This window comes from Strigops habroptila, chromosome 12 (genome assembly GCF_004027225.2).
Source record: "Strigops habroptila isolate Jane chromosome 12, bStrHab1.2.pri, whole genome shotgun sequence".
Lineage (NCBI taxonomy): Eukaryota > Metazoa > Chordata > Aves > Psittaciformes > Psittacidae > Strigops > Strigops habroptila.
In genome coordinates, this window is record NC_044288.2 from 1,174,660 (window position 1) to 1,235,836 (window position 61,177).

The 61,177-nt window shown below is 45.9% G+C and overlaps 5 protein-coding genes across 12 annotated transcripts; 3 read left to right on the plus strand and 2 right to left on the minus strand.

Annotated features, from left to right (window-relative positions):
* The first annotated feature begins 10,085 nt into the window (after positions 1-10,085).
* Positions 10,086-12,265, plus strand: SYF2 (SYF2 pre-mRNA splicing factor). The gene is made up of 7 exons (XM_030505158.1): positions 10,086-10,183; positions 10,254-10,367; positions 10,623-10,748; positions 10,991-11,108; positions 11,214-11,304; positions 11,659-11,757; positions 11,839-12,265. Exons 1-7 carry the CDS (start codon positions 10,124-10,126, stop codon positions 12,002-12,004), a joined length of 774 nt encoding a protein of 257 aa, XP_030361018.1. The 5' UTR covers positions 10,086-10,123; the 3' UTR covers positions 12,005-12,265.
* A 412-nt stretch (positions 12,266-12,677) lies between these two features.
* On the minus strand, positions 12,678-17,588 carry RSRP1 (arginine and serine rich protein 1). 2 transcript variants are annotated; one of them, XM_030505156.1, is made up of 6 exons: positions 17,334-17,588; positions 17,158-17,213; positions 15,404-16,027; positions 14,928-15,082; positions 13,657-13,740; positions 12,678-13,192 (listed from the first exon to the last, which is right to left on the minus strand). In XM_030505156.1, exons 1-6 carry the CDS (start codon positions 17,420-17,422, stop codon positions 13,007-13,009), a joined length of 1,194 nt encoding a protein of 397 aa, XP_030361016.1. In that variant the 5' UTR covers positions 17,423-17,588; the 3' UTR covers positions 12,678-13,006. The 2 variants fall into 2 exon arrangements, with proteins under 2 accessions (XP_030361016.1, XP_030361017.1); XM_030505157.1 differs by lacking the exons at positions 17,158-17,213; positions 17,334-17,588 and adding an exon at positions 16,911-17,052.
* TMEM50A (transmembrane protein 50A) lies at positions 17,555-20,985 on the plus strand. Its single transcript, XM_030505159.1, has 7 exons — positions 17,555-17,640; positions 17,875-17,986; positions 18,249-18,361; positions 18,774-18,841; positions 19,042-19,134; positions 19,739-19,799; positions 20,091-20,985. Exons 2-7 carry the CDS (start codon positions 17,894-17,896, stop codon positions 20,134-20,136), a joined length of 474 nt encoding a protein of 157 aa, XP_030361019.1. The 5' UTR covers positions 17,555-17,640; positions 17,875-17,893; the 3' UTR covers positions 20,137-20,985.
* A 139-nt stretch (positions 20,986-21,124) lies between these two features.
* On the minus strand, positions 21,125-32,282 carry RHCE (Rh blood group CcEe antigens). Of its 6 annotated transcripts, none has more exons than XM_030505154.1 (12): positions 31,728-32,282; positions 31,277-31,459; positions 30,288-31,169; positions 28,549-28,729; positions 28,282-28,432; positions 27,787-27,928; positions 25,457-25,617; positions 25,065-25,202; positions 24,692-24,822; positions 23,724-23,803; positions 22,572-22,645; positions 21,125-21,985 (listed from the first exon to the last, which is right to left on the minus strand). In XM_030505154.1, the coding sequence occupies exons 4-12, from the start codon at positions 28,707-28,709 to the stop codon at positions 21,959-21,961; spliced, it is 1,065 nt and encodes a 354-aa protein (XP_030361014.1). In that variant the 5' UTR covers positions 28,710-28,729; positions 30,288-31,169; positions 31,277-31,459; positions 31,728-32,282; the 3' UTR covers positions 21,125-21,958. The 6 variants fall into 6 exon arrangements, with proteins under 6 accessions (XP_030361014.1, XP_030361011.1, XP_030361010.1 ...); XM_030505151.1 differs by having other exon boundaries at positions 29,961-31,169; positions 32,013-32,246; XM_030505150.1 differs by having other exon boundaries at positions 29,961-31,459; positions 31,728-32,241.
* Positions 32,283-33,112: 830 nt separating this feature from the next.
* Positions 33,113-60,618, plus strand: MACO1 (macoilin 1). 2 transcript variants are annotated; one of them, XM_030504152.1, is made up of 11 exons: positions 33,113-33,414; positions 41,827-41,968; positions 42,666-42,792; positions 44,596-44,719; positions 46,916-47,094; positions 47,546-48,044; positions 56,214-56,372; positions 56,545-56,727; positions 56,939-57,059; positions 58,213-58,387; positions 59,433-60,618. In XM_030504152.1, exons 1-11 carry the CDS (start codon positions 33,335-33,337, stop codon positions 59,633-59,635), a joined length of 1,992 nt encoding a protein of 663 aa, XP_030360012.1. In that variant the 5' UTR covers positions 33,113-33,334; the 3' UTR covers positions 59,636-60,618. The 2 variants fall into 2 exon arrangements, with proteins under 2 accessions (XP_030360012.1, XP_030360013.1); XM_030504153.1 differs by lacking the exon at positions 33,113-33,414 and adding an exon at positions 41,045-41,618 and having other exon boundaries at positions 41,826-41,968; positions 59,433-60,606.
* The last annotated feature ends 559 nt before the right edge of the window (positions 60,619-61,177 follow it).

Consider the following 61,177-nt stretch of genomic DNA (forward strand, 5'->3'; position numbering starts at 1 on the left):
CACAGCAAGGATCCTGAGTAGCCACGAGCTCCCTCCTTCCCACCCACTGCAGCTGATAAATCCCTAATTGCCTCCACCCCATCCTTCTGGAGCTGCCCTGCAGCTCAAGTGCCAGGCGTCTGACCCTGCCTCTTGTCACATCCACATTGAGCCAGCTCCAAACTGCAGGTCTGGGCTTCATTTCTGAGTCCACAGGACCTCAGAGGGATTTAAGAAGGGCCCAGACTGCAGCACAGCGCTGGCTTTGCACCCTTCCTACTCTCCATGATATGTGAGAAGGGAAAGTTAGCCCCAAAGCGACCAAGGATTGTGCAAGCCCAGGGGATGCGCTGGCTCCTGGAGCACAGGAGCATCCTTCGGTGCTGGGTGCTTTGCCAGGGCTGCAGGGTCCTGTTCAATTATCCTCTGTGGTGACTCAATCACTTCCAGCAGAGTTCTCTGCCCAGATCTCTGATCTGGCAGCATCGATTCCCTAATCACGTTTGTCCACATCCTAATCTCTACATTTACTTTAATGCACATTTATATACATGAAGAATAGAAGAGGCCAGGGTGTTTCTCAGAAATACTCAGAGAACCCCCAGCAAGCGCCGCACATGGGCATCAGGGACCCGCACAGCCTCGTGCTGGGGACCTGGAGGGATTCCTGTTCCTACAAACACACAGCCTGGATCATCTGTTTAATTCCTTTCTTTTCCTGAAGACCCAAACCCAACCTTCATGAGCTCATTTCACAGCCACGGGCAGACAAACCCCTGCTCACCCGTGTCCCGAGGTCAGCAAGGCGCCTGCGGGGATGGCACCGGAGCAACGCTGGCAAAGCCACAGCCGAGCTGACGCCTCCTGCCCAGACAAGTGGAATAACTGCCCCAGACAGCCGGGGAGCGCTCGGGGTCCCTACACCCCACATGGGCTCCCCTGCGAGAGGCAGCCATGGGGGCTTTGTGCAACCACCATGGCAGGGATGGAGCTGCCCAGTTTGGGGGAGCAGCCAGGGAAGGGGTGTGAAACACAACCAGCCCCACTCGGGTTGTGAAGGGAGGAGGCGGATGGGGAGGCTGAACGTGCAGAGGGGGCTTCTAGATCACTGCTGCATCCCGCGCGCTGCCTACAAACCCATCTGGGTTCCGGAGGCTTCCCAGGATGAAGACGTTTCCCCCTCTCCCGCCTCCCGGGCTAATTTTATTCGGCCTGGCCGGGGCCACAGCACTGGTTCTCGTTACGCCCCCCCGCCGCGAACCAGCTCCGGCACGCAGCGCTTCTGCGGTTACAGGGCAGCAGAAATATCCTCCTTCTGTTTGGTTTGTCCTTCGGCCGCTTCCAAAGTTGGGAAAAAATGACAGAGTAGCAAGAAAGGGGGAAAAAAACAACAACAAAAAACACCAAAAACCCAACGAAACCAAACCCAACCAACACAGAGCAGACAAATCATAAATAACCTCTGCGTGCCGGGGGCTGATCGTGCTCCAGAGCGGAAGCGGGGGGAGGATGGGAGGAGGGAAGAAATTCAAAATCTCAAAAACTGGCATTTTGTTTATTAACAAACCAAACCCCCAAACCCATGCTCGCAGTGACGCCAGCCCCAGCCAGCCCCTTGTGCTCCAGCCCTGCAGTGATGGCCCCTTGGCTGCGGCTCCCCATCGCCAGCCCCATTGCAGGGTCCCCACTTGGGGGGAGACAATTCACATTTCCTTCTGCTGCCATTCCCACTGGCAGATGCGCCCTGGCACTGTCTTGAACGGGGCACGGGAGCACATCCGCACCTTGTGCCACTGCGCTGAGCCCTGGACCAGGCAGCACAAGGGAGGGAGATGAGGATGAGCTGAGGGAGATGCGAAACATCATCAAGAGGGAGAGCAGTGAGAGCAGAGAAAAGGGAAGGTGCTGGCATGAGAGAAGGGGGTCTGACCCCTAAAAGGGGGTGAATAGTGCTGGTCAGAATGGCCACACACTGCCCAAATTCCTGTGCATGGCACATCCGAAAAGCCACGGCCCCAGGGGAACCTGAAACTGAGCTGCAGGGGAGGGGAGCCGGGGCAACGCTCGAGGTTTTCATCGCAGCCATTCCTCGATGGGAAAACCATGTGGAACAGAGGGTACAGGGCACAAAACACCGTGTTGTGCCCCAAAACCTGAGTCAAAGCCATCGTCCCCCCGGCTGCCGGGTGCACGGGCGCAAGGTGGGCGCCGGGAGGAAATGGTCCCAGCGGAGGGTGAGGAAGCTGCGGGGCTGGGGCTGCATCCAGCGCAGTCCTGGTTAACACATGTCACAAAACTGAAAGCCAAATGGAGAAGGAAACAGAAGGTGACAGTGAAGATACCGTGACTAACAGGATCTTCCAGGGCTGCTGAGAGGAACTGCCTTTGCCTTGAGGTGGTCGGGGATGTGCTTGAGAGCTGCAGATACCATGGAAATGCCACCCAGGTGGTTACAAGAATGACGGAGCAGGAACACATTTGCAGAAGTGACACCCGCTGGGGCTCACACCAGTCCTCGGCCAGGCCGGGTGGTTTCTCTGCTTGTTCTCCCATCAGACAGCTACGCGCTGGCTACTGCACAGCCACAGAACCCTTCTAAATCCTGCCTTGGACTAGCACCCCCCGAGGGCTTCCTACTCCTGACCAAAGTTTTAAGGCAGGCACAGAGGTGCATGGCATCGCTACGCCTCTGAGGTCTCCCATTAACAAAAATCACCTTTCTGTCCCGCTTTCAGGTGCCTTTTTAGCACACTCGAACTCCCAAATGGTTTTGCATCAGCACATTTTTTGCTCTGGTGCATTTTTTGCCTTGCACAAAGGAGGAGGTGACAACTCGAGGTGCTCCCAAAACAGAGGGAGGCATTTCAGCTGCCCAGCAAAGAGCAGCATCACCCACTGAGCCCTCCCAGCATCCATGGGCATCCCCAGGCAAAGGATGCTCCAGGCAGCTCTTGCCGGCTCATCTCCCATGGGATGACTACAGAGGACAGAGATGGGCCACGGCTTGAGGGGCACTTACAGCGAACACAAGCTTGCATTTCCCCATGGGCCTGAACATCCCCGTGCACGAGCATCAGCTCCTGGGTTTGATCCTCCACAAGAGCTGAGCAAACCCAGCTTGCTCGCAGCCCCACTCAGCTCCTTTCACCAAAGTTTCACCATATTAAGCAGCTGAACTGCATCATCCAAGGAGTGTCAAATTGGTTTTAAATGGTTCTAATTATAACCAGGAAGTTTTAAAGCGTGTGGGTGGAAAGGAATGCAGCAGATTAATTTAATAGCAGTTACCACGGCACAATAGTCCTTCAATTAAGAGTTCTTTCTGGCTGGGTTTTTTTCCTTTTTTTCTTTTCCCTGTTAATAGTAAATGTCACAAGTGAGAATAGACATATTACTTCATCAGATGCTTTGGCATATCTTGTCGCCGAACGCCTTTTGTGCAGAAATAGTAGCTGAAAGGGTAATTTTATAGGGCTTAGCACTCACTTAACACTTTAGAGGCCAAAATCAGGCCTCAGAAGAAACCCAAGAAGCTGCACCTGCTTACATCCAGCAGGATCCAACTCAGCAACCACAGAAAAACCCCAAACCTCGTGTAGTAGCAGAGCTTTGCTATGGTGCGTCAGACACGAGCCCGGCTGGGAGCATCCCGCTGCCAGTACATGGGGCTGGGGAGCGTGGGGGGCTCTGCTCTGCACCTCCAAAACCCTCCTGCTCGGCTCTGTTTGGGTTCCCAGTGCGAGAGCCCGAGTCCTGCACCCGCCAAGGGGGGAGCAGGACCCTCGTGGTCAGGGAATGGGCCGGCTTCCTCCCAGCTCCGGCTTTGGACAGTGTGGGGGTTCCTGGGATCCAGGTGTGGAACGAGAAGTGGAGTGTTTCCAAGGAGAGAGGCCGTGAGCCATGTGGGGTGTCCCACAGGAGCAGCAGCACCCAGCTCCTTCCCAATGTACCGACCCCATCACCGACCATGAGAAGCAGCAACGTGCACCTCATATCTCTCTGGAAAGCAGACACTGGGGCTCACCTCCCTTCTTGGGGCTCCTCTCATTAAAGCCACCAAACCCCAGCCCTAATTGCTTCACACCTGAAACACAGGCTGGGTTTCCAGTACCCCGTGCAGAGCATCGAGGTGAGCTCCTGCGTCCTTCATCCTCCCCTGTCTTTGTAATCCCTTTTTCCCCCCAGGTCTCGGCTGCAGCCAGGCAGGTTTCTCTTTGCAGCTGGAAATTTCCCCTGGCTCTGGCTCCCAGTGCTGTGGAGGGAACCCACCGGCCCTGGCCCTGCCTGAAATAGCCTTTACTATTGTTGTTTTCTTCTTTGGAAGGTTTATTCTGGTGGGTAATGAGAGGGGAGACTGCTGGGTTAGGGGAAAACCACGGAGCAACCCAACCCAGGCAGTTAATGATGAGTAAGGATGCAGCGACCGCCGCCAGGAGACAAAAATACTGGGAAGAACAACCAGAAGCATCTTTAAGAAGAAAACCTATGGCTGGTGGAGGGGCAGGAGGCTGAGGGGGGTCAGGAGACACCCCAACACGTCGGGCTCCCTGGGGCACTGGGCAGAGGATGGAGTGAGGGAGACACTGTGATGGGGCCCACGAGGACTGAGACACAGCATCCTCCCATCAATGCTCGCTCAGCCCCAGCACTGAGGCACTTGCTCACGATGCCCGGCAAGACCACGGGAGCTTCCCTGCACAGCGCCAAGTGCTGGAAAGCATCAAAGACTGACTAATATTCCCCAAAATCCGGCTTTGTCTTTGTGATTTGTGTTCGCGTTTGGCTGACGTGATATTGAACAGATGCCTGGAGGGACTTTGGTACTTAAAAACAACGCACAGGAGGTAAACAGGGAGATTTATTATTTTACTTTTGTGGTTTTGAGATAGTTTATGACACTGGGCTAATAACTCACAAACCAAAATCTCCATTGATCGGGGGAAATGTTACGTTATCCTCCCTCCACACCCAGAGAGGTGGCTCCCGTGCAGCCATCTCTGCCCTGCTGCCCGCTGGGGACAAGTCACCAGTGGGATGGCCATGCCCAAGCCCTGTGTCCCACAGCTGGACGGAGGTGAATCCCTGGTGTCCAGGGCAGCCTCAGGACCCCCATGGTGCCATGGACTCGATGCAGTCTCCTGCATCAGTGGGATGCAGTCTCCCGCTGCCCAGCTCGCAGCATCCCTCCCTCCAGCCTCCTTCTCCCTCCTAATTGCAACAGCAGGACCACAGGTCCCATCCTTCCCCATTAATGACAGCTAATGAATTGCCACTTGTCACATTCCCCCAGGGAAGCGTCCACCCCCAGCGATCGATCCCTGCTGCTGCTGCTGGGTTTTGGGAGCCTCGAAAGCATCCCCATCCCACTGGGCTGATGGAGGTCCAGCCGGGCACGCCCCGAAATGCCTGTGCATGGGATGCAGCACTGGATGCCTGTGGGTCATTGCAGTGGCACATGGGCTGTTTCCCAGCCGGAGCCTGGTGAGGGGGAAGCACAGTGGCGAGTGCCCCGGGCCGCTCTCCCATCTCACACTGGTATTTCTGGGATATACACTGTAAATCTGCTTCATTTGCAATTCACAGCTAATGACTGAGGTGCTCTCATCCAGGAAACTCTGCAAGGTTCCGGCTTTTAAGGGCAAAGCTGTAACGGGGAAGGAACTGGTGAGCTGTGAAGATGCCCCAAAAGCTGCTCCAAAAGCAACATCAACCCCCTCAAGAAGTCTGTCATTTATCGGCCCTTGGGGCTGTGAATCCCAAACCATCCCACCCCACATCCCCGAGCCCTTCATCCCAGTTCAAGCCATGATCCCAGAACAATGGGTTGAAACATGGACAGGGAAGGCTTGGGCAAAGCTCCCCACAGGCCCTCCTTTGGCTGCTCCAGGGACACCAGCGGGACTCTCCGCATGGTCCCAGGGGAAGGTGAGGTGGGTTTTCCATCGTGCCCACTGCTCGCTGCTGGCAGTAAAGGCGAACCATTGCCATCATTTGAACTATATGATCAGGAGCCTAATTCAATACAATCAGGCTCATTGTTTGAGGGTTGAGCATTTAGCTGAAACCCTAAGCCAGCCCTGCAGTAATTTGGCTGGGGAGGAATTGATTTTGACCATCAGCACTTTCTCATTTTCAATAGAGTAGGGACGTAACCAGGTTAATTTCTGTTAAGCACATTACCCAGGTACTTTTTGCTCTCCAGCCCAATGATTATGTGTCTGATCTGAAAGATTATAATTGCAACCCAACAGGACACAAGCAGTAGTATGTGATTGAAAGCAACCAGACTGAAAGAAAACCAGTTTCTCTTCTGCCTAAAACCCAAACAGTCTTCACGTTTCCCTTCTCTCCAAATTCTTTCATGGTAAATGACTACATGCAATAAAGCAATGTATTAGATCTGCTCCAATGAGGAAATGTGCTCTGATTAATCTTATCTTCCAACACACTAGTATGTCGCCCTTCTGGATTAATGCAGTTATTGCAAGTTTGATTTGGTCCTGTTCAAGTTTTAGGTCTATTTTCTTCTTTACTCAAACCAGTGCTTCTGCTTGTGAAGGGCTTCCCAGCATGGTCGATCCCACACTCCACCTGTCCCAGCCTGGACATGCCGGCATCCCAGGCACTGCCTCTTTTCACCCTGGTGACAGAGCAGATTTGGCCACGGGTCTGAAATTCCCAGACATCGGCACGCCACCGGCATGGCCGTGCAGCGGGAGCATGGGGAACCAACCCTGTATGTGCCACCCAGGCTCTCCCCTCTATTTCCCCCAAAACCAGAGGTGGGGAAGGGTCCCTGCGCCGCTGCCCCACTGAGGATGGATGTCCATCCCGCTGCCGCCACCCGCCGCAGGGACCGGGGCCAGGGCGAGCGCCTTGTCTCCAGCCCTGCCTGTGCATTATTTCTCCTGATCATCAGAACCTTCTTCCGCTTCTGAAGCACCTTTCATCACGAAACAGGATGGAGCGCGGCAGCTGCTGAACAGCACGGAGCTGCGCCGCGCAGGCAGCGCCGGGCAGGAAGTGGAAGCAGCTCCCGCAGCTGCTGGGACCGCGCAGGAGAGCTGAGCTCACGCCACCGCATGCCGGGGCCTTATCACATCCCCGGCACGCTCCCGGCTGCCTCTGACACGCAACGAACCCATGTGGCAGGTCGCACGTGACGGCTCCGATGTGACACGCAGCACTGGCGAGCCATCAAGGGCAGAGATGTCCCTGGTCACAGCAGCGCATCGCACCCACGGGCCCCCGCCTGCAGGACCCAGCGCATGGACCCCCTGAGCTGCGGCTCTGACCTGCACCAGTGGGGTTGTGGCATTGCACACCCAAACCATGGCACTGCACACCCAAACCATGACATTGCACACCCAAACCACGGCACTGCACACCCAAACCATGACATTGCACACCCAAACCATGGCACTGCACACCCAACCACGGCACTGCACACCCAAACCACAGCACTGCACACCCAAACCATGGCACTGCACACCCAAACCACGACATTGCACACCCAAACCACGACATTGCACACCCAAACCACAGCATTGCACACCCAAACCGTGGCACTGCACACATAAACCATTGCACTGCACACCCAAACCATGACATTGCACACCCAAACTATGGTATTGCACACATGAACCATGGCATTGCACACCCAAACCATGGCACTGCACACCCAAACCACAGCACTGCACACCCAAACCACGGCATTGCACACATAAACCATGTCACTGCACACCCAAACCATGGCACTGCACACATAAACCATGGCATTGCACACCCAAACTATGATACTGCACATCCAAACCACTGCATTGCACACATAAACATGGCACTGCACACATAAACCATGGCATTGCACACCCAAACTATGGTATTGCACATCCAAACCACTGCATTGCACACATAAACCATGGCACTGCACACATAAAACGCAGTATTGCACACCCAAACCATGGCACACTCCTTTGGTGCTACCAGCACAAAGCGAGTCAGGCACAGCAGGACCTGGCGTCAGCTCCAGCTTGGGGTTGTTCTCCCCTCGCGGGTGTGGGATGTCCCAGGGCTGGGGCTCGCTGCCCGCGGGGCCTGGCTCACGTCCTGGGGAGCACGCTGGAGCCACAGTTATTTGTGTGAGAAGCGACACAAATCTTCCCACTGCCCCGGCTGAGCAGCCCGAGGAGCTTCCCATGGCAAGGACACTGGTGGCTGTCACCACAGCCCCGCACACCTCGCCCGGAGCAGCGCATTTGCTGCAGTGGATGGGAGATAACTAATGATGGCCCATTCCCCCCTCCCCGACCAGGATCTTCCCCTTTGAAAAGGACAAATATAACTGGGATGAGTCAGTTCCTCCAAGCTCCCATCCCCTGTACAATATGTAACTGGAATTTTTCATTTCGGCACTGCAGGGGAGGCATAACTGGAGAAGACAATGGAGTCAGCTACAACCCAAAAAAGCAGTGCCAATTCTGTGAGCATGAGAAATACAAACATTTTTTAATCTAAAAATAAATTAACTGTAAGTGACAGCAAGAGCAGATCTGCATGTACTCACTGTCAGCCGCGCAGGACCAGTCCCTGCTCCTTGGCGCAAGGCGGGTTTGGGAGAATTCCCTGCTCTTTCAGGCCAGGTTGGGATTTACAATTCTACCACAGAGCTGGGGAGATACTCAGCACCTGCAGCAGGAATGGGGCTTCCTGAGTTGGCATCAGACCCAGAAACAAATCCACACATGCCAGGGAAACCTCTTGGGTTTATTTTCCAGCTGCATTACATTGGGAAGGGAAAAGAGGCTCCAGTGAGCCCAGGGCTGGACACAAACCCATGGGCACATCCAGCCTCCTGTGGTTCAACAGGAGGGCAGCGACTGCGCAAGCGGGGGACAGCCCCAGAGCTGCGGCCACCCTGTGTCATGGAGCCTCTGCCCCCCGACCGCTCGCCCTCTGCTCACTCCTAACCCGTGTTTGGAGGGGACAAGGGGTGACCGAGTGCTGGGGACCCAGCACGTAACTCAGCTATTGAACTGCCCAGTGACTGCACAACATCAACCCCTTCGCTGCTGCTTCTCGCAGATAAACCACCTCTTCCAGCACCGGTGGTCCCTGTCCCCGGAGTGGCAGCAGTTTGCTCCGTGTGCATGGAAATCCGACAGCTCCCACCCAAGAAGCAAGGATATGGAGGAGGCAGGTGAGGGGAGATACTCAAACCCCAAACCACGCCAGGACAATCCTCTCCTTTTTCTTCAGGCACTGTCACCAGGGCTACATACAAGCCCCGTGCCCCAGTCTGCTGTGTTGTACGACACTGGCTTCACTACGCTGGGTTTCTTCTTTCCCCTCTGGCTTGACTCCTTGCTGGGTAACGCTGCATTTGATATTTTTAATCACTCAGCATGCATCAGAGTTTGGCAGCAGAAGAAAGTGAAGTTAAAAGAGAACAGAGACAGTTGGGGTTTGCCAGGGGCCTGCCATTGCCACAGCCCCTCATCACTTGTGCTGCGTTTCCCTCTGCTGGGAAGTGACGAGCTGCAGATGACAACGCCGACACCAAAACGTGTCGTGGGGCGGCAGTTACTGACCCTGATGGGTTTGGATTGTTTCTACGAAGGAAAAGAGAAGTTCTGAACCCTTCTACCTTTACAGACACAAAGGTGTTACACGTACATGCACATGGATGTACCTGTATGTGCAAACCAGTATCGCTGATAAACCCCGAGAATAAATCTGTATTTGGTACATATTTATCTACAGATAGCGCCGGGTCTCTCCGGTGCTCCGGGGACAGCCGAGGCTCCTCTGGACCACTGCCGCTTCCTCGCTTTGCCTCCAGCGACTGCATCCCTGACCGGTTCCTGGGGAGAAGAGGAGGGAAAGGCTCGTTAACAGCGTTTACTGAACCGCGGCTCGCTCCAGGCCCGCTGGGGGCTGCCTGCCCCGACACCAGCGGCTGCAGTCCCGGGTAATGGAAGCTCGCTACCGGGCGGCTCCGGACGCAGCGACCGGGCTCCAGACCTGCCCCCGGGCAGGCGGCGGGAAAGGCGGCGGCTCCTCCGGACCGCTGGGGGGAGCCCGAGGCGGCGGCGGCTCCCCGACAGGACGTGCGCGAAGGCGGAAGCGGAAGCGGTTCTCGTAGGCGATGGCGGCGGCGGCGGTGTCGGAGCTGGGCGGCCTCGGGACTCCCGATCCCGATGGCGGGGTGAGGCGGCGGCGGGTGAGGGGGGCTCCGGGCTCCTTCCCTGCCACGGGCTGAGCGCGGGTTGTTTCAGGGCTCCTCGGGCTCGGAGGACGAGGCACAGCCTGGCGCGGCGGCGGCAGCAGTGGCGGCGGCGCAGAAGCGAGAGGAGCGGCTGCGCAAATTCCGCGAGCTCCACATGAAGCGGGTACGCGGCGGCAGGCACCGGGCTCCGCCGGGGGGGAGCAGTGCGGGAGGGGCGGCCGCAGCGGCGGGGCTGTGCCGCCGGTTCGCGGCTCCGGTGTCACCGGTGCCCCGTCCGGCACGCACGGCGATGGGCTCCGGCCCGTCACCAAACGCGGCGGTTGGGTTGGCCTGGCCTGGCCCTGTCCCGGGCCGGGCTCCTGCAACCCGGGCGTTCCGATCAGGTATCACCATGTGTAATGAACTGCTCTGTGCCTAGAACGAGGCCCGCAAGCTGAACCACCAAGAAGTGGTGGAAGAAGATAAAAGACTTAAATTGCCACCGAACTGGGAGGCCAAAAAAGCTCGGCTGGAGTGGGAGCTGAAGGTGGAGGAAAAGAAGAGGGTAAGTACACGAGCACAGCTGCTGCAGCCCTGCTGAGCCATGGGCCATGCACTGGCAGAGCCCCATTCACTGCGGTGCGACAGCCTTGGGAGCTCACACAGGCAATGAAATCCACCTCCTCATTAGACTCCGGAGTATCTAAATTACTGTCCTGCCCTGGGTGCTGGCTGGATTCATCTAGGTAGTTGTACCTAAGCTTGACGATTGGCTGTTGTTACAACTGAAGCGTTGTTCTCTGGTAGGAATGTGCAGCGAGAGGAGAGGACTATGAGCGAGTTAAACTGCTGGAGATCAGCGCTGAGGATGCAGAGAGATGGGAAAGGAAAAAGAAGAGGAAAAATCCAGATCTGGGATTTTCAGGTAATGGCTTAACTACGTGTTTGTACCAAGCACCTTTGTTAGTGTTTTAGCTGCAAACTGAACCATCAAATAAAAACCTTCACCTCCGCCCGTTTCCTTGCCCAGATTACGCAGCTGCTCAGCTGCGCCAGTACCAGAGGCTGACCCGGCAGATCAAACCTGACCTGGAGGAGTACGAGAAGCTGAAGGAGCAGTAGTAAGTTTTGTCATCTGATGCTGTCTGTGGTGTTTTGAAATTATTAGCAACCACCAAAGACTTAAAAGTAATCCTTTCAGCACGTGCATATTCTCATACACTGCAATATAAGTTAGTCTTTTAACATGATCTTAAAACTCATGATCCCGTAACTGGCAGCCCCTGTGTGAGGGGTAGGAACTGAGGTTCATTTCTTCAAGTGTGCTATTACCAAGTTTGCAGAAGTGACAAGTTGTGTCACGTGCACTGAGGGTGCAGCCCACTGAGGGTGGGTTTAGCACCAACACCATGAGCTGTTACAGTAAACTCCTGGAGCAGCGTGTAAACTGCTGTCCATCTCTTCCTGTTTTCCAGTGGGGAAGCACTTTATCCCACCTCTGACAGTCTTCTCCATGGAACTCATGTGCCAACCAAGGAAGGGGTTGATAGAATGGTCGCAGATCTTGAAAAGCAGTAAGTAAATACGGAGGTGCCATTGAGAGGCCTCGTGCAGTCACACCCCCAGGTTCACCACGGGTGCCACTTGCCTTTCAGGATTGAGAAGCGCGAGAAGTACAGCAGGCGCCGGCCCTACAATGATGACGCCGACATCGACTACATCAACGAGAGAAATGCCAAGTTCAACAAGAAGGCAGAGAGGTTCTATGGGAAGTACACAGCTGAGATCAAACAGAACCTGGAGAGAGGAACGGCTGTCTGAGCCCTCAGCAAAGCACCCACCCCTGCTCAAGTTTGGCTTAAGAGAGATTTTGTGGGCAATTTTAAGTTGTATCAAAAAAATACAGTGTAGACCTTAGTAAGTAATTTGAAAGATCAATGATATATTTAATGTGACAAGTCATTTGCAGACCTTCAGCTGTACATAGCTTTTACTTGCAGAAGGAACAAGCTTGTGCAATCACATGTTACATGCAATAAACTCTGGTAAGATAAACTTGTATTAAATAAACTCTGAGCCGTAGCCCAAGCTCCTGCTGACACGTTCAGCAGGGAGGTGAAAGCACACTTGGGGAACACAGGGGACCTTTCTGTGAAAGCAGCTGCCCTGGGGGAGCTGTTGTGTTATGAGTGTGGAGCTCCACTGTACAGCACAGGTGCCTGTCACTGAGAGGGTGAGGGACGGGGACATCCTTTGTGCACTTGCCAGCCTTGCCTGGCAATTTAATAGTTTCTCACTGGAGCAATTAAATTCACTTTATTTTACCAGCAATTTATTTTCACAAAAGCCAAGCCTGTGTGAAGGTCCAGAAATCACCTGCTCCTGCAGGCTGTGGTCACAGCAGGGTGAGCAACAGTTCAGCCTGGACATAACACGCCACAGTGTGCAGCCGGCTCAACACCCAACACGGGTCTAACACTCGACACGCTGAGAAGCCAGTGCAAAATTGAAGTTTATTCACTTGACGAGCTACACAATGTAAATCGACTGCAAAAGAACAGCTACTGAACAGTTTTTTATAAAAAGTTACCCACCTGTAAGTTCTAGTCCATTAAAGCAATACAAAACACGTACAACTATACACAAGAGTCCCATCTGTGGCTGGCGGATCACTGTGCTCTAATCTGAAAGAGAAACCTAAGATTCCACAATTAAGATCTCAAAATGAATACTCAGTATTAACAAGTCTTCACCCTGATCAGACCGTTTCAGCCCTCGCTACCGAAGTGTGCACAATGCTGCAGTCAGACACAGAAAAACAAGTCAGCGTGCCCGGAACAGGGCGCTTTTGGGGGAGAAGTTGAGGAATGTTTTCTTCTCCTCCTTCCTGACAGGAACCCACTGTCCATAGGGACTTCCCTTCCTGTCATCTTCTCTTGCCGGGGAGATTGCTGGTTCTTTAACCACTTGGCTCACCGGCTTCTGTAGGACTGGTTTTGCCATTGTGTTCTGGAAAAAAAACAAGTTTCCTTTAAAAATGCTGCCCCAAGAAGGAACACACCAAGGCCTGTCAGCTTCCACTGGTGGGACAATGCTTTCAGCTCATGGGAGACCTGCTGCCGTCCGAGTATCACCTATGGACACTTGACACAGGACTTGGGGAAGCTGCTTTTTCCTTTGCTTTACTGAAACATGTAGCTTGAATTAAGTTCTGGTGTAAACTACTTCTGGCATACACTATCAAGCCTATAGCACAGTAGATATGTTTGACGTTTTTACGTAAACATCTATTTTGAACACACTGCTATAGTGTTTACAGTGCTCTGCTGCTGAAGGACTGATCCAGCTCCAGGAAACTCATTACTAAATCAGTAAGTTCATTAGCATTACTAAGGTTATTTGGCAACCAATGCTGGGACAAGCCTAAGAGAGTGAGGAAGTACTAGGCTTCCACCTTGGGAAGCCACACTTACATTAGGACTGAAGGAAATGCTCTTCTGTATGGTTGTTCTCTCTATTCCACTCTTGGTCATGTTTTCTGCGGGTCTTGTGGGTCGCTAGAGAAGAGCACACACAGCTTAGGTGGGAGGATACATTACTCAATGCAAGTTAAGGCAGTTACTAGAGAGCAGGAACTTTCTGGTGGAATTGCTTCAGGTATTTACATCAAGAGTAGCTGTAAGCTACTAAATATCCAAACAGATCAATGTCAAACTCTGTTTGAAAGCATTCAGTGCTTTTCCCCCAAAGTCCATGTCCCAATTCTCTCATGTGATATCCATGCCCCCATTACAGATTTTAAAAGGATTCCACCAATTGGAAGCATGGACTGCCCCACAGTGCAGTGGCAGAGCAAGTGGCATTAAGTACTGCATATCCATCCTGCAGAGCTTTGGAAACAACAATAAACTTATCTGCCAGTGATGCAGGCGTCTTCTTCTGTACTCTCAACATCTGGAATATATTGCATATATTATGAACGGGATGCCTGCACCATTTCTCTAAACCCCTCAGTAAATTCACTGCATTTGAAATAGCAGCATCCACTCAATGGGAACAGTTACTACAGTTCTGCATTTACCACTAACCAGGTTACACTGTAATGACGGAGCCAAACTAACATCCAGTTTAAGCTGCTCGAGTTTCTCCCTCCCTTAAATTCACAGCAGCTACAGCCCACAAGTCCCTTAATTACCAACAGATTTTCTTCATCATGTCTGGAACCATAGTCATGATTTCTATAAGACAGAAATAAAGTATGTAAAATGCATTGTGTGCTTTGGTATGTAATTTCTGGGAAACAGTTTGTTGCACATGAAAAGCTTTTAACAGTTCAAAAGGGTAGAAAGATTTAACTTTAAAAAAGAAACCCCACACTATTCACTCAGTTTGGTAAGGAGACTCTTGTTCTAGGTCAGAAAAACATAAACTAGTCTAATTAATATCCTATTAGAAGAACAACTCAAAGGAACAAACTACATTCACCTCTCCTTCCCAACCTGCCACTGCTGGAAGCCTGCAGGTACTCAGTGGATCAACCACCTCACAAGAGTCCACAATACTTTCAGCTCAGAGCAATGTGGTTTCTAGAGCAGTTTTTACCACTCTGGGAAATCTGAAGTTTTTGGTCAACAGTTTGAATTCATAATCACAAACTCCAGAGTTAAAACCGATGAGACATCCATGCAGAGCCAAGTTAAGAAGGGTTTACCTTTTCCTTGAGAATACTCCAGTTCATACTTACCTCAGCTGACTCCCCAGGATCTTCCTGCTTTTGTTTTGCACTTCTTCTCTCTTTGGGAGGAGAAAAGATCTTCAAGCTTGCTGGCAAGATGATGTTATCTGTTCCCAGAGCTTTTGCAGCATTTGCTTTTGCAATTTCCAGGAGTTCCCTCTTGTCTACAAAAAAAAGAGGAGTGTCTTCTCTTATGTTTAAATTAACATATAACTATTCACACAAGCCTAAAACCTGCAGGTTTACTATCACTGCACCTCTGTAAGCATTAACTGTGATGAATTTTCATCAGAACTCGAGATTTAGCTTCAGTTGAAGTGCTAAGAATATGCTCTGAACTACTTTTTCAAAAATACGTATTTATAACCACCCCTTGTCATTCTCAATTCTGCTCTGTAAAGCAACTAAACAGATGGAAATTTGCCTGGTTAAAATAAGCTGTATGTTTTGAGGTTCTCACACACAAAGGCTCAAAAAAGAAGTACCTTTTGCACTCAAGTGGAGAGGTGACCTACTCCAAGATCTTGTTCGTGACCTGCTCCTCCAGCTCCTGTAAACCTCAGGATATATTGTTCTCCCAAATCCATAATATCTTCGGCATCTAGAACGTGATCTGCTTCTTGAGTACGACCTTCTGTAATAGGATCTTCCACGGGACCAGGACCTGCTGCGGGATCGGTACCTCAGTGGGGTGCGGCAGTACCTGCGGTAGTATCTGACGTGGTACCTGCCTCGGTACCGCGTGTAGCCACGGGATCTCGACCGGCTTCTGGAGTATGAGCGAGAGGATCTTCTGTACCTTCGGGAACTGGCTCTTCTAGCCCGTGACCTCGATCTGGACCGGCTCCAACTCCTGGAGGAAGCTGAAGAGGAAGTACTTGAACTGGACTGTGAACTGCAAGAGGATCTGCTGGATGACCTTGTGGATGACCTATCACAACTCCTCTTGGATCTCAGAGATGACTCTCTCTTCTTCGGTGAGCTGAGGGTTAAGTCATCCATGAAGCCTGTCATATCCTCAGTTTTCCTCACCACCATTTCCTGCACACAGGTGCTTTCAGAAGCTGGTTCTGGTTTTACTGTTGTTGTGGAATACCCAGTCTCTGTTCCTGTTGACAGTGGGGAGGGGGAGCTCATAATTTATATGCATCAAGGCATTTATACAACAACAACAAAAACAACAAACATTATGGCACACAGGCAGAAAGTTCAAGGCTAATTAAACACACTAACAGTTGTCATCCAGTTTATCAGCATGTTTTGCCCATGACAATTTGAAGTCTCATCATTTCCTTTCCTGTAGTCATTCACGTGAAATAATAATTAAAAAAAACCAAAACACTTCAGTTTAAACCATAGTAGTTCTGTGTGGAATTTTGAGGTTTGTTCATGTGGGTTTTAACACCCTTCATTTGCTAGGTTAGCACAAGCCTTTTGTGAAAAGAATACGAGTTAATACCTTTTTTCCCCTCTCCCAACAGAATTTTCAAGGCATTGTATGTTCAATCTATTCTAAATACAGCCTGTTGCATCTACAATGAAAAAATAACCATTTGCCTTCCAGGTCAGTACAAACGGAATAGTTTTATTGTGCAGTTCTACCACCTGCAAGGTACAAAGCAGCCACATCAACACCGTGACTGTACATTACAAAACTATCGGCACAAAGCTCCGCACACCCCAGCAGCAAGCTGCTATTAAAAACATTCTACTTAACTAGTGAGAAATACAGCTGATGGCGCACTGGATGCGACTTGTGAAAGACGGAACACCTGTTGAAGTTATGTATTAATAATTAAAATGGCTGTCCCTCTAGCGGCAGCCATTTCATAGCTACAGAGGTTGCTGTGCTCCAGGCTGAGCTGTCTTACACCAGGACTACATCCCTGAGTCACGTCACCATTCACAGCTTAAGGCGGCTTGCTGTATCTCAACGTTTCCACTCGGTGCTCGCTGCAAACCAAAGCTACCGAACAAACCTTGAAGCCTTACTGAAATCTGCACTCTAGGCTGTGCACAAACCGGGAGGAAGCATTCCCCCTCGCCACTACCGAAGCTAAAACTTCATTACTTCACCTCTAAGCCAGGGCCAAGGTCACAAGCGCTACACAGAGCGCAGCTGAAAGGAAAGGACCGATGAATCCTGCTCTCGGACACCGCACACACACCAGCGCTCACCACAGCGCACACACCGGGCACCCCTCACGGCCGAGCTACCCGGCTGCTCGCGGGCACTTACCGCTGGGAGCCGCCGGGCACTGCTGGTCCTGGTTCCCGTGAGGCTCCAGAGCGCTTCTGCGAGGAAGAGAAACCAAATAACGCGTGTGGACCCCGACAGCGGCGCCCTGCGACCCGCCGAGCGGCAAACACCCCCCTCACCGCCCGTCCCGAACGAGCACGGTGCCGCCGCCTCACCCCCTCCATCCAGCTGGGCTCCCACCGCACGGGTCCTGCTCGAGCGGCGACGCCTGAGGAGACAGCCCCGCTCCGCGAGTCACCCCCATGGCGGCACGGAGGAGACGCGACACAACCGCCCGCTCGCAGCCCCTGAGGCGGTTCCAGAACGTTCTAGCGCCGCGCTTACGTAACGACAACGGACCGGCCCCACCGCGCCTGAGCGGCGCCGCACCGCCCCGGGACGCTGCCCGCGCGCCCCGCGCAGGCGCAGTGCTGGCTGGCGGCGGAGGGGGCGAGCGCCGCCCACGGCCGAGCCCGCGCCTAGGTGAGAGCGGCCGGGGCCGGGACCTACCTCCTCCCCACCCGTGGCCGGGCCCCCCCGCCCCGAGGCCGCGCACCGGAACCGCGACCGCCTCCGCAGCGGTTCCCCGGGGGGGTGCCGGTGCTCAGGCGCTGCCAGCGGCCCCCGCGGAAGGGGCCCTGGTTGCGGGCTCTCCGCGGTTCGGACCCGTCCCGCGCAGCCCCGGAGCTGAAGCAAACGTGCCTTTTCCTTCCGCAGCCTTTCAGAGCGCTGGAAGATGTCGGGGTTTCTGGAGAGCCTGAGGTGCTCGGAGTGCGTTGACTGGGGGGAGAAGCGGAACACGATCGCCTCGGTCGCTGCCGGGGTGCTGGTGCGTGCGGCTTCGCTCGGGTGCTCTCGGGCCCGTTGGTGCAGTCAGCTGGGGGCGGGCTAGGAACTGTTGTCCCTTTGGAGGGAGAAGGAGGAACAGGGATATGTCCTCCTCCTGTGTAGCATTAACAGTGTAGCATTAACTCAGGGTTGGGGACTGTAAGAATGGTTTTCTCCAGTAATGTCACTTTTTCTAGAGCTGTCTTGTTAAAACGCTGGTGTCCACATTTTAAGTCATTGTGCTCTTTCTTCTTTTGAAATAGTTTTTCACAGGTTGGTGGATAATCATAGATGCAGCTGTAAAGTACCCTGAAGTGGAAGACTTCAACCATTCGTACCATGCCTGTGGGGTTATAGCCACTCTTGCATTCCTAATGTAAGTGCAATTTCTTGATCAGAGCTACACATTCCAACTGACTTTGTTCAGTTAATAAAGGAGCACATAGTCTTTAAATGGAGAGAGAACTAAGAATAAGAGATCAAGTTACTCTCTGTCTCTCATATCTGTCTTGCATTTGTTGATATTTAGAGTAAGGAACCATTTAAAAAATTAAATGTTGTACAGGTCCAAGTCTTACTAGTCTTTGGAGAAATGTTTTTTACTATTTCTAGCTAAATAAAACTATCAAGTTTTAGCGTTATCCCCTTAAAAACAAATACACAAGAAATACATGATTCTATCCTTTTTCTATAGGTTTCTGAGAGGTTTCCTATTCCTCCTATTGCTTTGTAAAGATACTTTTTGCTTTACCCATGTTTACCCACTTTGATCTGTTTTGTTCATGCAGGATCAACGCGGTGTCTAACGGCCAAGTGCGGGGTGACAGTTACAGTGAAGGCTGCCTGGGACAAACAGGTACGGAGCTGTAGGCTGTTGTGTAGTGGCAGATCTGGGAAGCCACTGACTCTTGGAAGAGGCTCAAGGGCTGTGCCATGAGGGCTGTTCCCTGCGTAGTGTTGCGTGGCTCTGGTGTGGCTCCCGAACAAAAGCACCCTGAAAGTCAGGAGTGGCTGGACTCGGACACAGGCACAAAACGCCCCTCTCTGGTTTTCAAGGTGCTCGGATCTGGCTGTTCATTGGTTTTATGATGGCTTTTGGATCTCTGATTGCTTCCATGTGGATCCTTTTTGGAGGCTACGTTGTTAAAGGTAAGATACAGTGTGGAATGTGACCTGATCCGTTTTTGAAAGTTTGAAGGTATTTTAAATGACTGTAGAATTTTAGAACAGTGCATTGGCCTTTGTTTTTCAAAAGGAAGTTGGGTCACTTGAGTACATGTAACAACCCTACTTGTGCCTGAAGCCGAAGTGAATTCCAGACTGGCGAGGGCGCGTTGGTGCTTTTGTTTAACAGCTTTGGCCTTACTCAATTCCCCGGGGGATTTTCAAAGAAAGCCAAGTGCCCGAGCTGCACAGCAGTGCTAATGTGCGCTCCCCTTTTGTATATCGTCAGTATACATGAATATATACCTGTACATACTGACACAAACATGCATTCCAAACAGGATGTGCAACCCCATGTGATAATTGCAGTCTTCATGAGCACTGCATGAGGCACATGTTTGGTCAGAGAACAGAAGAGATCTCTTAGGAAAACGAAATGACTTGGGGGGGGGGGGGAAAGCGGGGAATGACACAAGAGCCATTGAATTAACTTTCCAGTGGGGTGAGGCTGGCTGATGCTTGTCTTCTGAGAACAGAGACTGGAGAAGATTTTCTGGAGACACTTATGGAGATTTCTTTCTTTTGATAGAAAAAGCAGTAGTGTACCCAGGAATAGCTGTGTTCTTCCAGAATGCATTCATCTTTTTTGGGTAAGACAATCTTCCTTTTGTTTGTTTCATCTAATTTGTTTTTAATGATAAAAACTGAAACTTACTGTAATCTGGGTTTTTTTCCTCAAGTCCTGTTTTGTAACTAGACATGTGAATAAACTGCAGGTAGAGGCAGTAGATCTCTGGGATCTGTCTGCAGAGGTTTCATTGCAGGACCAGGAACTGGAGTTAGAAATACCAGAGCTTGCTCCCTGAAATCTTGTATTTAACCTAATAGGTGTTTGATTTGCTCCATGATGTACTCATGTCCCTTTATTCTGTTTTAAACAGAGGACTGGTCTTCAAATTTGGTCGCACGGAAGACTTGTGGCAATGAACACGCCTGTGGAAGTGCATTGGCCACGCTGGGTTTTTAACTGCACACTCCCAACGTTTTGTAAAACCATTTTGTAAAGGGCGACTTTCAATTGTGTCTGAAGATGAACCAGGGAAAACTCAAATCATAGCACTAAAAATTCCGGTTCTGTGCTGTTTCATTTTTTACTCTTGTATGCTGATTGCAACGTGTAATGGTTTTGACACATGTAGAATTGCTGCACGTCACAATGGAAGTCACTTTTGTGATACCATGTTTGCTACAAGTAAATAGTGTAGTGGAAAATGGATGTATTTAACCAGCTGTTTCTACGACGTTAGTTACAATCCAAGACTTACTAAAAATGCTTTAAAACAACTTTTTAACATCTATTTATTAAATATTTCCTATATCTGGACAATATAACCATTTCTTCCATTTCAGAACTTACTGGTGTGTGGCTTTTCTTGCATAATATAGAACTATGCTGCTTTGTAGTTCCTCTCCACACACACACAATTTAATTTGTCCTATGGCAGTAATGAGGAAGTCTCTGGTGAGTAACAACTCACTGTTGCTATGGATTACGCTGTAGAGGCACAAGTACAAGTTGTGTAGTGGCTCTAGGTGGAAGCAGCTCATCCACAGACCTTAATGTCAGCTGTTTTGTAACCACTGTGAAAAAAGGAAGAGTTCTCTCTTTGGCAGAGAATATTCCTCAGGACAGTCACTGCCAGAGAGGATGTTGATCCTGTGTCTGCCCCTTCCTATGCATTCACCTGGGTTGCTGCTCAAGAAATCAATGATAAAAGAGATGTGGGGAAAAGAGGGCGAATAAAATACTATTCCTTAGCAGCGCTCCTGCTAGAAGACAGCTGTTGGTTTGGCTGCTGGAAAGTGAAGAACACTAGTTGAGCCTGGCCCACTATGGCACAGGTAGTAGCATGTTAACTGTGACAAACAAACCATCGAATTGTCATTTTCTTTTATTAGATAAGCATTTTTGAAGAAGTTTTTCTGTGTCAGCTATTTTGAAACAAAGAAGAAACACCGAGGATCACAATTCATTTAAAAACAAGGGTTCACTTGCCCCATCAGGCTTGAGCTCAGCACTGGGTAAAACAGCCCAACATACACCACCTCGGGATTGGTACCACCCAGGCGCAAGCACTGTCCCATGGCCTCCCCTGCTGCCTGCACTCAGGGCAGCCAGAGCCCTTCGGGCACTGTCACCACACAGACAGGCTGCGCTGAGTCTTGCTGCCAATGTGAGTAAATGCCACTGCTGACAAGGGCACCAGCCACAAGCAGAGCAATTTCACTCCTTGTCATCTGAGCTTCCAAATAGATAGCTTGAGCCAAGTAATCATAGATTTTCCTTTAAGCTGTCAGATAACTCAAAGAGTTCAGTCTGGCAGGATGCAGAGTTCTGGCCCCGATCCAGCTCGCTCATCAAATCCCTGCTTTAACAAGGCCTTCAGCAGAATTAATTTAGCTTAAAAACAAGTACTTGAATGCTTTGCTAGAGAAGAATGAGTCTGTATGCTTTGAAAAATTGTACTTTAAAATACTTGCTTTGGCTTTGGGAGCTAAAAATAGTTTAAGGTTTCCAAGCATTTTGATTGATAAGCCATTATAGCAATGAAAGCAGCCACCTTTTCTGTACATACCCTACCAAAAAATACTGAAGTTCAACAAAGCAGAAAAGTGAAATGCATCTGTAAATTCACACTCTGTATCTTTCAAGAATAACTAGTATAATTAGTTTATCACTCATTTTTTGGGTGCACATTGGGATGGCTTTTTTGAGCTTTGGTCAAATTGCTCATCTGGGTTCCTCCATTCAAAATCCAACAGCCAAATGGGGAAACTGTGAAAACAAACATTCTTGTATCAGAACATTCTATGCATCAAATCATCATACAGAACAGGCAGTGGAAAACCTTATTAGCAGGTTATTTCCATCCATGTCTTTTTTCTGTAATTCAGATTACAACATCACCTTCAGCACCTTAAGGTGCCCAAGGCCTGTGTTGGAGCATCAGGCTGAGCACCACCCTGCACCCAGGAAGGCCGAGGGGCTCGGTTTCATAAAAGCACCTTTTGTTCCATTTTCTGGCTTCTAGAAATCCCTCTCAGAGGCTGCTCAGGCCTCAGGGACTGTGTCTGCAGCACAGGGGCCAGTGCTGTGAGTCCCACAGGATGCCTGAGCTCCGTGTTGCAACAAATGGGCTCGTTTTCAGCCCTGTGCCTGCCAGTGGCTCTGGCAATCCCGCCTCAAGACCAGGCTCTGAATCAGCTATGGGAACAGTCCATCCATTTCAAATAGGCATCCAAAATGTACTGTGAAATGGAATTATCCTTTCTTTTAAATTTTAATTTCATTAGGATACCCAGAGCTCTTCACCAAGGTGCTCTATGTTCTCCCACACAGTTAATGTGACATTGAAACTTACCTCCCAATAAAACTGGTCTTCAAAGTACTTGGATACAGGGATGGTCTTAAACACTGTGAGGTTTAAGATTAAACCTATTTGCAAAAAACACATGTATCTAGTATAAATATATACATCATGGAAAGGGGACGACTGTGTGTAACTGGAGGTTTCTTAGTAACCCACATGCAAATGTAACGTAGATCAAATACAAACAACTAAATGCTTCAGCCGAGCCCCTTGACTCAAGCTGACCTTAAATACAAAGAAGCTTGCCAGGAGCAAGGCTTGTGTTATTAAAAATTAATTACTCGAGGTAAAACCCCATTAAACAGCTTGCCAGACTCTAAAAATACATCCAGAATTATTCTTGCATGAAGAATGCCTGTGTATTTAAAGCAGCGGGGCTCACAGCACTGCTAGCTTGGGATTTCAGGTGGAAACATCTGGACTTCTAAACTATTGGTCAAACACTGTATTTTAAATTATTTTAGCTGAATGTTTTTTAAAAATCTGCTTGATGAGCTCGACATCTTCATTACACTTATGGTACCACGAAGGTTTGAGATCAATTAAAGCACACACAAAAAATCATTGTGGAGTGTATTTCAAAGCCGTTTCCATCTGCCATTTCTCTTTTATTCAAGATGATAGAATCAACAGCTACAGAAAAACAGCAGCTGCCAGGATGTCACACGGGGAACACATGAGCCCTGGTGACCCCAAACCACTTGTGACCACAGCCCAGTGCTTGGCTGGTGCCCGTCAGCTACAGATGCTGATGAACCTGGCAGATTTCTACCAACTGGCCTAAAAAGTGGCAAGCTCTAGATAGCATTTCTGTGTCACAGATACCCAAACGTAAAAATAGTTCCATCCTCACACATCTCCTGTCTGAAATTTGAAGGCAGCTGTTAAGCATCTGTTAAAATAAGCTTTGCCAATGAAGGAATGGTGCTAGTAGGTTATTTGTGCTGAATACATCTCAAATACAGGGCTTTGAAGAGTCCCTGGCTCTTCTCCAAATAATTTACACACAGAAACACCCTCCAGAGCCTCAGTTCAGCCTCTCTCTGCAGTGTTGCACTGACATGACAGCAGGTACCATAAGCTGACATACCCCTTACCCCAAGGACATAAGGAAGCTACCAAAACACCTTTTTCAATACTGACCTGCAATAAAACCTGTTATCAAAGCGATGCTGATGGTCAGGCAGAAGGCACCAACTTGAATCATGACCAAATAACCCAGACTGAAAAGCAAAACAAGTGTTTCACCTTTTGAAGTTGCTGGATTTAGCATTAAGACTGTGAATTAATCTGTATCTCCACACCATTTTACATCAAAACCTCCCATAAAAATCCTGTTATTCCAGAATCTCTCTGCAGCTGCAGTTAGGTGTTTTAAGAAACCCTATGAGAAGCCTAACAGATTTCAGGGGACATATTTTGCCCTTAGAAACCATTGTTGTGGTAGTAAAACGTCATAAAATCTGTTTTTTCAAGAACATGTAAGGCCCTTATGCTGCACTGTGGTTCCTTTCTGCATGAACTGAGAAAATCAGGGAACTTCTTGTAGGACACAACATGGGGCTGATTTGCACAAATGAAATTCCAGTGCCAGATCAAAAGAGCCTACAGAGCATATTCTGAACTGAGCCCTTCAGCTTTTGCAGCAGATCCCCCGGGGTGTATTTTCCAGCTCAGTGTCCAGACTGGCTTTAGTCCAAACTGGCATTCTTGCCCCTGACTCAGGGTTCAAGCCTTATCCAAAGAGAAGTGCTGATTTCTGCCCCCCATGTTAGCATACAAAGCTCCCCAAAACATGTTGTAAAAGCCAAATTGAGTCTTGGAAGGACACACATCCCCAGCCTTCACCTCCTGTGTCTGCTGTATTGAACATGAAATAAAAAGGGAGACACAAAACAGGACCAAAAGCTAATAAGAAAGTTTTGATCCTAAGTCTGCTCAACACTCACAGTCTTTTTTACTGACTTTTTTGGACTTCAGAGATTATCTTAAGTTATCTGATATAAAACAATCTATCTGTGATGGCTTTCTGTATGTATGAGAACTCTTCTCAGGGCACACTACAATAACGATTAGCTACATTTATTACTTAATAGCAAGAATTTATGTACCTTGGTAAATTAGTCCAGTTTTCTATTATTAAGAGAACAACCTGGGCAAGAGCTCCAAGCACAGCAGGCATGCCAAAAGTGAAATGAACTCCAGAGGTATCATGAAGCTTGAGAGGAGGATTCAAGCATCTCTGGGAAGAAGAAAAGGTTTAACTGATACACAGAAACACAAGTTGATAATAGTGTATTTGTCTATTGCAGACCTAGAAAATGAACTTTGGTCTTGCAAGTTGCAGTCTTGCACTCTGCTCAAAGGACTTCAGGTCTCCTAGCTTTGAGCTTTTTGAAAGAGAGGTTTCCCTTGAGATATCCTACATTGGCAAAGAAGTTTATACAGCTTATACAAAAAACAATTTCAGGGTTTGAGTACTACCTGCGAACAGTAAGATCCTAAGACGGTTATCACGCTGGCAAGCAGACCCAAAATCATTGCAATCCAAGGGTACTTGATACTGTGTGCTGCATAACCAACAGCGACCCCACCAGCTAGAACTGCACTGTGGATATGAGTCTGTAAAAGCAAAGAACAAACACAGGGAGTGAGAGTTCAGTCATCACGTACAGCAGCCTCTGTATACTGTGAATTACGATCTGAGGACATAATTTCTAAGTTGCAACTTCAGTCTTCTGCTTGGGAGGCAAATGATGACTCTCGGGCTGAAAACCTGGGCTTGTTTTTACCTAATAGCTATTACACTTTCAGTGTATTACTGAGAATCACAGAAAAATCCCTTTTCCATGCAGTGATTTTCTCTCATGTCTTACCATTCTGAATTTCCCATCCTTTGTGGTCAGAACAGACAAGGCGAAGGCAGTGACAGCACTCACTGCAAGGCCAAAGTAGGTGTTGCAGATGGCTCTCCAACTGTTGCTCTCAAATAGTACAGAATTGAAGCTTGGCCAGAACACCCAGAGAAAGAGAGTGCCTTGGAGACAAAGACAAGCAACTATCATTACCTGCTCTAAAACACAGTGAATGCAGCACTGGCTATCTCTGGAGGGCTCCTGCCCACATTCTGCCTTCTCTGTAACTCCCACAATTTAAACTAAGGATAACACCTTATAATGCAGAAAGCCCTAAGAGCCTCCTGCTGTACCAGCACCTTCCCAGAAACACGCCACTGTAATGTCAGACAGGCCAAAGCACAGCTCTGCTGGCATCTGGCTGGTCCTACACCAGCCTGAAGGTAGGACGCTCTTTTCAAGAACACCTTTAACATCAGCTTTTCCCTATCTATCATCCCCTTAAATGCAGGTTCAGATACAAGTAGGAACAATTCCACTGTTGATTTCCAAATGATCAACATCCTGCCTATTCAGGCACCAGGGACTGATGCCAACATCAACAGGCACCAGGGACTTGCTCCTTCAAAGTTTCTGCCTCTTTTCATGGAACTGTGGGATAACTGTTCAAAACCAGCTGCAATAGAGAATGACAGCCATGAAGGAAAACGGCTCACATGGTACGAATCACTATAAAGAAACCCAAAGTGCACTTTGGAATGTCTTTTACCTTGGCTGCCAGTACAACTGGCAGGCTTTGAAGAGAAAGAGAGGATGAATTGGATTGTAAGAACAGAATCCTCTCTACCTCTACTAGGAGGGCTAGAGACCAATAGCTTGATCTGAGATGATCACGCTCCACCAACCCCAGCACACACAGCTTCACTTTCTTGTTCTTTGTGGAAGGGTTATCTACCAAATAGCTACTACCTGGTATGTGGGTCCAAAAGAACAGTTCACTTTCCTCCCATAAGATCACTGCACGGTGTCACACTTTCATGACCACACAGGCTTCGCTAACAACAGGAATGAAAACAGGTTCTTCTGCTTCTCTGGCTTGGGCCCTAACTGTCAGCATTTAGGAATCTGGGCCTCTATAGACCAAGTCCATTGCCTGGCATCTTTTCGTATGTGCAGATAGATGCACACCCGTAGATCAAATTCCAACCAGCAGAGGGAAGTAGGTGGCCTCACACTATGTCAAGTTGGACCACAAAGGGCAATCTGAGCCCGTGCTCCCTGAGCTGCGAACAGCTCCAACTGCACAAAGTATCTGCTCAGCTATGGAAATAAAACAGTCACAGTATGAGTCCAAATATGGGTGAAGACCTCAGCACCCTTCGCCTCAGCACCCTCAAAAGCAGGATGCAAAAAGGAACTACGAGGAATTTGCCTGCTCTGTTGTCCCTGTCTGCCCATGTTACCTCAGGAATTATTCAAGACATGGCAATATAATTACTCCAAAGCAAGCACTTGATTGTAGAAAGCTGTACTGAAATTATCACAAAGGTTTACCAGTGTCTTGATAAGTTATATTAAAATACTGATCTCCTCGAATTCTCCAGCAAAACAAGAACTCCAGGGACTCAAACCAGCAGCATTTAAATTTCTCTTTCCCTTAACTGGGCAAAGACTAACCGAGAATTAGACTCTGGGGGCCTTTGCAGAAAGATCTTCATTCAACTGGTGGCAGTTACCAGATTACTTCTTTAAGAAAACAAATGGAACTCCCATACATTCAGCGTGTCATCACTCAGATCCTTTCTCGTGTGCCTGTCTGTATCATATTCCCCACCCTTCATCAGGCTTTTATCTTTTCATTTACATTACTAGGCAGGGACTGCTTTTTTATATCTCTGTACAGCACCTTGCAAAACAAAACTGAGCCTTGGCCCCAGCTGGCAACGTAAGCACTACTGAAATACAAGTAATGATCTCAATTTTGGTGCACAGGTCCCTTACCAATATGCCTAAACAAGCCCAAAGGGGCAAACTTAGCTGGGAGAGGGAACAGATAACCTGGCATAGCCTTTATGCTGACCCTGACAAAAGCAAATGAAGCCAAAGCCCTTGCAGGAGTGGCTGCATGCCTGGTAGGAAACATGGTGAGACTCAACCAAGGCACTGTCAGAAACCATGAACCACAGCAGCAGCAGCAGTTTTCTTGGCTGCATTCAACTGTGCTTGGCTGCATTCAACTGTGCATTTTGGATACAAAAGCCTCAGCGTGCTGTGGCCAGCCCCCCCAAACATTGCTTATGTTCCCACTGCAATCTCTTTTTCCAACTGAGACATTAAAGCAAATGCCTTACCCAACATTGACAATAAATCCGATTTCGGGGTACTTGCATTCTTCTCCGACCTTGGTGATGGCTCAGAGAAACGTGAGGAGACAGCCAGACCAAAGTAGGCTCCAAACAGGTGAACGTGCATCATGCTGATATTGTGTTCAACCTGTATCAAGAAAATAATCATAGAATGATTCGGGTTGGAAAGGATCTTAAGATCAGGTAGTTCCAAACCCCCTGCCATGGGCAGGGACGCCTCACCCTAGACCATGAATTTGTAGTTTATTTCAGGCCACAGAAGACTTTGATGCAATTCCTGATAGTTGCTCATGTAACCTCACCATAAGCAATTGATTTTCACAGTGCCTCAGTTTATGCACAAGCTATTTATGCAAGATTAACTTACCTGAATTCAGTGCAGCTCATAAACACACAATTCCACTAACAAACCCCCAAAAGGCAACACGCTAAAGTCCCAGTGAATTTTTCCCTCATGTGCCTGAAATCATATTACAGTACCTTCAGGAATGTAATGTTGATCCATCTGCTCATATGGAAAACTATTAGCTCCAGAACTGTCATCAGAATTAATTGCACTGGGTTAGTCTTCCCAAGAACAGCTCCAGTGGAGATGACCACAGCAGTCATGCTCATAGCAGCCTTTATTAGTCTGCAATAAGAGAAAGAACAAAAGAACTCTGTATCAGGACCACACCAGGGCCAATACAGAAAGAATGACAGTCAAATGTGCTTAAAATGATTCCAATTCTAACAGGAACTAATTACCTTTCCAGATGATGTTCATTTTGCCTTTGAAGTAAAATTAACGAATCTATCAGCACGGAGCACTGGACACCAAGCACAATGATCAGGAGGTTGAATCCAGTGCTGCTAAACCCGTATCTTTTCAGAAACATCAGGAAAAAGCCAAATCCAAAAATCACCATGTGGTTGACAACTTGAAAAGCTGCATGATGGAAAAGACCAAGCCAGCAGTGAAGTTATTAATTCAGACTGGATTGCTGGTTAAAAAAGTCAGTTAAAAACAAATCACAATTAACTAAGAAGCCTTCAGATAACAATTCAGGTGCCATTATTATTCAATAAAGAATTCCAGAACTTTCCTTCCAATCAGAAAGTAAGCAATCAGAAAAACAATCCTCTTGACCCTGAGTTTAGTTTTCACAAAGTGATCAGAATGGATGATAGGGAGGAGGTTGAGGGATCCAAAAGCACAACAGAACCGAAGTACGTTTAGCAATGAAATTTGGGCTTTCATTTTTCCTGAGGTGAATTTAAAGAGCTTTAGTTGGACGTTTCAGGGAGAGTCACTGGGAATTAGTGCTGATTCATTTCTTGAGGGCACGAGGGAAGAAATGAGTTACAAAGAGAAACCCAGATGATATTCTCATCTGGGTAGAGGAACAGAAATAGCTGCAGAAAGAGTTTAATATGGAAACCAGCACCATTGCGTAGAAGGCAGAGGCTGTCCAAGAGACAAGCCCTTGGATCGGTAGGTCTGAAAGCATCCCCCAGGACATGCAAACAGTCATATTCTCATATCCTTGTACTGGACTGTCCCTTCTGCAAAATACCAAGCTGCTAGGAAGTAGATCTGTATTTTTGGAGCTAGAAAACAGGGAGGGTAACACAAGAATGTCACGAGGATTAATCAGCTCTTATTTGCACAACACTGTAAATACACTGCACACTATGGCCATAGCATAACCTGCTAATATGTTCCTTTGATCAATGCACAAAATACATCTCCAAAATACATTTCAATCCTTAATACCACTGTATTAACTTCATTTATTTACATCGAGCACTCAAACGGAGACCAGTGCCATCCTGAATTCTTACTTTGTAGCCCAACAACGCTTTCACACACCAAGACCACTCAACACAGAGCAGTGTCTGCTCTGAGGAGTTGGTTGCACTCATAGGGGTCAAGATCACCACAAACAGGCAGCAGAAAACAGACCAACAACGCCTTTTAGTATCACTTAGGCCTTCATTCACTGTCATTGCTTTGATATAATAAATACACAGCATACATGGCAAGGTAGGGCACTCAAAGGGCAGTAAACCATTTTACTTCTAACAAATACACAAACCCACTGGATCCCATCTCTACTGCACTGCAAAAGAAAAGCAGGCATTAACCCTTCCTTTCACGACAAGGCTGCTCGTCTTACCTGGGTAAGAGTTAATTAATAGAACATCATCTGTATGACGTATTGAGAGCAAAAAGTAAAAGAGGACGATGAAAACAGCTTCCAGAAAAAGGATTAGCCACGACACGCTGTTTCGGAAGTTGCGGTAACTGGAAGACATCGTGCACCAGACTACATGAAGCACAAACACAGTAATAATTTTGTCTATAAAAATGTTCCAGTAACCTCAAACCAATAGAAATGGAAGTTTAGGGGGGCAGGAATAAAAACGCAAGAGAGATAAAAAAGCCAAGAGGCATCAGCAACAAACACTTCCTTATCTGCGGCACGTCAGGAGCCCAAACTTACCACAACCAACAGGGACTGAACTCAAGAAGTACTCGTGAACGTAGACATATCAAGCTGTCAATGCTGCAGTGCTCCAGGACACCATCGTGCAGTACTTCAGCTGCTGTTGAGCCTCACAAAGCAACCAAACAGCAAGTAAAGAACATGGATCCTAAGAGTAGGATGTTGGAGTTTATGCAAAATTGTTTATTACATTCCTTGTACCCAGCTACCAGGAGCCCTCTGGAAGCCCTTGGTAAGCCCCAGGCTGGGAAGTCACCGTTGGGAACCAAACCACAGACCTGCACCTTCCCAGTGCTTTAATTCAGACCCAGCCTTCATCCAGAAGTGTATCAACTTCTGCTACCGCATTGTGGCTATAAGGTACCCGCTGCTTTATGGGTTCTGAACCTTTTGGTAAGGCACAGCTTTTGTTTAGTTGTTATTTTAAACCAGAAGCCACTAGAGCAAGCATTTTGGGCCCCTGAGCAGGGCTGTATGGTGGAAGTTAACTATGTTCAGTTCTGCACAGACATCATAATTCGTTAGGTAAGATCATTTGGTTGTTGAGGACAATTTATGAACCCATAATAGGAACATTACTATCTCTCAGTATTCACTGTGCTTTTGGTAAACTGAAACCTCTTTGTTCAGGTGGTCCAGGAGATTAAAGGACTGTAGTTATTCCTCAGACTTTCTGCTTCGAGGCCATTTCAAACAGAATGCTTGCGTGCTGGGGTCTGAGATAGTAACAGCGCATGCAGATGGGTAGAAAGCCACCTACTGGTGACAGAAATATGTATCAGACAAAAACATATGCAGAAAAATTCCAGTCAGTTTGTATTTTAGGGCATTCCTCCTGCAAACCCAGGCTAGACAGCACAATAACAGTCCTGAAGTCACCTGTGAAAGGTTTGAATTTGTGTCAGTAAATTGTACGTTCCTCACATGCAATATCAAATTGCTTTACCAGCTTTTACTTAGGTCTAATGAAAGCTAATCGTCCTTACCCCATCTCAGGCACTCCTAAACAACGTTCCAAGGAGTTTGCCAGACATGCCAAGTGCTGCCCTGCTGTCACAGAAGTCCTGATGCAGAAGGATCTTTCTGATCATCATTCTTTTGATGGGATCACGTGGGCAATTCGGAGAGAACCAGAGCACCTGGTGAGCTTTCTCCAGACACGACAGTAGCTGAAACAGCAGTTTAGGAATTGATTTAGCTGATGCAGTGTCTTTGCGTGGTTTATAAATGCAATGTACCTGATCAGCCTTCATCCGTCTCCTGCAAGACTCATTCCCTTGGGACTGACACCAGGACAGGAATGACCCAAACTCCTTCCACTATTTTGCCACAGTCAAATGACCACAATAAGCTCTTTGGGCACTTGTTACCAAATCCCCTGACAGTGTTAACACTCACGACACCAAAGGCTACACATCTACCAGTGATGTCCCTTACATGCTATGCTGTAAATGCTGATGCTCGAACTTCCGCCCAGAGAGCAAGAACCAAGCTCAGTGATCTCAAGACAGGGAGAAGCACAAATTAACTCTCACATTAGAGCTCCGCTACCAACAGAACGTCCCCATCGACTGAGCTCAGGGGCCGCAGCCTTACGCGCAGCCCCGTGCCCGTTTTAATGCCTCATCAGGGCCCACACCCCGCGGACTGCGCCCAGCACCGCAGCACCCTGGTTTGGGGAGGCCCGTTGTCCCCCAGAGAGGCCTGGCAGGCGCACGGCACCTAGCCCAGCTCCGGGGGGCAGGGCACGGAGACGCCCGGAGTGCCCCGGGACCCCTCCTCCAGGCAGCCGAAGGGCGGGCGGGTCGGCCTCGGGGGCAGCCATTGGCTGCCTCACAGCTTCCACAGTCCAAAGCGAGACACAGGCCTCGGGGCGGGGGCGCTGCCGAGCGGCCCAGGGAGGGGAGCCCCAAAGCCGGGCCCCGGGCCCTGAGGCGGCGGCAGAGGCGCGGCGAGGAGGCGGCGCCCCGCCGTGACTCGGCAGCCCCGGGCGGCGGGACCCTCCCACCCCGCCCCTGGCCTCCGATTGGCTGAACGCCTGTCCCGCCCACCAGGCCTCCCTTAGGGACTAGCTTCCCATTGGCCGAAGGCTGACTTCCCTCATGGCCTCTGATTGGCTCATCTCCAGCCACCGTCAGTCTTTGGACCGATCGGGGAAAGAGAAGCCAAGTCGCCCCGCCCCTCCCCGCTTCTTGCCTCGCGATTGGGCCGGTAGCTTGTCACTCTGCTGTACGCGTCCTTTATTGGCTGGCGCAGCCCGTCAGTCACTCCGAGGGGTGTTTGTACCCCGCGTTGAGCCGGCAGCGCGGGGCTGCGGCGGGCCGCCCCCGGTTACCTTTGCACCTGAGGGTGCGCTTTCCCAGCAGCCCATTTGCCAATGGGGTTGTCAATCAAGTGTGAGGGGCGGTACCTCGGCGCTACGGTGACAGGGGGAATCGAACCCTCCTTCTTCCGTTTCCGACTGGATAGCTGAGCTGTCTTTTCATTCTTGTTCGCCTCTCCCATTGGGCGGTTTTGCTGTCGATCACAACGCGGGGCGGGAACCAGCACAGAAGGACAGTGGGCGGGAGGAGGACAAAACCCCCCCCGGGATTGGCTCACAAGCCATCAATTCACGGGTCCTTCTCTTCCACGGGCTGTCGCTGCCGTCAATCAGGGCCGTGGGCGGGCCGCCCGATAGCGCAGGGCGGGACCAACCTTCCGATGCCACCATTGGCCTCCCCGTCCGTCCGTCTGCCTTTTCCCAATGCCCATTGGTCGAGCGCGCCGTCAATCCGGCGGGGTGAAGCGTTTGATTGGTCCGCGGCGGGGCGGGCGGGGCGCTGCGCGGCGGCTGCGCGGGGGACGCGGCGGGGAGGGTCGGACCAGGAATTATTGTTATTTCTTTGTTTCGCGGGGAAAAAAAAGGAGGAAAAAGAGGGAAAACCGGACAAGCGCCCGCGCGAGGGACCCCCGCGGGGGCGGATGGTGCTGCCGTGACCGGGCAGCGCGGGGCCGGGGCGCGCGGCGGGGCCGGCCGGGCCGGGCCGCAGGCGGCCGGGAGGATGAAGCGGCGGAGCGCGGACTGCAGCAAGCTGCGGCGGCCGCTCAAGCGGAACCGCATCACCGAGGGCATCTACGGCAGGTACCGAGCGGGGCGGCGGTGGGAGGAAGGGAGCGGACCCGGGCGGGGGGAAGGAAGGACGCGCCGCCCCGGTCCCTTCGCGCCCCCGTCCCCTCAGCGGCGCCCCGCCCCCCGGCCCTGTCAGCGGGGCCACGCGCGCCATGGCGCCCCGTTCCCCCCCCGCCTCCCCTTCCCCGGCGTTGCCCCGCCCCGCGGCCTGCCCGCGCCGGCCCCCGCCGCCCCCCAGCCCGCGCCGCGCTCCGCCGGGGCCGGGGAGGGGGGGAAGCTGCTGGCCAAGGTCCTGCCGGCGCGGCCGGAGGGAGCGGCCAGGAGCTGGTGGGAGCCGTCACACACACCCCCCCTTCCCGCGCACCGTGTGCCCGGGGAGCGCTCCCTGAGGCGCTGCCGCTCAGGTCGGGAAACTCGGTCCTCACGTGTTGGCCGCGGTCCCTGTGCTGTGGGCTCCGTGGTGAGGGCGAGGGATGCGAGCGGGGAGTGCTCGGGGGGATGCCTGCGGCACGGGTGGGTGATGGGTGGTGGGAACGCAGCCGGTGTCTGAGTCGCCTCTGACCTACAGAACGAGAAGGGAAACTGTAGTAAAACGAGACCCGTGTTCTTGGCGGTGGGATGTACCTCGTGGGTGTCTTGGAATAAGGGCATGCTTTCCAGGTGTTTACATGCAGAACGCACCGAAACACAGATTCCAAAGCATTTACTGGTTGTGAGTGTATTCAAAGAGTATTTTAGAGCTCTGCCTCTTGAGTATGCCAAGTTTTATATGAAATGGAGTAATTGTGTATTTCTGAATGAAGAGGAGGTTGGTTTAGTCGAGGCTTTCCAAAGTTACAGTGTAATGTCCCATTTCTGTTTCTAGTTTATATATGCAGTGGCTGGAAACTTGAGCAAACTCATATAATGCAGATTTGCATATGGAAATGGTTGATGGTGGGCTCTGGCTGTAACAAACCTGTCACAATATGCTGCTTATCCTACTCGTAGTGAATCTCCACGTGAGAGTAGAGTAGAGAGTATCTTGTTGCTTTAGACTCTCTGGTTTTGAGAAGAGGGTGCTTGGAATGTTAAAGAAAAAGCATCCATTGCTTAGAAGTTAATATTTAAGATGACTAAACTTAAGAAAAATAATTCAAATACAAGCAGTTCCTTTTATAATTACTTAGTTTTCCAAAGTCATTCAAAATCCTGTGCTCCCTGTTCCCTTTGAGGTGACTGGCTGGAAAGGTGGGAGAAGAGAAGGGAAAACCAGGAAAACATCAGGAGGATGCCAGGTGATAAGTGTGTTCAGTGTGGAGCTGTTGTAGCTGTGCGAACAGCCGAGAGACACGTCTGGCTGCTTGTGCTAACTTCTGGAATGCTTTAGTTCAGAAATAGGATTTTTAGCCTTTGTTTCACGTGGCATTTGGATCAGCAGAAGTAGTCAGTGACTTCAAAGTATTGTCCTACAGAAAGAAAAGAGAAACTAGTGGAAGGCTTTCCTCTTTGGAAGTATGAGCAGAGAGAAGTGCTTTTACATGGATGTACATGGATTGCGGCTCTTTTTCTTGTTTCTTTTGCTCTCCTCCTTTTTTAGTTTTGGGCTTTATTATTGTTTTTTCCTCTTTGCCCCTCATAATTCAAGGAGGTTACAACAGGTAGCTTCTCATATAACCAGATTTCTAAATTCCTGTAATTGCTATAGTTATTTACTCAACCTATCCTAATTGTCACCATCAGCTTACATAAACCCAGTAAACAGAACAATCAGTAGGTAGCATCATAGTGTTACAACCAAGCAGCTGGGCTTGAACAAACAGCGTGATTGAGATACTTAACTCTGGTGGGATTTCTGTTTGCTTTTTAAGACACATGTTCCCATCGTTGGTGCCTCCCCAGGCTTTCAGCGCAGAGCTGTAACAGACACATGGGAGTGTAGTTGAGAGCTGCAAAGCTGAAGAGTTTTGGAGCAGGTGAAGCAATGAAGGCACTGTCCTGCAGTAAGGCTCTGGTGGCAGGTTTGCTACGTGTGTAGATCTGAAGCAGATCATAAGAAGCAATAGAAAAGAACTTCTAGTCGCAGAACAGAGTTAGAAATGTACAATCCGGGCTTGCATTGAAATATGTGAATATTCCATCTCTCTGAATGATAAGTGTTTTTGCCATCTTCTGCAGTATCTTTCTAACAAGGTGATCTAAGGGTTCACAGCCTTTCCTATTTGGAATTTTACAGCTGTAGGTCTTTAAAGCCCTTTCCCCAACGTTCAGTTCCTGAATCAAATGGGCTGTTTGGCCTCAGCCCTTCAGAAACACTTTCAAAGTTATTCCTGACCAACCTTCCCCCCACCCCTTCTCCACCAAATTTTCAACAGCAGCCTCAATATCATATTCTCCTTTAGACTCCTTTTTTCCATGCTGCTGGTTTTCCTTCCTTCTGCTTTCTGCCTTCCCTTCCAGTTTAGTTTTTCTCCCCATCTATAGCTCCAGGGTATTTGGGGCTGTGTACTTGGGGCTTTGCTCCTGTGTGCTGCCACTGAGGCCCTGGCTGCCGGTGGTGTAGTAGCACCACTTCAAGTGAATGTTGCCACTTATACCCTGAAAAACCCAACAAACCCCAGTCTAACATTATGTGCAAGCATGATAAAGGCTTGTGCTATTTACAAGTATTACAGTATCTGTGGAAAAAACATTACTATAATTAAAACATATCTGTGCTTTCAATAGAGCTCCAAACCCAACAAACTGGGGGTAGGAATTGTGAGATCTCTTGGTATTTCCAGTGTGTGTTCACAACCTTTTTGCCTTTTCAGGTTTTAAGCTATAAGTTGCCATTGTTTTCCAATGCTTGAGTGATGAACATCTACCTTTGATGCTGTGCATGTATTAAAAACTTAGTTGTTGATGAAAGTATCCATTGCAGCTTGTCAGCAGTTAAGCAATTAAAGTTTACTTGTTGGTGCTTGTTTCTAAGTCTTCCCAGTCCTCATCCTTAATTATTTGAAACCCTTCAGCTTTGTTGCTGCTATTGCTTGTTTGGGCTCTACCGAGTCCTATTGGCACTTGGTACCAATGGTGTAGCTGGTTCAGTTTGAAGATGAATTCCATGTGTTACTGGCTTAACTTATGGTGCCACATCCGCTGTCTTCTGCCGTGTATTGTGGATTTCCTGACAACAGTCCTTGAACACTACATGTTCCTTTTAGAATTAGGATTTTTTTTTTTTAGCTCTATATATTTATTGCCTTTTATCCCAGGCCTCACCTGGGCTGGCAGCCAAGTGGGAGGATGTGGATGTGGTTACTGAGGTACCTGCCGCTGGCATGAAGGCAGCGGGTGCCCCTGGGCATCTCGTGCTGGGCGGCGTTCCCTTGGCTAAGGGATCCTATCGTTCTCTGTGCCCCCTAACCTCTGACATGGCTCATTTCCAAGGACTTGATTCTGGACTCTGCTGACAGCCAAACAAACTGTAAGGAAAACCAGTTCATTACTAACTCCAGGAATGTGGCCTTTTTTAGACTTCTTCTTAAAAACCATAAAACCCCCAAATCCATAATCATTCTTCCTACTGAACTATTCTGGCACTTTTTTATAAGCTTCCTATATGGGGAAAAACATTTTCTTCTCAACCTGCCCTGGAGGTCTGTAACAAACCAGCAGTGCTATTTTTTATTACTTAAATTCAGGTCTCAAATCTAATTTAGCTTACATTTAAATGTGTTCTACTGTGTCAACCCCAATGGCACGTGTAATATTGCTTTCCTCTGCCAGTGACTTTCATTCCCTGCACGCTGCAATTCCTCTCGCTTTATTTTACGTGTTCTGGAGTGGTGTTTTCAGCTGAGTTACCACAGTGGGCTCACAGTTTCTCTTGTTTCAGTACTACAATACTGATTGCTGCTTAGCTGCCTGTGGTTCAGCAGTCTCTATTACACTTGCTTCCAGAATTCCTGTAAGAATTTTCTATTTTGTCTTCCTTTACTTACATTTCCATACTTCAGTGATTACTATATTCTTTGCCATATCAAGACACTAAATCAGTAGTCAGGGAGGTTTCCTGGGATTTTTTACATTTCAAATTTCACATAATGCTTTCCAATGTGCATACCACATTCCAGCAACCATGTTTTCTCTCTCTTGCATGCTTGCTGTGCTCATTCTGTACCACTTTTTTCCCCCACTAGTAATAATCTTGTGTATATATATGTGTGTGTGTTTACATATACAGAGCTTTTTTGTTTGAAAGCCTTCAGTGAGGATCCCCAGTGTTCTGTCTGGCATTGGATGGATAACCTAGAGGTGGTGACTGTTTGGTAATTCCATGGCATGCTAAAGTTCACCTTTCTGTGTTTGGTGCCCTGCCAGCCTCAGGATCCCTCCACTCCATTGTCTTGTGTGAGCCAGGCTGCACAATGAAACATGCCATCAGTTCTGCCAAGATTCACTTTCCAGCCTTAGGGACTTGCTGATAACAGAGGGATAGAATAGAGGCTTAATTTGCTACCAGATAGGATTCGGGTTCATAATTGGTTGGGGTTCTTTCCTAGTGATTTTAAAAACTATTTTTACCTTGCAGCAAGCACAAGGTCTGTTTCTGTGGGGCAGGAAAAAGAGAACAAAGAACAGTAACAAAGAACAAGGGGTGGGGGGGAAGGAAATGGCATCTGGCACTTGAAGGGGGGAGAATACGGAGGAAAATGGTATGTTTGCAAATTCAAAGGGGGAGCACAGCCACGTGGGGTTATGAATAAATGTTTCTATTCAGTGTGCATTAGGAATCCATTGAGATTTCACAGGATTTGCAGCATTGTGGTCCCTGCTCCTCCCCGTGCAGCGCCCTGCTCATGTGAACGTGGCCATCCTCCCCCTTGTCTTCCACTACCCCCCAAGAGTAGATGCCATGTTCTATAGGGAAGGCCCTGTCCTCCTTAAACCTGTCAGATCACTGAAGTCAGAGTTTTCTGACATCTCTCAGAAAATTAGATAACCCAGATTTTAGGTACTTATTGTATTGAGAACAAACTCAGAATTATAATTGGCATCATGGAATATATTTGAGCCTTTCTAATACAAGGGTTGCAGAGGTTAGAGAGCACTTTGCCTGGTGAATATTATCCTTAAGTGAGGATACTGACACAGCAGCTATCAAAATTGGAGAACTGTGTGGATGTGCCCAGAAAGATCAATGACTGTCAGAGGTTCACAGGCACCAAATGGCTAGTGATGGATTCCAGAGGAGCATGGGGCGAGTGTGTTGTGGTGGAGCAGGTAATAGAGATACGCTGAAGTGGAGAAGGAAATCTGGAAGGGATTAATAGATTGAGGAGCAAAGATGAAGTAAAAGGGCTAGTACAAAGCTGAGGGAGGGAGGAGGGCTACTGCTCAATTCTGTTAGTCATTTCATTCACGTGGTGAATGATCTGAACGGTGTGCCGTATGGAACAAACCGCAGAGGAGTGATGAGCCTGCCCAAAGGAGACATCCTCAGCCTGCTTGGGGTGTAGCTCTCACTGGAGGTTTCTCAGCTGTGGCTAGTTGAGGTGTTCACTATGAAGCAGTCTGTTCACTAAGCTCTTGCAAGTTAACTGTGTGCTTGGCAGGAGCAGCAAACCCCGGTGTGCAGCACACCTCTGTGCAAGAAGGGTGAGCCGAGATTTGTGTTTCTGCCTCCTACAAAACCTCACTGCCAACTGCAGGCTGCAGTGTGCGGCACAGGCAGAGCTCTGTGTGTGACTGTGCCAGCACACTGTAAACCCGGCCTGTTCCAAGGAGGGAGCTGATGTCTGGAGGCTGCTACCAGTACCACGTTCTAAAGCTGGGGTGAGTGTTCCGCTCTGCTCTGCAGGCCTGCAGGCTTTAAGTGGGGGGCAGCAGGTCCTGATGTGAAAAAGCCATTGATGGGATGTAGTACCCTCCTGATGCTTTCTCCGAGTGCGTGTGCACTCAGCAGCTGAACATACATGTAGAATATATTACACAATAGTGAACATTGTTGGTGAGGCCAACCTAAGTGGAAGAAGTCTTTTATAAAAGGAAGTAACTTTCTTGTGTCTTAGTCTTGTACTTATTAAGTTTTTCATTGCTTTTGAGTTCTTCAGATGACTGAGAAATAGGCTCTTTAATATTCTTGGGAAAACCTTATTACCGTTGTTGTATTGTAACAATTCCACTTTAAAAGGTGGTAAATATCACCATAGATTGATATGAATTTAATATTGGAAATCACTGTGATGACTGTATTGCATAAGAACTCTTATTCAGTGAATGCTGTAACTTAGAGTGGCACTTAACAGTTGAAAAGCATTAGTTCTGACAGCCCTAATTTGCTGGGGAAAATATAGTTTCTTTATAGATTTCAGTGGCAGAAAAATCAACAATAACCATAAGCTTAGCCCAGGAAGAAGTGCCTACACAACACAACTGCTTTTCCAGCTAAACAGGCAGCATCATGACTGCCTGGTTGTGGTGCCTCTCTGTATTTTCTCAGATCTGAAGAGCTGAACATGTAGGATTCCACAGCGTGGTCAGGCTGAGCACGGTGGTGACTATGTCCCCACGTGTCTGTCACCTTTTATGCCTGAGTATTCCCTAATGTGGCTGCTTTTGACAGATTTCTGCTGAAGATCTAATCTTTAAATAAACAGAGAACAGCAGTATATGCAAGCATAACCTACCAGGACAATTGTGACCATTTAAGGTGTTTTGGTGAGGTTTGTTTGGGTTTTGTTGTGGGTTGGGTTTAGTTTCTTTTAATACTTATACTGTAGTTTTGTTCTTCTCGAGGAGTATGTTTTGACGGAGTGGCTGGGGGTGGTTCTGTAAAAACTGAAAAAAGCAGGATCTTCCCCCCTAGTCCCATTATGTTAAAATCCAGATCCAGAACGTTCAGCCAGGTGAGTGGAGGGAGGCTGAGGTGGGTCACATGTGGAACAGTTGCTTATTTGTCTCAGGCTTCAAAATGTATTTTCTATTAAGTCTTCTTTTAGTTCGTGCTGATTTAAAGCATGAACTTGTGTGAGTACATTTAAAGCACGAACTCATGTAAGCACATTTGTGTGAGTAGTTCCACAGAAGCAATTCCTTTCACGGTGCAAACCCTGGCATTGGACTCTTGAGGAGGAGCCTGATAAGATGCAGTCAGCAGCAAAACCAAGCAAGAACTCTTCCACTGGGGAGGCTGCAGGGCCAGGCCAGTCGATAAGGGACACTTTCAGGCACACACAATCAATCTTTGCTCACGAGAAATCAAAGTGCTCTCCCAGTTGTGTAGCTTGGAAGCTGACCTTGTGTGACAACGTGAATGATAATTGCAGGAGTAGTTCCGTTGCCTCTAAACCTCCGCTGGTACCCGACACTGTTGATAGAAGGTTTTTGTTTTGTGTCTTCTCTGAAGAGCTTCCTAAAAAAGCCATGTGTCCACGAACAGTGCGGAAACTCGACTCTACCTGGCACTGGCCATGCAAACTCCTGGCAGCTGACCAGTAAACAGCCAGGGCAAAGTTCTACTGGTGCTGTTGGCATGTGATAGAGGAGGAAAAAGAAGTAGCTAAGGAGGAAAAACTGCCCTTGATTTAAAAAATAAAAATATGTTGGAAAAAACCCACCTTTGTTATAACCCAATAGAGTGCAACCAGGCAGTGGCATTTTGGGGTTCTGGAGTAACATACCAGATCTCTGGGCACTGGGATTTGGGGGAGCTTCCTCTGTTTTAGCAGAATGGATCGGGCTGGTCGCTCAAGTGCTCCTGTGTTAGATACGATCTCAGAATATTCTGAGCTCTAGCCAAGAAGGGTCATCAATGGTCCAAAATGCAAGAGTAAGAATAAGGGAAATGTGGCTTTGAAATAAGTAAGAAATAGAAGTTACACTGTCTGGTCTCATGTGTCTCCATTTTTCTGTTGTGTTTTTATTTTACATTTACTTTAATATGGGTGTTTTCAAATATAACCCTGACAACTCAGAATCAAACCAGCCTTCCTAATTGCTATAGTTATATGCTTGGAACATATCTCAATTTATTGGCGTTGCAGTTTCCGTGTTAAATGTGGAAAATGAGTGAGCATCTGCAGTCTGAGGAGCCAAAACACAGACATCTCTGAGCTCCAAGTACAAGAGTGCAAAGTGGAAGAGCATCACTTCAGCTGTGAAGCCATACCTTTGGCTGTGTAAAACTGCCCTGCAGAGCTGAGGGAGATGGTCTTGCATGTTTGCAAGGGCAGTGAGCCCTCTCTTGCTTTGCTACTTTAACACAAATGCAGTTGAATAGAATTAGCTTCATTAGACCAGGCCTGGTTTTACTAGAATAATAGTAAACCTACTGTTTTGTAAATTATTTTGGATGAAGTTTTCTTGCCTGTGTTACAGTTGTCTGTAGTTTTTGTTCTTGAACTAAGTCTGTCTATTGCAAATACTGACCTGAAATTACCTTTTCTTTCTCCTCCCCAGTACTTTCCTGTATCTGAAGTTCCTGGTAGTGTGGGCCCTGGTACTGTTGGCAGATTTTGTCCTGGAGTTCAGATTTGAGTATCTGTGGCCATTCTGGCTCTTCATCAGGAGTGTTTACGATTCCTTCAGATACCAGGGTTTGGTAAGTATAACACACATTCCCTTTGTAGGGAAATCCTGCACAGGCTCAGGACATATTCCATGTTATACAACTGACTTCATGACACTGATGAGCCTCTTCACAAGAGGACGAATTTTCAGGTGACTTAAGTGACCTGGGCTCAAGCCTTTCCTCTCTGCCTGCCTGCTTTGTCTGTGGCAAGTGGAGGTGAAATACATAGCTAGCACATGTTCACCATAGGAAAATATTGTTTGAATTCCTGAGATTAGTGAATTGGTTTAGATCCTGAGCAGGGTTTTCTTCAAAATAAAGCAGAAGCCCTTAACTGTTTACATATTTCCTGCTCTTTCAGAGAGTAAATGACCCTGCTGGTTGGTTGGGTTGGGTTTTTTTTCCCAGAAGGAGAATACAGTGATGATAATAATATATCAACAGTGTAGATGAAAGTCTTCAAGCAAAATAATAAGGAATAAATGTAGCTGTTTAGAGACTTGTTGGAAAAGTGGATGGGCACAAATTCTCAAGTTGTACCTGTACTCTCTTAATCAGCCAGCTTTCTGCTTTCATTGGCTGGACTGCTCTATTTCTTTGCCCTGGTTAGAAACAGCACTGGTGTTTCTGTGTTGAAGTCATTGTGGTGTCACCATTAATAAACTGGTAATATTTGCTGAAATAAACCAAAGCACTTTTCTTTTCCCCCACCCCTCCTTTCTTCTAGGCCTTTTCAGTATTTTTTGTTTGTGTAGCATTCACATCAAATATAATATGTCTGCTCTTCATACCAATACAATGGCTGTTTTTTGCTGCCAGCACCTATGTTTGGGTACAGTATGTCTGGCACACAGGTAGGTCACTATTCTTCATTGATTTGAATATGTATCTTGCAGCTTTTAGTAACATGCAGAAACCCTCTTCTGTTTGTTACCACATTTGTTTTAATGCAGTTTTGTTAAAAAATGTTCTTTCATTAATATGCTCAGTTGCACTTGATACACATCTGAGTGTATCTTGTAGTAATCAGGAAAGCTCGAGCAATGGGACTGAAAGTGAATGAACAGCAATTCCAGAGCAGTAAAACAAATATTTTCCTGACTTCAAAACAGTTCTGCAACAATTCAACAAATATAGAGCACAGATACAGGAAAAGCTTGTGACACAGAGTTATGCTCCTCCCATCCTCCATTGGTGTGCTGTTCAATTTGTATTACCATAGTTTCAATTCATATTAGTTAAATCTTTGTGTCAACTGGATTGAGTTTCTGAGCAAAAAGGCTGGTGTCTGCCCCAACAGTTTGACACATGTACAGAGAAATCTTCTTCCCCAGTGCCCTTTCTTTTTATCCTTACTTGTTTGGCTTTGTTCTAATAAATCCTTAGGTTCTGGGGCAGCAGTTGCATCAGCAGGAGGTAGTTTAGTTTGCCTGAGCACTAGCACTTGACATGGGTTCTGTGCCTGTCTTTCACACAATCAAAACATTTTAGGAATAAAACTTTTTTTTAGAGGTAATTTCTCACTACCCAAGTTGGGATTTGAGGCTTTTGTAATATTTCATGCTAGACTTGGCATCAGATCCTGAGAATTTGCAGGATCATTTCTCAGCTTGCTGGTGAAAGCAGTCATCTTTCTGACAAGTTAGTAATTTATCATAATGACAATGTGGGAGCTAATGGAAGATGCTGGGAACCAGGTGCTGCCCAATTAAAGTACGTAGACAATCTGGAGCTATTCTTAGGATTGCATTCACATGTTAAAGCATTATCTGATGTTGTTCTCAGGGTTGATGCTAAGAAACCCTAAAGGAGAAACATGATGGGCCAGTTTGAACTGTAGCTATTGAGCTTGTTTAATATTTTAATTCACTGCAACCTTAGGGATTCTTCTATTTAAGGGCTCATGTAAGTTACACACATGTATGTAATCATGTAAGTCACACATATGTATGTAACCAAGACCTTTGTTTATTTCTATGAAGCCTGTGGCATGTAACTGGGATAGGTTTGTGGGAGTTCACAGTATTTATACTGCAAGTAAAAGTGGCATCTTCCAGTGGCCAGGATGTTGAAGACCTTTGCTTACTTGGCTACCACTGTCCATTCTCTCCAGTAGGGCTGGAGAGAGAAACCAGTAGAGCATCCTGAACGTCTCCCTTGAGTGGGGTTTTGAGTTGCAGGCTGTTGTCTGTATATGGAGTAACCAGTACTGTGCTTACTCACTCCTGTTTTCTCAGCTGATTTGCTCACTGCTGCTACCAAGATATACCTAACTTGGAGTGAAAAAGTAGTCCAAGCTTACCACTTCTGACTCAAAGATCATAAGCTGTAACATTACCTCATCTTCTGCAGTTCCTTCCATTTGTGCTCTTTCTCTGGGTAGGGTTTTGTGCCAAGCTATTTCATTAGCTGTGCATCTGTTATTTTTCACTGATGTCTTATAAAAGTAATAAAGCAAGGTAAGGAGATGAAAGTTTAGATTTGGGTCAAAATAAAGACATCCTTGATACTTTATTCTGAACAAAACCTCTTACAATTCCCTGTAGGTCTGTCTGAAAATTTTCCTTGCCTTTTGCAATGTTTTTAAAATAACTTTAAAGTATTTGCTGCTTGTAATATATTACTGAGGTGGTTTTCTCTCTCTCTTCTGTCAATAGAAAGGGGTGTGTGCTTACCAACAGTATCACTGTGGATACTTTTTGTTTATATTGAAGCAGCCATTAGATTTAAAGATTTAAAAAATTTCCATGTAGACCTTTGTCGTCCATTTGCAGCACACTGGTAAGTGTTTTCTTTTTCTCCTTATCTTTATTTCACCAGAGAAATTAATATTCAGGGCTTGCTTATATTGGTTTATGGCTTGGCTGTTCAGTTCTCCCCTCACACATGTCATTAAATAGTCAATGTATGCTAAGCAATAACCAAGCACAGCCTTTCTGAAGATCCAGTGCTTGTGAGCTGTAGGGAATTTGTAGCATGGATATTCCTAGTGTTTCCTGTCATCAGGTTACAAATTTTGTATTCACATAATGAATAGATGGTAAAAGTAGAAAAATAGTTTCACTGATAATTTATGTATATCATTACAAAAAAATAATCCTCTTTTTCTGTAACAAAGCACTCCTCTTCTTCCCCTTCAACAAGATGGGCTTGCATGAGTGTCTGATTTCATAATTCACAAGAGGAAGTGAGTAAGCTTCAGGTTGAAAATCATGACAGAAAATAAGACAACCACTACTTATTATATCACTTCTTTGGAAGTGATAAGAGTGACTTCAGGCAAAAGACTCAACTGCAGAGTATCCCTATCTGGAAGAAATGCACTCTTATTCCACAGGTTTTTTGTGTAGTATCCATTGATTGGGCTACATTTAAAATGTGTCCTGTTTTTTCTGGAATCATTTGGTCCAGTTCCCTGTGATACAGCCTCTAATAAATTAGACATCTGTCAGTTTATATTGTCTACATTGTGCAATAAATCCCTTAAACACTAATTAAATTCTATAATAGGCTACAAAAGCACTTTAGGAGCTGTGAAGAAAGGTCTTTCTGCTGCTGAATTGGATGCAAACATTTCGGCTTGTCATCAGAGTTTTAGCACTGTAGCTACAGCTGGCTTTACACAGCATTACAAAAGAAGCCTCGGCAGAGATAATGTCAGATGCATATGCAAATGATTCTGGCATTCTGGCAGCTTACTTAGAAATGCAGTTTGCACAGTGCTGTTACTGAGTGAAGAATGAGAAGATTGTAGTGGTTAATAGTTATGTGCATCTGAGTTCTCCCCTGGTCTAGGATACCTTCAGTGTTTAAAATGCAACTCCACCGTGCTTTGTGAAAATACTTGTCAAAAGTTCTATTTATTTTGATTCAGGGATGTTAGCTCACTGATTGAGTATCCATGTTAATAAACACTTTAGCAGGATTTGTTGGCATTCTGTACTGGTGCACTTGTCACAAGGTGATACTCAAATTCTGTGTGATGAAGCTGATACGCAAAGAAATAATTCCCAAATTCTGTGACGCTTCTGTCATCCCCATCAGCAAATGGAACAGCAGAGTCTGGCTGGAAATGAAATTTTCATATTGTATCTGTCAGTAACATCAGTGGAAGAACCAAGTTTAGAGATGAGATGTTTTCACTCACAGCTTCAAGGTCAATCCCCTAAACAGGAATTTCCGAAGACCATTTGTTGCCCACAGAAGATTTCTTAATTGTGGCCATCCTCAGCAGAGGCAGATGGTTACTGAGGCTTTACCTCCAGGGTCACTTCTAGCTCTCCCGGGGTGGGTGATGGCACTTTGGCTCACAGCTTTTGTCTCCTCAAAGAACATGGTAGCCCCAAAGCTGTATGTTGCAGTGGCTTCTCCAGCTCTTGTTTCTCAGCCTGTGCTGCAATGAGAAGGGATCACAGGGCCTGTTGCAGAAGTGATGTTTTGTCTCTGTTTTAAAGAGTGCTGGAAAAAGGATGTGCTCTTAATTTCTGAATGCAAAAGGATGGAGCCAAGGGTCAGTTTCTCCTTCCACTGTTCTGAATGAATTTTGCTAACACGTCTCCCACTTTAATGTCTTATATATTACATGGCCCTTTGGGAACAAAACTTGGGAACTTCTGCTGTATTTGGCTCTTATATCCTTAGAAGATGCATGATTCTTAACCTGGTGCTTGTCTAAAAGCTGTCTTTGCTCTGTGTAGTGCCATTCCATTGTCGTAATCCTTTAATCTGTGCTACAATTAATTGCTGTCTGTAATGAACTGTAATTTTATCTCAATAAAGAGGTGCCTATGTTTTTGAACTGTAACTTTATTGTGCAGCAAAAAATGTTTTCTATATAATTTTCTGTGAAATGTTGTCATCTAGATGTATTCCCAACTATATAATTTATTAGTTTATTAATGATTACTTATTAATTTATTAATTTATTAATTTGCTATTATGCTTACATTTTGAATGATAATGTTGCTTTTTTCCTAGTATTGGCTACCCTGTTGTGACTTTGGGCTTTGGCTTTAAAAGTTACGTCAGCTACAAAATGCGTTTAAGAAAACAAAAAGAAGTGCAGAAGGAGAATGAGTTCTACATGCAGCTTCTCCAGCAAGCTCTGCCCCCAGAACAGCAGATGCTACAAAGGCAAGAGAGGGAGGCAGAGGAAGGCAAGTTATACTTACTACTTAATGTGTTTGCTTTATCTGCTATTTAAAAAACCTGCTAAGGAAAAGCTTTGGTAGTCCACGTTGTTTTGCTGAAAGTACAGTGAACTTGGAAACAGAGGAGCCAGAAATAAAATGGTTTTGGCAGTGGTTAGCGTGGCAGTAGAAATGAGTTATGTCCTCTGTTTAGTTCTTCATTAGCAACTGCATCAATCCAGTCAGTGCTTTATGAAGCACAAGTATTTATTATTCAATCCCTAACTGTTTCCTGCCAGTAATGATAAAAAAGTCTTAAAATATCATGTGAGTTCTGATTTCTTTTCTAGATAGACTCTAATACTGATTGCTTTCTGCAGAAAGATTGATGTGTACCTAATGATTTTTCTTTGTATGTCACAATATTGACTGATTTAATGAACTAAGTATATTTTTTTGTTTTGTTTTGGTATTGCAGCAGCCAAAGGATTATCTGATATGGATTCCTCAATACTTTTGCAGCACAATGGAGGCATTCCAGCCAATAAAAAATTATCTGCAACGTTGCCAGAGCTAGAATATAGAGAAAAAGGGAAAGAAAAGGACAAGGATGCGAAGAAACACAACCTTGGAATAAATAACAATATTTTGCAACCTGTAGACTCTAAAATACAAGAAATTGAATATATGGAAAACCATATCAATAGTAAAAGATTAAATAATGATCTTGTAGGAAGTACAGAAAACCTTTTAAAAGAGGACTCATGCACTGCCTCATCCAAAAATTACAAAAATGTCAGTGGAGTGGTGAACTCCTCACCTCGCAGCCACAGTGCAACGAATGGGAGCATCCCCTCCTCATCTGCTAAAAATGAGAAAAAGCAGAAGTGTGCCAGCAAGAGTCCAAGCACACACAAGGACTTAATGGAAAACTGTATTCCTAATAACCAGCTAAGCAAACCAGATGCACTGGTAAGGTAAGTTTGATCTGAGCATTGTGTAACAGCCTGTCTTACCCTCTCTTCTCTCCAGTACATCCGAGTTTTTTTTCCCTCAGGAAAATATACCTTATGATCCCATAAAGACAACAGAATTGTCTAGTAATGGAATAAGATAACTAGGAACTAGGCCTTTCGGGTTCTGTTCCTGATTTTTGCCTCTGGTTTGCTATGCAGCCTTGAGCAAATCACTTCCTTTCTACCTCAGTACATAATACTTACCTACCTCACAGGGGTGTTGTGAGGCACAATCAATAGCTTTGACAATCGCTTCATAGAGGGCATGAGAGAAATGTGGAGAATCACGATTACAGAGCTCAGTGGATGTGTTCTTGACAGACCTTCTGTGGAGTAACCTTTAAATCTCCAGGGAATTCAGTGGGGTTTGATGGTTCCTGAACAGGTTGTTTTGTCTTAGTTTTTTGTTTTGTTTTTCCCTGGCTTTTGTTTTAATCTTCAATTCACAAGTAAGGATGCAAAGTATCAGCTACTATGCAAGCCCTTAAAGTTCTAAGTTCAGATTCTTGCTTGCGTATCTGCTGCCTTACTGGTTTAAGTACAGGTCCCAGGGATTTAATTTAGCTGCCTTGTAAACTACAAAGATTGAAAAAGTCACATCTTTACATGTGCTTATCTGAAGTTTCAATAAAGATGCATTTGTGAAATGCAGCTAAGTACTCGCAGTGTATAAGTCAAGACATACGGTGCTGTCGTGTTGCCAGAACAAGTACTTGTAAGAAAGAGGGAGGAAGTGTTCAGATTGGGGATAGAGAAACATCTAGAACAAAACTGTTGCACAGATACGCACTTTCTTACCATTCCTGGCTTATGTCTGTCTTTCCTTTTCTCATGTGCTGAACTCTTGTGTTCAAACCCGTGTTGGCCAACTCAACTGGCAGATTGGGTTCACTGGCCCTGCAGGCTCCTTTTGGTAATAGGAGTTTTGACTCCGGTCTGTCTCTGAGGATTTGTGCTATGTGAATACAATTACTTTGACGAAAATGTTATTTTTCTCGTCTGATAATCACTCTGCCACTGCTTGGTGTACCTCTGCCAGTTACATATCCAGACTAATTGCTACCTAATGTCTAAAGAGAGCTTGTATGAAGAAAATAAGAAACCAGCTAATCAATCTAATCTGTAAATCGGATTCAGCCAAGGTTAATGGGATACAGATGGCTCTCTCTTCAGCAAAGCTGCATCTAAAGAAGCCTGTAGAGGACTGATGTATTTGTATGTTGCCAGTTTCAGATGGGCATCTCTGTACTCCTTATATCACGTGCTCACTGAAGAAAACAGGTCAGTTCAGCTTTGCTGCAGTTTAAAACATAATTCCTAAGTCCTGAGAAAAAAGAAGTGCTTTATAGAATGACCTGCCAGGCTCAGGCTTTTGTCCCATGTAGCTATGACAAGAAATGAGCTTTAACCCTCGTATGTTTTAAATTACACATTGAAATTTTTATATGCTGTGATGTGAGCTTACACCAAGTGGTCATGGTCATTGTTCAAAGCAGGTTTTCTAATGCAGAAGTGGGTATACAATAAACTAGACCTGTGCCCTTACAGAATTCTTACTCCTCTAATTCACTGGGTAGGGACAGAGTACACAGTTAGTGTACGCTGAGTGTGCCTTTGTGCAAAGGTAGCCTTACTTTGCCCGGAAGGAGAATTAAGCTACTTCAGTCTTTTGTTTGTCAAGTGTTTCTCTGTGATGTGTGGGTGTGATGTGGCTGTTGTGTTAGCAATCCCTGTAACTGCTCATTGAACACTGATTTCCCTGTGCAGGCAAGCCAGGAGCACTTAAAACACCAACATCCTGTGTGTTGCTGCTCAGTTTCTTACAAACAAGATGACTGAAATCTTTCTTGAAATGTAGTTTCTATTCAGATGGAGTATGTAACTCCTACACAGTGGAAGCATAAACTTACCTGACAAATTGGATGGGATGGAATGCACTTAAATTTAAAAATTCATGTTTATTTTGTAAAACTTGTCAGTTACCCTGTCCCTGGAGTGTAAGGCATTTGTTCATCATCTTTTCCACTTCCAGTAGTATTACTCATTCCTGTTATTAAACTTTTAGTCTGCATTGGTGCCGAAGCCTGAAAAGGGCTGTGTGGAGTCTTGCTTCTGTGTCCAACTTTCAGATCAGATCTGCTCAGCTTCCAAATAAAGAGGCTTTTTATAACTTCTTGTCCAGCAGACTCACAGCAGGATGTCGAAACCAAGCTGCTTTCCTTTTGTGTTCACAAATGACTTCCCTGGGCTGACTAACCCGTATTAAATGTAAAGTATGCCTTAGGACTGCTGGGGGCTCAGATTAACAGGGGTTATTTGGGAACAAGACAGTCTTGCATGCTGCTTAACTTTTTCTCTTAACTACTTGATGTGACATATCTGAAAGGGTACTGCTGATTAAGTTTATATTTTATGTATAAAATATTACTCTTATTTGAAACAGTAAGGTTTTCTTCTTGCTCTGTCTGATAAATGGTTAGTGCATAGAGGAGAGGAAGTTGCTGCTCCCCATCTCTAGGTGTTTCAGTGAATCTTGTGTTACTGTCATCTCAATTGCTAGAGGAGAGTGATTCAAGAGGCTGTGTCTCTGCTCATCAGCCTTGAAAGTAACCTCTTAGAGGTTTGTTCCTGCAATTGAAATAAGTATGTACTTCCAGTGGATGCTGAAATCTGCTGTTTGTTTGTCAAGAACTTAGTAATTGAATCTCTGATCTGAGCTGTTTATTTCTCAACACTGATAGCTGAGCCAAGAGGAATACTTTGGGGATCTAGCAGAGGGAATGAGTGGGGTATCTCATAATACTCCATGCTGTTTGTCAGTAGGTACAGAGCAGATTGACTTCTTGTTGCTGTTTCACTGTCACTTCTGAGGTGCAGCAGGTTTTGTTCATGGTTTAGGGGTTTGATATATGGAACAAGTCCAAGCTGGAATTGTGTGTTGCATATTACACAGTGTGTCCTGTCTCTAGCTATTTGCACTCTTAAATCCAGAAAGGCACAAAAAGCCACACTCAAAAACCTGGCAGCGCAGCTTGGCAAAGCTGTTTGTATCCAGAGAGGTCCTGCTGTTGGCACATGAGGTGTGGAAACAACCTGTCTCATGTACTAATTATTCTCGGAGATAACAATGACATCTTCTGGCAGTTGGACTAAGGAAAATCTCTGCAAAGCAAAAGCTGGTTTACCCGTATCTTCTTTTGCTTTACTAAAATCTGATGTTACCTGCAGAGACAGATGTGAAGGTTTTAATGTAAATTTATCTCCATTTGATACTAATAATTGTACATCCTGTGGCACTGTTTATGTCCTAAGAGTAATGGCTGCTGCTTCCTTATCCCCCTTGCCTGAAAAGGTATTAGTGTCCCCGGCTTTCTGCTGCCTGCTGCTGTGGGGGAGATGGTCAGCGTTTCATCCAATATGATGGGAGTGAAGGGAAGTATAGAACAGAGAAGAAAAAGCATTAGGAATGTAAGTTAGAAATCTGGGAGATGATCCTTCTCGCAGACCCTTTTCAAGCCACTGTCAACATAGTGCTTGGACTGTTCAGAAAGAGAAAAACCTTTTGAAATGCCACCTGCTTAATCAATTCTGTGTAAGAGAAAAATAAATAACTTGGCTTTCTCTCTGTGGATTACTGTCTTTTTGGTAATGAAAAGTGCTCTGAGAAACTGCTAGTAACAGCCTATTAGTTACAGCAGGAGAACCTCAGTGCTGTGGGATCGTATTGGCTACTTCAGAGAAGTAGGTTCACTGCAAGGGATGCAGATGCCAAGAGATTGGGCCAGAACAGAGCAAAGGAAGAAAATGGGTCTCTTAGAAAAGCATCTGAGTGCCTTCTGGGGCTTTAAAAACTTTCATTTTGATATAAATTTTGTTTTAATTTGTGTACAATTGCCAGGTGATTATGGAATTGAGTTAACTGAACGAGTATCTAAGCAACAAGGGTATGTTATTCACCAGTCATCAATACTTAGGAGCATTAAGCTGAATTGAGTTGTCTTTAAGTTGATCCATCAATTTCCCCGAAGCATTTGGAAAAATACTTAGTCTTGGAGGTGATTACTGATGAATTCTCTTCATCAGCAAGATCAGGAATGATGTGAGGTACTGCTGAGAAAAGAAAATGGGTAAATCTGCATTTATAGTAATGGCAAACTGAAAAGAAGGATTGGCCTTGGTTGTGTAAACAGCACAATGTAATAATGTGCAGCTAAACCCTCATCTGAAAAATAGGTTTGTGTCAAAATGATTTGTAGTTTGTGCAGCAGTAAAGCGTCTTCTGGAACTCTAGTTTTCTTCACCCCCACCTTGTAAATAACTTTCCCAATAAGCCTGGAAAGAAGAGACTTAAGCAGAAAATGAAATGGTAGAAAAAATAATAATAATTTTAAAAATGCTGTCTTCTTGGGTCATTTATCATTGCAGTAGTGGTGCAGGCTTACAGGAGGGGAAACTCACACACTGTTTTGTGCTTGTAGCAGCACAGCTTTCTTTATGGCATTGCATTGCTTTACCTTGATGATGTGCTTCCAATTTAGAAAGCGGGTGGCAGAAGGGGTGTTCTTCATCTCCTCCTGTTTCTGGGAAAGTGATGGATGACCCCTCTCTCTGCACACAGAGCAGAGTTTTGACTTACTGTTCCACAGAATGACATCTTCAGGCTGAAAATGTTTGACAGAACTTTATAAGACTGATAAGAACATGGTTACACAGTGGAGGATGCAAGGAGTACATGTGGTTATGAGGGGGAATTAATTTCATGTGGTTTGGTTTTTTTAATGAAGTTTTATCTCTACCTAATTGTGGCATGTCTGGGAGATAAACTGTACAGGAAACATTTGGTCCTTCCATTATGATGGATTATTAGCTTCCTAACTCATTTCAGATAGTGAGGAGCATTTATTTGCTCTCTAAATTGTAGAAAACAGTTGCTTTGGTATTTAAAGCTGTAGTAAAAACTACAGCATAATGAGAAAGGAGTAATTAAAATCTGGTAAAATCTTACTTTAAATGTATTTTTAATCAAGTCCATCGACAGATAAATTTCCAATGGTTTTGTCTGCCATTGACTTGAAAGAGATGAGTTTCCTCTCTTAATACTCTTCTGCCCCTTTGAAGTTGCACTACAGTAGCTGATCACTCACTGTACATGGTTTGATCGTGGTTTACATCTGTTATTCTGCTTAAGTTAGATTATCCGTAGTGATAGGAGAGATTGTTTCACAACAGAATAAAGACTCTTGACTGCAAGGTGCTCTGAAAAATTGGGGTGCATGGAAGTCCAGAATCCTTTGATTAGGGTAAGTTGAACCAGTGCGGTTGCTGCTCTTCAACTCCTGAGCCCACTGCGAGCTTGTGTTTTAATGGGCATGCAAGGTGTGTGGCTCCCACTTTACACCTGCTAGCAGTCTCTGAGAAGCAGCAGCTCCTCTGCAGCATGCAGTGAGTTAGGGTTGCGGGTGGGCAGTGCCTCCTGCTCATGGGCAGTCATTGTCTCTTGGTGCCTGGTCTGCCTGGATGCGTTCTAGCGGTATGGCTACTGGGTTTTCATAAACTGTGGAAGCACCCAGGGTTTGAGCAATTATTGTTGAGTTTAATCCTGGAAAAGGGTTAATATTTGATGCTTGGAGCATGCTTGAAAAGTAAAGGTGGAAGGACATCCATGGGGCTTTCATTCAGTGTTCAGGCAGGATTTGAGTGATGTATGAGTGTGCAACACTTCTTGATCCCAGTTCTCACAGATTTAATGTACACAGGTTTGATTGGACACTTTTATCCAGGCTGAGTAAAAAGGAAAGCTGTGGCCTTATGTATTTCCCCTGATTTGGCAAGCAGCATCCTCTCTGCTCACGTTTGTGTGTGCTCTCTGGATCCTGCAGGGTTCAGCTCTCTTTACAGCACAGCCTGGACCAGCCCCACGAGCACTGTGGGTGCAGAGCCCTCCCTGGAACTGCAGGAGTGCCATGAACCAGATGGCTTCAGAAATTGGAACTAATGTCAATGCTTTGTTGCCAGAAACGCAAATTCAGTTTGTCCTGTGCCAGCACCTCTTGATTTACTTGAGCTTTACCTGGTCAGTTCTTCTTTTCCCAGAATACTAAATACCCAAAATAAATCCCGGTATATCTTATTTGAGCATTTTGACATAGTTATAGGGGAAAGGATATTTACAGCTGTCTTACTTTCACAGTTATCACATTATTATAGACAAGCATGTTGAAATCTATGGATAAATGTCAATATAAAGTGTGTGTGTGATTTCTGTGCATTCCTTTATGTTGTCCTTCCAACCATATTTTCACCTATTTATGAAAACCTATATTAAAACCAGTCAGCTGTTGGCATACAACAGTTTAATGCTTCCTACAGCATCTTGCTCTCTTCAGTTACTAAGTTTGCTCTTTCTAAAACACTGAGTTACTGTTTATTGGAACATTAAATTGAACTGCTATATCATTGCCCATCACTTAACATACTGAACACTGGGAGGATACATACCTAATAATGTCTGCTGATGGGTTTTCTGGTTTTGGTTTGTGTGCTGTGGTTACATGCTTGAAGGAATGTTTGGTTAGGTTTGCAAATTCTTTTCCTCCTACAACAGAATGCAAGGTGTTGAAATGATTTGTGGTCTTCCATCTGAAATGTGTATTTGCTTTGTACTGTTACTATTTGCCTTCTAAGTAGAAGTTTGGTGGGGTGGGGTTTTTTTTCTATTTAAAGGTACATTTGACCACAATTTCTACTATATTAAAATAAATTAATCTTATCATTAAGGCAGTTCAAGTACAACTAGAAAGACAACTTAGTACAGCTATAGAAAGTGGGATCTGATCCTTTATAGGCTGTTTCTTGCTGTTAATTTACCCAGTAGACCTCTTCAGTGCAGTTTTAGCCTATTACAGATGTACTTTTATGGATTTCCAGAAGTCTGATGATTCCACATTTAACCTCTTAATTAATTCACACAGGATGTTCTTATGCCTCATATCGTTACAGCTCTCGCTAGCATTTTAGGTTGAGATTTTCCTGCACTGAAGCCCAAAGAAGTGAAGTGTTTTCATTCTGAGGACAAAAAGCTCTTAACAGTTCGCCTGCACTAGTGAATGTCAGTGAGGGCTGTTCATTTGGGCTCTTGTGACCATTCAACCAAAGTCCTAATATTCAACTACCACTAATTCTGTGTGGAACTTTAGGAAAGAAAAACATCTCTGTTTTCTTTATGAACATTTAAAAACTTTGAAATCAATGCCTGACTGATTTTGGTCATTGAGGTTATGTGTGAGCGACTTAATGAGATTTGTGTAAATGAGATAATGTGTGAGCGACTGAGAGGCATATTTGCTTTAAATAAGTATGTAACTGTGCTCATAAAAAAATGGTTGATTCTTCACCTGAGATTTGTTTTATTCTAAGAATAAACACATTTTGAAATATATTTGGGGAATATTTAAAAATGTGGGGAAATACTTCAGGGGAGTTGAGTGCCTCTCTTCAGCAACTTGGGCTTTATTTAACCAGTTTTGGTAATAAGCTTGCACGAGTCTTGAAGAACTTTCTAAAGCTACAATTAAATGTATAGCAGATGGTTCTTGTTCAGGAACAATTAAAAATAAATTTACTGACTCCTGAACTGTGGATGACTTGACGCATCCTGGTTGTTCACCATGCACATCATGTGCTTCAAGGAACAAACCACGTTGAGGTGGGAATTTGGCAGCGTGATCCATACTCGGCTATAACTCACAAATGAAACTCTAATTTGGTGAGAAAAGTAGAATTTGTTCAGATGTGCATCTGGCCTCGGTTACAACCTCTCAGGCTTAGAGAAAAATGTAATTCCATAGAATTTGTTCTACAATTCTGCAGTGCATGGAGGAAAACAAATTCCTGTGGGAGGGTATGAAGTGTGTGTATAGTTATAATAGAGCTATATATGTAGAGTTATATAAAACATTATTATTTAGCAAGGATAAACATAATTTGTGAGAGTTGATTATTGTAAGTGTGAAGGGTTGGGGGGTTGGCAGATGGCACGATGTTCACTCTGTGATTTTTATATCACATGCATGAACCTTTGGGTAACTGGGAAGTAAAGTTGAAATTGTCTCTTAAAATTGTCTGTCTTAGGTTGGAACAAGATATTAAGAAGTTAAAGGCTGACCTGCAGGCGAGCAGGCAGATCGAGCAGGAGCTGCGCAGTCAGATCAGTTCTCTGACCAACACAGAGCGGGGGATTCGGTCTGAGATCGGGCAGCTCCGCCAGGAAAATGAGCTGCTTCAGAACAAGTAGGTGCTCCTACACTAAGTTAGTGCTGCTGACTGTAGTCAGGGGAAGTATTGTGTTAAGTCTCGACAAAATTTGCTGGCAAATCCAGCAAGACTCATGTGGGACCATTGACAGCAATTTATTTTTAGTAGGTCAAATCCTCCGTTAAATCCCATACCTGTTACCTTCCAGATTACACAATGCTGTACAAATGAAACAAAAAGACAAACAAATGATCAGCCAGTTGGAGAAGAAACTAAAGGCAGAGCAGGAGGCACGAGCCTTTGTAGAAAAACAATTAATGGAAGAAAAGAAAAGAAAGAAGTTGGAAGAAGCAACTGCTGCACGTGCTGTCGCATTTGCTGCTGCTACGAGGTACCTTGTTCTAACCCAGACCAAGCTCAGCTCCAGGAAATTACTGAGATGTGTTTTGGGGGAATTTGGGGTGGCATTTTTCACTCTTCTGTACATAAAGGAATAGTCTGTCTTTATTTCTTTATTAAAAGGCTGTATTTGTGTTAAGAGGTCTAGTTGTGTTAAGGCAGTGGGAGGACTTGCTTCAGCATCTCAATGTTTTTTCCTGCAGAGGAGAATGTACTGAAACTTTACGAAACCGTATCCGGGAGCTGGAGACAGAGTGCAAGAAGCTAACAATTGACATAAAGCTGAAAGAAGATCAGATACGAGAACTAGAAATGAAAGTTCAGGTAATGAGAAAGCACCAGGGGCTTAGATCAGCATCACAAGGAGTGAGTGCCTTCAGCCCTCGGAAACTGGTGGAGGCAATCAACACCTTCAGGAATTATGTTCTTCAGATGTCTGTCTTGCATGTCTTGCATCAAGGCACTTGTTTGCAAGAAGATGGGTGTGAGAGAGGTTAATAGTCTCAGCTCGACACCATTCTATTGTTTAAATTATTAGAATTTTTTTCCCAAAACCAGTGGTCTGGGTAGACTGAGAATGTAAATGCTCTCAAGAGTTTTCATCTAATGTGAGGAGCTTGTTGCCAGTCTGTGTCATTTTAAATTTCACTGCTAGCAAGCAAGATTGCTCTATGCAGTCTTAATCACTGGGCTGACATGTTTTGGGTTTTTTTGTGATAGTGCTTGAATATTGAAAGTACATTATGCTGGGCTTGTAGCAGACGTGTTGTCTTGCATGTTAACGAGCTCAAATGTGTGAGTTGAAGTTGACCTTATTCCTTTAAATTGTCTGTTCTTAAAGATGTACTGTTTTTCTCTTAGTCAAAATTTTCATGCATGCTTCCCAGCCACGAGGTGCCTGACTCTTGTGTGCAGAATCCTCGCTGCCTCCTTTTCCTTTTTCCAAATTTCTGGGGTTGCAGCACAGCTGGGTTCAATGTGGGAAGTACTCTGAGGTAAAGAAATCCTAGGAATCCCTTTCATCAGCCAACTGAACTAGCTTAAAGTGCTTATTTAATATCACTTTAAACTGTTTAGCAAGACATCAGTCCCCATTGCAGCCATTTTGCTGTGGGAAGCATTGTCACATTCCACAGCTTGGCTGAGGGCTGCCCGGCTGCTTGGCTGCCACTTGGAAGGGCTGAGGAGGGTTCCTGGGTGGAGGATCTTGATACGGATGAGAGAGGGCTGAGAGGCAGAGTAAATGGTACTTGCTCGCCGCACTGTATTTATGTGTTGTACAATATGGCTTTAATCACTTGTGATGGTCGGAGGTAATTACTGGAGGTAATATTACAGTGTCCTTAATTAACCATCATTTTAATTTTACAGTATTAATACCAGGCCCAGTGGTGTGCTATGGGGAAGAGAAAGACTTCTCGCTATATCTCACATGTGAAATCGATGAGAATAACATTTGTCCTAATTACTTCTCCAGGAACTGCGGAAGTACAAGGAGAATGAGAAGGATACAGAGGTGTTAATGTCAGCACTTTCAGCCATGCAGGATAAAACACAGCACTTAGAGAACAGCCTGAGCGCAGAGACGAGGATCAAGCTGGATCTATTCTCTGCATTAGGAGATGCAAAACGGCAGCTTGAGATTGCCCAAGGTAACACAGGATAGTTTAATTCAACACATATTTGTGTTTTGAATTTGTATTTGTCATGACTGAAAGCATGACAATAGAGCAAAAAGCATATCCTACCTCTTTATTTAGGAGTGGGCTACAGCCCTCTCTCAGCATTTCAGCTTTCAGTGGGGTTTTGTGTTTTGTGGCTCTGTGAATGTGAGCCTGAGCAATCCAGCTGACCTGATTGCCCAAGCTATTAAACTGAAGACAAAAAACATCAAGATGGGTGTTTGACTTAATTCATGATCATTTTCTATGTTTTTATAAGCCATTACCTTAAAGCTGGATTGCTTCTTTTAAAGACCCAGATTGTAAATAATAGTTGCCATCTATTAAGCCCCTCTCCTTGAATCCTAATAGTATTTTATTACTCCTGAAGTAAATACAACCTAAACGTTGCGGGAACAAAATAACCCATCTAGTTTTAAACTTGGCACTGGTGAGGTGATCTTGGGCACTGGTGCTGCAGCCACCAGAGGGAGCATGAAACCAACGATAACCCCCTGCCCAGGTTCAGCAACCACGAAGCAAAATTAAATAACCTTTTGATTTAGCCCCTGTTTAATTTCCCTGCAGAAATTTGCTTGGCTGCAGGAAAATTTGATTAGAGTGAGAGATTGTTTCATTTCATTGGTGTTTCTCTTTAGTTTTGTTAATTGCTGTAGTGATGATGTGAGTGTGCATAAAGGGGGTTTAGTTAAAAGAACACATTTCCTAAGCAAATGTTGTGCTCTTGTGAGGTGCTTGTAAAAGGTGAATGGAAAAGAGCAAAGTTGAGCTGTAGAAATAATTGCTTTGTGGATAATAATCTGATGGAAGTGCTATGTCTAGTTGTGTGACGTGGTAACTAGAGGTAATTCACCTCAACACAAACCAGGAGTGACGCAAGTTGTGCTTTTACTGATGCCATGTTAGACAGTGAATGTCTCCTGAGGGTTTTGCTTCAACAGCTCTTAGCGTTGAACAGTTGGTGGAGGGTGAGAACATGCTGCTGGTTCTAAGTGATGTTGTTTGCTGTTTTCAGGGCAAATAATTCAAAAAGATCAGGAAATCAAGGACCTAAAACAGAAGATTGCAGAAGTTATGGCAGTAATGCCCAGCATAACATACACTGCAGCCACCAGCACCCTGAGTCCTGTTTCCCCACATTACTCTTCCAAATTTGTGGAGACCAGCCCTTCTGGACTTGACCCCAATGCCTCTGTTTATCAGCCCCTGAAGAAATGAATGCCAATTTTCTTTTTGCCCAGTAATTTTGTCATGCTGAAGGCATCACACAGGAGTGTCTCTTGCAGTCAAGATGAAGTTGTATTGTGTGAGACTGTATTTGTTGTCATTTAAAACAGGATAAAAGAACATCTGGATTGACTAGAACTGCCCATCGGTTTTTCTTGTAAATTTTTAGAAAACCTCACAGAACTTTGCAATTTATTTTCCTTGGCCAATGCATTAAAAACAATTCTTGGTTTTCAAGTAGCCAATTTTGCCTTTTTATGTACTCTTGCATGGTTTCCTCTTGAAAAACACAGGGCTTTGCTTGATTTTGAACCCTTTCTGCTTTTTGTTTTTTTAATAATCAAGTTGAATTTGCAGATTTGTTCAGAAATAGTGAGGAAAAACCTTTAGTTTTTACAGTGAAAGGGTTAAATAATCCAACAAAGCTTTGATTTATAGATGTATTGAATACAAATATGTGATGTTGCAGAAGATAATTTGATTACCCCTCAAAGGACCAAACAAATTTCAGGGGCGTTGTTTAAGGGAAAGAATAAGAGAATAGCTGATGATGTGACGGTGGTTGTTGTGTGAAATATTTATATTCCCATTGGTGTTTTTAGTCATTGAGAATTGCTAACAGTCTTGTTCACAGTGCCTTGGGAAAAGACATTTCAAGAGGAAACTTGATAGTTTAAACTATTTTTTCCCCCTTCACTGTCATCTAGCTTATATATCAAGCTCATTACAGAGTCTACTGCAAATTGTACATGGTAATTTGGATGTTCATTATAAACCAAGGTTACATCTTCTGTTTATTTTGATATAATCTCAGCAGTGTTCTGTAAGTTGCCTTGATTATACTGCATCATGGAAGGCACAATATTCATACAGGAAGCGTTATTGTGAAGGCGGAGCTGTGCAATGTACTGTATACAAGAGACTGTAAAGCTGGCTAATAAAAGCTGCAGTTCTGGGTTTTTTATTTTATTCAACTCTGATTTATACTCTCTATCACCTTGTGTTTGACAATTTAAGTGGAGCTGAATGTTGTTCAGCCCTTGTGCCAAGGAGTTTTTAACGGGTTTTGAACGAAACTGGTAAATTGCACAAAGGTTTAAGTTCAAATATATCTTCTGCATTGATAGAAGGTGTTTGCATTGGCAACTTCTGAAGAGTTTTGGGTTTTTTGAGGGTGGGGATTGGAGGGGTGGGAAGCAAAATTGGATTGGAAACTCCCAGCATTACAAACCCAACATTAGGACTTTGCAAACATGCAGTGGACTCTGGAAGGACTAAGTTCCTAAAGGAAAAGCATTTGGTGTTAACTGGCATGGAGGCCTCATTAAAAAACACTGAATAGGACACGCAAGTCAATAGAAGTATTAAAGTCGCATCATTTTAATCACAGATATTCTTTTGGGTTTAAACTTCTGGCTTTAGCCAGGTGTGCATGTTGCTGTCATTTGCGTTTGGAATCATCCTGTGTAACTGTCACCATAAAGGTGTTGCTCAGAAATGTCACAGGTTTTCCATCTTTGTGCAAAACACAAA

Bases quoted from the DNA above. Each gene is read 5' to 3' on its own strand.
- RSRP1 (XM_030505156.1), bottom strand. From the start codon at position 17,422: ATGGGGGTGACTCGCGGAGCGGGGCTGTCTCCTCAGGCGTCGCCGCTC. The intron at 13,741-14,927 runs GTAAGTATGAAC...GCTCTTCTCTAG, and splicing joins ATCCTGGGGAGTCAGCTGAG to CGACCCACAAGACCCGCAGA. The intron at 13,193-13,656 runs GTAAGTGTGGCT...TTTTTTTTCCAG, and splicing joins GCATTTCCTTCAGTCCTAAT to AACACAATGGCAAAACCAGT.
- TMEM50A (XM_030505159.1), top strand. From the start codon at position 17,894: ATGTCGGGGTTTCTGGAGAGCCTGAGGTGCTCGGAGTGCGTTGACTGG. The intron at 18,362-18,773 runs GTAAGTGCAATT...TTGTTCATGCAG, and splicing joins GCCACTCTTGCATTCCTAAT to GATCAACGCGGTGTCTAACG. The intron at 19,800-20,090 runs GTAAGACAATCT...TGTTTTAAACAG, and splicing joins AATGCATTCATCTTTTTTGG to AGGACTGGTCTTCAAATTTG.
- RHCE (XM_030505151.1), bottom strand. From the start codon at position 30,099: ATGTCTTCCAGTTACCGCAACTTCCGAAACAGCGTGTCGTGGCTAATC. The intron at 28,433-28,548 runs GTAATTAGTTCC...CTCTTATTGCAG, and splicing joins AATGAACATCATCTGGAAAG to ACTAATAAAGGCTGCTATGA. The intron at 24,823-25,064 runs GTAGTACTCAAA...TCTTCTTCCCAG, and splicing joins TAGGATCTTACTGTTCGCAG to AGATGCTTGAATCCTCCTCT.
- MACO1 (XM_030504152.1), top strand. From the start codon at position 33,335: ATGAAGCGGCGGAGCGCGGACTGCAGCAAGCTGCGGCGGCCGCTCAAG. The intron at 42,793-44,595 runs GTAGGTCACTAT...TTCTGTCAATAG, and splicing joins ACAGTATGTCTGGCACACAG to AAAGGGGTGTGTGCTTACCA. The intron at 47,095-47,545 runs GCAAGTTATACT...TTGGTATTGCAG, and splicing joins AGAGAGGGAGGCAGAGGAAG to CAGCCAAAGGATTATCTGAT.
- SYF2 (XM_030505158.1), top strand. From the start codon at position 10,124: ATGGCGGCGGCGGCGGTGTCGGAGCTGGGCGGCCTCGGGACTCCCGAT. The intron at 11,305-11,658 runs GTAAGTTTTGTC...CCTGTTTTCCAG, and splicing joins GAGAAGCTGAAGGAGCAGTA to TGGGGAAGCACTTTATCCCA. The intron at 11,758-11,838 runs GTAAGTAAATAC...CTTGCCTTTCAG, and splicing joins GTCGCAGATCTTGAAAAGCA to GATTGAGAAGCGCGAGAAGT.